At 37.6% G+C, this 62,006-nt stretch overlaps 1 protein-coding gene and 1 long non-coding RNA gene across 5 annotated transcripts; one reads left to right on the top strand and one right to left on the bottom strand.

Annotated features, from left to right (window-relative positions):
• Positions 1–1,372: 1,372 nt before the first annotated feature.
• ARL14EP (ARF like GTPase 14 effector protein) lies at positions 1,373–20,373 on the bottom strand. 2 transcript variants are annotated; one of them, XM_072759027.1, is made up of 5 exons: positions 8,107–8,540; positions 7,821–8,029; positions 6,927–7,428; positions 5,142–5,269; positions 1,373–4,117 (listed from the first exon to the last, which is right to left on the bottom strand). In XM_072759027.1, exons 3-5 carry the CDS (start codon positions 7,347–7,349, stop codon positions 3,889–3,891), a joined length of 780 nt encoding a protein of 259 aa, XP_072615128.1. In that variant the 5' UTR covers positions 7,350–7,428; positions 7,821–8,029; positions 8,107–8,540; the 3' UTR covers positions 1,373–3,888. The 2 variants fall into 2 exon arrangements, with proteins under 2 accessions (XP_072615128.1, XP_025868619.1); XM_026012834.2 differs by lacking the exons at positions 7,821–8,029; positions 8,107–8,540 and adding an exon at positions 20,119–20,373.
• On the top strand, positions 20,338–33,080 carry LOC140599053 (uncharacterized). 3 transcript variants are annotated; one of them, XR_012001724.1, is made up of 3 exons: positions 20,338–20,416; positions 20,825–23,279; positions 23,486–33,080. It is a non-coding gene; the product is annotated as an uncharacterized lncRNA (long non-coding RNA). The 3 variants fall into 3 exon arrangements; XR_012001726.1 differs by having other exon boundaries at positions 20,825–23,373; positions 24,249–33,080; XR_012001725.1 differs by lacking the exon at positions 20,338–20,416 and adding an exon at positions 20,470–20,604.
• Positions 33,081–62,006: the final 28,926 nt, after the last annotated feature.

The raw sequence follows: 62,006 nt of genomic DNA, 5'->3' as shown, positions 1-62,006 counted from the left end.
TCAAAAGAGTGTTTGATGGTTTTTAATTAGATAAAAGCATTATTTCCCCAAGTCTCTCCATTTTATAAAAATAAGTGAAATCCAGAAGTGCCCGTGCATATTTTCATATCCTCACTCATATTCCTAAAAAAAGAAACCTGGGGGATCCCTGGGTGGCGCAGCGGTTTGGCGCCTGCCTTTGGCCCAGGGCGCGATCCTGGAGACCCGGGATCGAATCCCACGTCGGGCTCCTGGTGCATGGAGCCTGCTTCTCCCTCTGCCTGTGTCTCTGCCTTTCTCTCTCTCTCTGTGACTATCATAAATAAATAAAAATTAAAAAAAAAAAAAAAAAAAAGAAACCTGGTCGATTACTGCTGGGTGAGACCTAAGAATGTTACAAGGAGAAATCATTCGACTTCCAGGGTTCCTTAAAATATCCCACTTCAATGTAATTACCAGTGTTCCCTGTTTAATTTAGAAGCGAAGAGACTAAGCATTAAGTAATAGCAGCAAAGAGTTTATTTACATCAAGATACCAGCAGAGGTCAGCAAAAACTAAGGCAGTGTGTGCCACATGACTTACACGAGGACCTTAAGCTATTCCTTTCAGGGTATCCGCAATGCAGAAGGAAAACATCTAATTACCCAAGTGCAGTCCTCTAAAAACCCCTCCATTTTATATGTTGTCACTTGACCCGGGAGGGTGGGGATGAGAGGCCACAGTGGGATCTGTCTTTTTGGGGCAGCAACAGCTTTCAAAGAACTGTTCAGATTTTGTCCAACAAAACTCACCTCCAGTGCTGTATTACAAACTACGCTACACTTCAGACAGCCATCCCCATTAAAAAACAAACATTTTGTTGTTGTTTACAGAATACTCATATTACTTAGGCTCTCCAATGTGTTCAGAGGTTCTGAGGTTCTGAACATGGAATATTTGAAAGGACATGAGTGCATTCTTCTGGAGAATTTTGTCAGGTGGTAGGACAGCTTGTTACACAGAAGCAGATGTAACATTTTAAAAATAGAAGACTCTCAAGTATAACATTTCAAAGGTAACTATTTTCTTATACTTGTAAAAAGAAATAGGAAAAAGATCACAAGGAGGTGCCATTTATTTCAAATACGTACAGGCATTTTTACTTTAATGTTTGTGGCCAATCTGTGTAAGACCAATGTTTATGGCCTTACGTTAACTTCTCAAGTGGGACCCATATACAGAAATTAAAGGTTCGTATCGCTCTTATTTCTGCTTGTTAAATTAATGGTATCTTAAAATAACTTAGCCACCTGGAACCATACTTATGCAAAATATAAAAAGAATCTAGACAATTTCATTGCATTCTGTATTTCTGTAATTCTAGATTAAAAAATAGTAAGTGGACTCATGATGTAATTTTCCCAAAACACAGCTTTTATTATAGCACACTCTAAATTAGATATACCTCTCTGTAAACATTGTGCATGTTCACAAAGTCTGGTCTCTTAAGGTATAATGAACAAATATAAGCAAAATTGTTCCAGAAATTTACCCTTGAAACTTAAATTAACTATTACCATCTTTGAAAGGTAACAGAAACGTTCTACTAAGGAATGCTGAAATATAGACAAGTTGAATTTTAAAGTCATTTATTCTTTTGAAAATATATTCCTGTTTTAAACAACAAAAAAAATCTGAGATTTAAATTTGTCTCTATAGAATGGCTTAAACAAGATACTAAATCGTACTTACGTAGAACCAACAAAAACATAATGCAACTCATGTCTAATGAACCCAGTTCATTAAATAGTATGAACCCAGATAAAATTGGAAGTCTGCGTATCCTCTATAACAAAATACTTCCTTAATTCAGAAAAAAAAAAATCTAGCATCTGATTTAAGTATATAAATCCAAAATAGTTTTTTTTTGCCAGTGCTCTGTTGAAATGTGAATTGAAGAACTGATACTAACTATACTTCTGATAATTAGGTCAGTGAACAATTGTAACTTAATGACAATTCCATGGTTCAAAATGGCATTCCATCAAAGTAAAATCTGTTCAACAGATACCAAAAGTATACAGGAATAAAAATAAACCCTACTGGTCAGTTCAATCAAACTGACTGTATAAATTTCATTTCAATGGCTAAAAAGCATTTTAAACTGCTAAAAGCTCAATCAGATTCCAAGTACTCTAATTTAGGAAAAACAAAGCAAAAACCTAGTTTAATGGCAATCTCCTAGATGATAAAAGATTTTAGACAGATAGGTAGCTGCTTAAAAAAAAAGAGCAGAAAGGTTATCACTCACTCTCATCCTCCCAACAGCACCCAAACAAATTCTATACAAAACCTGTATATCAAGATTCAGCCAATTTCCAAATAATTTACATTCTCTCTCAAGTAGCGTTTAACTTGTGTTTTTTTTTCCATTCTTACTACCTTAGAGCCTTTTTTAGGCCTTTTAATCCTAATTGCCACCCTATAAAACTTTAATACCATAGATACAATGTATCCCTGTTTATGTATTGTATATATATCCATGCTTTATACATAGAATGAAATTTTTGCCATCAACAACAAATTCTCACCAAAAACATATGATCTAAACCATGAAAGGTTCACAATACTATAACTTTTTTTTAAGGGTAAGTTGTGAGACAATTTTAGCACACAGATAGGGTAGATTATTTCTAAAATATTTTTAACACTCAACCACCAAGTTTTATCAAAATTAACTTTTCCTGAAGTAGGTGGGCACTGTTCTCAGCTATCGTCCTTGGCTTGCATAGTGGTGTAGGACCACAAACATGGCCATTCAAAGCAATTTTATTAATCAATGGGGAAAATGTTCTTTGACCTTTAAAAATCCAGCAAAATATTAAAAACTTGGTCAGTTATAAATAAAAGAAAATGAAAACATTGTAAAAAGAAGGATTTTAGTACACTGTAATTTAAACATTAGAAACACTGAGAATTAAAGTGTCATTTCATTGTTAAAAAACTAATCAAGAGTGGTCTGAAGAGTGCTTGTCTTTTTGTTAACTTTGGATACTAAGTATTTACTCTATAACCACTGCAAACTATCATACTCAAGTTTGGATCAGCTTCCACCATTTTATCATTTGTACTTCCAATGTTGTAAAACAACTCTAATTTCCTTTAAATGAAGTTTTTAGCATCTCTGCCTCTGGAATATATTCGACCTTCTCATCACAACCAATTGCTCTATTTATGTTAAGCTTGCCTCCACGAGGTTCCCCTAGCTGAGGCTCTAGAATAGCAGTGCCAACATCCCCATCAATGATTTCTTCTACAACTCCATTTACTGTCATTTCAAATCTCATGTCTAGTCTTATCATTTTTCATTTCTTCACTCACTTTTATCTTTGTTGGCCAGTTCTTTTGATGATCCACTTTTATAAAATGTCCCATGGGCGACAAGGAGACAACATATCCACAAGCTTTGCTGTCTATGTGCAAACTGAAGGACAGATGTGCAGTAACCGATCACGAGCAGAATTTGAGAGAAGTACTGTGATTGGTGAGTGATAATGAAGCACATCTGTTACATAATGATTTGTGGACCAAAGAGCTAGCAGGGAAGTTTGTACCTCATGTAACTGCTCACAGTATATACTGTCTTAACTGGAATTTGAGCTCAGCTAACGGAGGACTGCCTTTACCTACCTGTTGACATTGATCTGGACAGGCTTAAAGCTGACTGCTGAGGAAGAGCCCATCTAAATTTCTATCAAATAATGACTCTTAAAACACCCTAAATGCAACATTAGTGCACAATGAGTGCGTGTCGAGGTGGTTTTCAAATCTTCATCATTTGGCAATCAACTTTAAAATGTATCTTAGAATGACGGAGTTTTAGAAATAAAGAAGGGATCTTTAAAGATCCCATAATTTGATACCACAAATTATCCAGCATGTTTATTATGAATGATTTCTCCTCCTTCAATTTCGATCTGCTCATATAGCCACTTGCGGTCACAGCGGCACTCAGCTCCACATTTGGTGGAACCACAGGCAGGACAAGCATAGAAACATCCTAAACAGTCTTCATCAAGGCAGTCACAAAGGTCCATTCCACTGAAAATCAGGAGACCCTGGCTATCATAGACCTTACTCTTCGCTGGTATCACTTGTCTGTAAAATAAAATATAAGATGAATTACACCTCACACATTATTTTTTAATATGTTGTTGAAAATAGGGTAATGAAAACAAATTTAAGGAGGTATAATATTTTGAATTAGGGATGAAGTCCTGCAAAACTGGCATATAACTTTTCAGACACAAGCCTACTCTACATTTAGTAGTAAATAAACTGTGTTGAAAATAAGAGATCTCATTCGAAAGTGTTGAGACAAATCCAAAAAGCCTGAATATGCCTCTAGAAGTCCATTTAAAAGTCAACTCAGTCCATTCCTTTACTATTTCCAAAAAATATTTGTTTAAAATATCTTCCCCTTACCTTAAAAGCAATAAGAATGGATGCTTCATAGTGGTACATTTTGTTGTTTACCAATCTCTTTCTACTAACCTACTGGTTTTTATACTGCAATTAATCTGTTTCTTGTTCTTTAGTGGACACGAGCAAAACTGGCTTAAAAACAATTAAATGACTCAATGGAAAAACTTAACAGATGGAATAAATGGCATATATGGAAAATAATTCTGAATGATTATACTAACATTTCTTTGTCAACCTGTGTTTTAGAAATGTTCAATTTAAAAAGTCATATTCTAAACAATTTAGTTTTCTCATTCATTCTGTTGACTGTACCACGACTGTTTCTATTTTAGACATGTAAAAAATAAAAAAGCAACCTTGAAATCTCATAAGATTGAATTTTTAGCTGCCACCCATAGAGAAGTGATATACCTAATTATATACCAATGCTTTAAAAAAAATTGTTTTAAGTATATGTTTAAATTTTAATTCTCATGCCAAAAATGTTACCTTGTTCACTTCATTGACACTTTCTTAGAAATAAATTTTTAGAATTGAAAGGGATACCTTAATTTTATATGCAGTCCTTGAAGATTCTTATAATCCCAGATTATCCAATTTAAAATATCTACCCAGAAAATTCAAAACTTAAGATAGTGAAACAATACAGATGTGAAGCAGCAAGTTAATATAGGCCTTAAATGAACACACAGCTTACCTGTCAGAACCAGTGGTAGCATTTTTTGTGAGCCTTCTTTTTTCTCTTTTACCAGTTTCTGGAGCAAATTCAGTTTGCTTTCCTGGGTTTGCAAATTGCAATGACCTCAAAGCTTTAGCAGTTCTTCCCTGAATAAAGATAAACAAATTATCAACTCAAATCTTGATAACAGACCATGAACAGATTAATTTTTAACTTGATGTTAATCCAGATTATCCCTTAACCTCAAGGACAGTTAGGAATTCACAAAAAAGAAAAAGGTTTTAGAGCCCAAGTACAAAAACTACACAGCCCTACACAATATTCAATGTTTATTGGTTAATTTATTTGTAATATTTTCATTATCTAATTTTAGTCTCTGGCATATGGGGAGGGGCAACAGACATTGTGAAAACTGCAATGGCTGCTGCCAATATAGGAAGAAAGGCAGAAAAACCACTGTATAACCCAAGGGCATAATGCTGAGGTTCCTGGAGCACTTGGCAGGCTCAAATGGTGGAGCTTATAACTCATGATCTTGGGGTTATGAGTCTGAGCCCTATGTTGGGTGTGGAGATTCCTTAAAAAAAAAAAAAACTAAATCTTAAAAAAAACAAAACAAAACAAAAAAAAAAACAACAACAACTGAGGTTCCTAATAGGATCTTGAGTTCTTAAGGAAAGGTTCTTTCCTTTCCTTAAAAAAAAGCAGAGAGGTAATACGGTTTTAAGTTCTGAAATAGTATTATCTTTTTAAAAAGCTTTAGTAAAACAAAATTTTAGTGGTTAAGGATTTAAGTTCATTATCTGGGGGAAAAACAGTTTATGTGATATATTCCACAAGACCAACAAATAAATAAATGAAGACACCTAAAGTGATAGCAGCAAGTACCTATTATGAACTGCAAGATAACACTGAGTCCTGGATATATGCCTCTGAGGGGAGAATAAAAGGGAAGCACTATATGTAATTTAAAATTTTAATTATCTTTCAATCTGGTTTATTAATATAATGAAAAGGAGGAAATTGAGAAAAATATCCCAGCAGCAAGAATTATAAATTGGTTATAAATAGAAATTTTGAGAAGTGCTCCTTTGATATACTTGTCTTTGTTCTACACCAAAGATAGCTTTATGAAATCTCAATTTTTTTCTGATATAGTTAAATAATCTGAATGTAGGGCATGTTAATAAGAGAGTTATAAATATTCAGTATTTATAATGTAAAAATTTATGCTTTTTGACCATAGGGATTCCTGAAATTAGCCTAATCATACCAAGTAAAAACTCTGAGCTAGAAGCAAAGGAAACTCACAAGCATCTAAAAAACCCAAACAAGAATGGTATTAGTGCCAAAGGAGAAAGACTGAAGAAACAATTATTGCAAGTCATTTCTCTGGTGTTTGTTTTAAAGCAGTAATTTTTAAGTCCTTCATAAGAAAGGGGAATTCATTCTGCTATACAGATCCTTACTGGCTAGCATGTCTCACTGAGTTACTTTGGCATTAGAAAACAAACTAAGATAATAATTAAGTCCTGGTTTTACCACAATGTTCTAAAGGCCACTCCCGACATCATAGCCCTAGCTAGGAGTTACAGCTTGAGTCATGGACATAGTATATTATTCCTTTCTCAAGCCTACTTTATCATCCAGTAGGGTATACAGAAATATTTAGAAACAGTATATTCACCTCCCCAACTTTAATTCACAATTAATAAATAATAACATAAATATGATTTCTTTATAGTTCAACAAAACCCCACATGGTAGAAGTAACATAGCAGAAAAAATTACTGCTACACATACATCTGAATCAGGTTTTCTTCTCTGCCGGTCTTCAGAATCAACATCCACACTTCCATTGATTATTTGTGTACATTTTGGACAAAGCTTCCATCCAGGTACAAGCTGTCTTCCAAATTTTGCACTCAGAAAAGTGGCATCATCTAAGTCAATGACATGCAAATTTTTTTTGGCTAGCTTTTTGTGTATGTTAAATGGGTCACAACATGACTTCTGCAAATCCTCAAATCTGTCAATGTAAATTTTTGCATGATGGAAGCAAATGGTATTGTTCCCAGAAAGTGTCATTCCAGTTCTAAGTTGAAGTAAAAGCATATCATTTGATGACAATTCTTGCAAAGTCTTGAAACCCGTGTGACGAGTGTAGTAGGTTTTATGGCACTCATTTGTGGTACGAAGCTGAACTCCAACTGAACATGGATCCATCACTCTTGATTCTGGCAAATCTTCCTTGCTTGATTTTACCTAGAAATCTCTCTCTCTAGCAGGTCATGTGCTGATCACCCTAGAGAAAACAGTGAAAAGTCAGATTTTGTGCTGCAAACTTTTAATCTGGGAAAATGAAAAAGCATTTGGTAACATTCAACACTTATTTAAAAGAAAGAAAGTCTTAGCAAGCAAGGAATAGAAAGGCATTTACCAAAAGCCTATAATAAACATTATTTAATCATAAAACATTAGAGGCCTTCCCCATAAAGTTAGAACCACAAAAGAATACTTGCTATTTAACACTATATTAAAGCTTCCACTGTATTAAAAGGTATAGGAATTGAGAAAGAAGTATTACTCAAAGATGATGATAATATCTACACAGAAAATACAAAAGGTTCAATAGACAAATTATTACAACTCGTAAGATAATTCAACAATGATGCTAGAAACATTAAGAGATCTTACAAAATAAATCCTACAGGGATCCCTGGGTGGCTCAGCGGTTTAGCGCCTGCTTTTGGCCTGGGGTGTGATCCTGGAGTCTCGGGACGGAGTCTCATGTCAGGCTCCCTGCATGGAGCCTGCTTTTTCCCTCTGCCTCTCTCTCTGTGTCTCTCATGAATAAATAAATAAAATCTTTAAAAGAAAAAAAATCCTACAAAAGATATGCAAGACTTTTACGGAGAAAATTAATAAGCACAAAGACAAAAATGATACCCTAAATAAATATTGAAATTAATGGAAATCTTACCAAGGTATATAAATTCTCTGGGAATTTATCCATAAATTCAATACTATTTCAATCAAATCCCAGCAAGTATTTCACCCATTCTCCCTTGGAATTTAGCATTTGGCTTATATAGAAGAGTAAAAATCCAAGAAAGTCAAGATAATCTTGAAGGAAAACAAAGTAAGATATTTATTTACTATAAAGCTGTTATTAAAACAGTGTATACTGTTTAACATAGTATTAGTACAAATATAGTACAGTATAGACAAATAGATCCATGAAAAGATGAGGGCTTGGTGCAGTATATGACATGCGATTTTATAAAATCAGTGGGTATTGCACATGAAGGGGGAAAAGATTTAATAAAAGATTAGGGGATAACCAGCTAACCACATGGAAAAAGACTAAGAGCTCTTTCTCACCAAAAAAAATCAATTCCAGATGGATTAAAGAATTAAACAAGAAAAGAAAAACTATAGTAATGTCTATTAAAAAAACAGAAGACTCTGGGATATTGAGATAGAGAAGAATTTCTCAAACAAGAAAGCACATACCAAAGGAAAAGATGGATACATTTGATTATATGTCAAAATTAAAATTAAACATTTCCTTATAACTCTAAAGGATGAAAAACAGCCATACTTGAAAGGCATGGTTAGGATTATTATCCCAAATATACATAAAAAATTCTGAGTTCGACAGTTAGAAAATGACAAAGAACCCATTAGAAAACTAAGCATTCTCTCTCTCTCAAATAAATAAAATCTTAAAAAAAAAAAAAGCAAATACAGATAGGCAATTCAGAGAGGAAGAGAACAAAATAGCCAATAAATGCATACAAAGATGTTCAACCTTTATAGTTATCAAAAAAAAAAAAAAAAAAAAACCCAAAAACCCACCTAACTAAATACCATTTCTCAAACATTTGCTTAGCAAAATTTTAAAAACCTTATAATCTGGTTAAATTGTGGCCAATTCTTATATGCTCCTTATACACTGGTAGGAATGTAAACTGCAATTGCCTGCAATGCAGGCAATTGGGGAGTGTTTTTGGCAATTTCTGATAAAATTAAACAAGTCCACATTCCAGGACCTTGCACTTTCAGCTCTAGGTGTCTGCCAAAAAATATATGTCCCAAAAGAGCACAAGGACTTTCTGTTTTACATATACAAACACTTTGAGCATTTATGGTCTTTGGCAGTGAAAAGCTGGAAATCTAATTTTAAGGAGAAAGCAGTACTCAATAGGCACTTCTATAGGACAGTTAACCACATGAATTAAGTGAATCAACATAGGTAAATCTTAAAGATAATCTTAAGTGAAAAAGTTGTAAAAGGATACATACCGTATTATTTATGTAAAATTTTAAATACACAAAATAGTGCATGTTTTATGGATGAAAATATCATGGTACAATATACATGAATAAGAAATACCAAATTTGTGGTATACATACTTCTAAGGAGAAAGGAACCTTTTAAAAGAGATTTATGGAAGATTAAATTGAAGGCATATACACAAGTGTTTCATTATTTTCTGTACCATTTGAAAATTTTCATAAATATTTTTCAAAGCAAATACAAAAGCTTAGTGGAATTCTTAAAGGAAAGAAACAACAAATACTGGAAAAAATTGCTGAAAATCAATGTGAATCACTGAAATCTGGATAGTGTAAGAGTACTGAAAAATCTAGGATTCTGATATTTTGTATGTGTTTTTATAAACTTTGCTCCATATTAAAAAAAAAAAAAAACTCGTTAGAAAGCTTAGATACTTCCCAATGTTTTCTTTAGAGAAAAACTACATTCATATAAGATCATATAAAACCATATACAAAGATGACTCTGGTCTCATGTAACAAAAAATAGTGAATAAATATACACCTGTTTTCAGTTAAAATACTAAAGTTAAAAAAATAGAATACAATCTAAAGTTCAAAATGTCACTGAACATTTTAACTTAAAATGTTTAAAAGCTGGGGATCCCTGGGTGGCTCAGTGGTTTGGCACCTGCCTTTGGCCCAGGGCGCGATCCTAGAGTCCCGCGATAGAGTTCCGCGTCGGGCTCCCGGCATGGAGCCTGCTTCTCCCTCTGCCTGTGTCTCTGCCTCTCTCTCTGTGTCTATCATAAATAAATAAATGAATCTTAAAAAAAAAAAAAAAAAAAAGTTTAAAAGCTAACTAAGATGGAGCATATTCATATATTTTTTATTCTATTTTAATCGGCTTTTAAAACTTAACTTCCCAGTAATTGTGGCAAGTGCATCAGATAAAATGGCTTGTGTTATACAGATAATTAGATTTCTTTTAGCAGAAATGTAGGCTAAAATGAATTAAGGAGTGGGAAAGAGGAAGCCAGAGATATAGTTACAAAACAACAAACTATGCTGTACTTTAACAGATATGGTTCTCAAATCTGGCTCTGACTTTTCTTTAACAGTCAACACAAGGAAAGAAACTTGGTCAACAACCAGCCTCCCCAGCACATTTTGGAAACTGCTAATACTTACTCTCTTATTGATGCTCGATTATTTATATTTTTAGGTAACTATCACCAATTTGTAGCCATGAAACTTATTTTCTGAACATAAAATTTCTTAGCATTCAAAGACTTGGACTACCTTCACCATATTTGATAGGAAAAGCATCTTGTGACTTAGGAAATTCATTTTGGAAATTCTATGTGTCCATAGAATTAATACATTTTTACGCATTAGGGAATTTTTTTCCTTGGCTACTGTGGCATCTGTTCCTTTCATCTTTTTTTTTTCTTTTTTTAATTCACAACTTACTTAAAGGCAAGCATTACCTTGATATAAAACCAAGGACTTTGCAAAAAATAAAAAAAAAGAACCTAAATTCCTTGTGAACATAGGCAAAACATTCATAAAAATAATTTAGTACACAGAATCCAGCAATACATATCAAAAACTACAACCACTGAAAGTGTCATTAAAGAAATATGAAATACTTAGGAATAATTTTAACAAAACATGTAAGATCTGTACACTAAAATGTACAAAATTTGTTGAAAGGTAATTTAAAAGGCCAAAATAAATGGTGAGATACCCTGCATCCATATATCGGAAGACACAGAATTGCTTAAATGCCTGTTCTTCTGGGACACCTGGGTGGCTCAGCAGTTGAGCGGCTGCCTTCTGCTCAGGGCGTGGTCCTGGGGTCCTGGGGTCCTGGGGTGAGTCCCGCATCCGGCTCCCTGCAGGGAGCCTGTTTCTCCCTCAGCTATGTGTCTGCCTCTCTGTGTCTCATGAATAAATAAATATAATCTTTAAAAAAATTAAAAAAATAAATGTTCTCCTTATATTAGTTTATAGATTCAATGCAATTGTAATAATAAATTAATAAGCTTCATCTAAAATTTATTTATTCATTCACTCATTCATTCATTCATTCATTCATTCATTCATGACAGACACAGAGAGAGAGGCAGAGACACAGGCAGAGGGAGAAGCAGGCTCCATGCAGGGAGCCCGATGCGGGACTCGATCCCAGATCTCCAGGATCACACCCAGGGCTGAAGGTGGTGCTAAACCGCTGAGCCACCCCAACCCCCCCCCCCCCAACCCCGCTGCACCCATCTAAAATTTTTTTTTTCCCCATCTAAAATTTAAATAGAATGCAAAGGACTTCCTATATCCAAAACAATCAGAAAAAAGAACAAAGCTAGAAGACCATCCAGTCCAATCAGAATGGACTTCCTGCAATCAGGAGGGTACACACTTATCTTAAAGATAGACATAAACATATCAATGGGATCAAATATAAACCCAAGAGATATACCCCATTTATATGTTCAAATGATTTCTAGTAAAGGTACAAAGCCAATCCTATGGGAAAAGGAAGTTTTTTTCAACAAGTGGTTTTGAAACAAGTGGATATCCATGAGAAAAATAAATGTTGGCCAGTACCATACACTATAGATGAAGATTAATTCAAGATAGTTCATAGTCTTCAGCATTAGAGCTACACTAAAGACTTTTGGAGAAAACACTGGAGACCATATTTATAATGTTGTATAGGCAGAGATTTAGCAAAACACAGAAACCAACTGCCATAACAGAAAAAGCGGTAAGTTTCATCAAGATTACTTTTATTCAGAAGTCAAAATTCCAAATATTAATTAGAAAGCTGTATGTTGAGAGAAAATATGCAAACAGTATTTATTTATCAGCCAAATCCTTGTATCCAGATTGTTAAAAAACTACAATAAAAAGACAAACCATTAACACTGGCAAAAGAATTGAGCAGACATATCAAAAAAACAGATATACAGACAATAAAAAAAGACAATACATGATAAACAATCGACAGCCATCAAAAAGAGTGAAATCTTGTCTTTTGCAACAACATGGACAGAGCTAGAGTGTATTATGTAAGTGAAATAAGTCACTTAGAGAAAGACAAATACCATATGAGCTCACTCCTATGTGGAATTTAAGAAAGAAAACAGATGAACATATGGGAAGGGGGAAAAGAAGAGAGGGATACAAACTTCTTAATGATAGAGAACAAACTGAAGGGTGATGGAGGGGAGGTGGATGGGGGATGGGCTAGAGCACTGGTGTGATGAGCACTGGGTGTTGTATGTGATGAATAACTGAATCTACTCCAGAAATCAATATTGCACATGTTTACTAACTAAAATTTAAATTTAAAAATGAAAATAAATAAATATTCCAGTGAATGTGTAGTGGAATATCACTGGAATACTTACTGCAATCTCTAAAGACCAAGTGAGTTCATGTGTTTACTTTCCTTTTATCTTGTCTAAATTATTACATAGTTCGTGAGGGTTGCAATCTTGCTAATAAGCAAGATTCTGAATTATGCCAGTGTACTTAAATGATCTCCCTTAGAAACTTGGAAATATGATTAAATTCCTATTAAATCACTTTTTTATGGTAAGTATTTGCTTGGATATCTTCCACAAGAGCAAAAATTCTTATATTAACCTTAACTGTGAACCTGAACTCCTAGTTGGAGAGTACACTGTTAATTAAATGTGTTTTTAGTTCAACTTAGCCATGACCCTATTCACCTTTGAAAACATCCTCTTCTGATAAACAGGTGCTTTCAGTTGAAAAGCGCTCTTGGCACACTTTTGAGTACTATAATTTTTGGAGGAACACTTGAAGAAATTAAACTGCTGCACAATACCATTTTCTAAGCAGCCTCAGGTGTCACTGTTAGAGTAGATTTACTATGAGTTGCCAGATAAAATACAGTATGCTCAGTTAAATATGAATTTTAGATAATGTGTATTTTATTTATATCCCAAATATTTTTAAAAATATTTTTTTTATTTATTTATTCATGAGAGACACATAAGGAGAGAGAGGCAGAGGCACAGGCAGAAGGAGAAGCAGGCTCCATGCAGGGAGCCTGATGTGGGACTCAATCCCAGGTCTCCAGGATCACACCCTAGACTGAAGGCAGCACTAAACCACTGAGCCACCTGGGCTGCCCTTATATCCCAAATATTGCTAAAAAGTAGTTTGTCTGAAATTCGAATTTAACTGGGCATCGTGTATTTTTATTTGCTAAATTTGACATCATTTACTGTATTTTTTGCATCTTCCAGTGAGTAGAGATACTTCTGATACTTCTTTGGTACCAGCTTCACATTATGCCCCACTTCTTACTTGTCGCTAAAAGCTGAACTTCCCACTAATAAATTATAGGACCTGCTCACTTTAAAACTAAAATGTCCTATCAGAAAATAGACTTCCAGTTACAGCAAAAATAAATAAATAAATAGATAAATAAATAAATAAATAAATAAATAAATAATGAATTTTACACGCATATTAAAACTCAATGGCACCACTGTACCACTCATTTAGCTGTCATAGTTAAAGTGTATACACCTGTGTCAATGAAGTTTTATTGCTTAAAGCCTTACATTAAGTTTATTCCTGATCTATTATTAGGCAGTTTGTTCATGCGTGGCTAAGATAAAGCTAAAGAAAAGTCAGGCTAGCTCAAGGAGTACAAGATTTCAGCGGGAGATCTTAAGTGTTTACTGCCTGACTTTTAAAAATTATAGCCTGGGGCGCCTGGATGGCTCAGTGGTTGAGCATCTGCCTTCGGCTATGAGTGTGGTCCTGGAGGTCCCGCATCAAGCTTCCCACAGGAGTCTGCTTCTTCTGCCTGTGTCTCTGCTTCTCTCACGGTGCTCTCATGAATAAATAAATAAAATCTTTAAAAACAAATTTAAAAATATAAAAATAAAAATTACAGACTCTGGCTGCTCCTTCCCCGTTGTATTACTCAATGTCCTTATTTCTGTTTTCCTTCCCTAAGCTAAAGTTCTGCTGCAGAGCTCTTTGGATATGTTTCCCAGCAACTGTTTCTTTTGCTCATTTTGGTCTTTGTTCTGGCAATGCGGTCCACAATTAATTTTTTTTTAATGACTGTCTAGTAGCTTCATGTTGTTCCCTTCACCTACATGATGCAATGTTCTCCATGCAATGATGTAATGATTAATCTAACACCTTCCTTAATTAACAGTCAGAGATGCTCTCCTATTTACTGTCCAAGAACCAGTACTGGCATCAGCCAGGAACTTATTAGAAAACAAGAATCTCAGTAAGGACACGGGGCCTACTGAATCCAGGATCTACATTTAAAAAAAAAAAAGATCCCCAGGTGATATGTAAGCATGTTAGTTTGAGATCCACCGCTTTAGGTAAGAAAACATTAACCAATCATCTTCCATATTTATAGAGCATATCTTAAAAAAGAAAAAAAAAAGGAAAATACACACACAAATATGAACTTGCCTTCCAGGAAGTTTGAGATTTAGGGAAGATTATGAGGAGAGAGGAGTCATAAATTTGATAAAACAGATGTATAGAGAAATACTTGCATTATTGAAAGCACAGCTGTCAAGGTTTTCACATTCTGATTATGACAGCTCTGTGTCTTCCACTGCCTTGCTTCCATTGCTATTGTACAGCTGACAACAGTAAATAATGAATAGCAATGCAAATACAATTCTTGTCTATAAAGATTTTATTTAATTATTTATTTATTTATTTATTTATTTATTTATTTATTTATTTATTTGACAGAGCGAGGGAGAGAACACAAGCAGGGGGAGGCGGAAAGGGAAAAGCAGACTCCCCACTGAGCAGGAAGCCCAATATGGCTGGATCCCAGTCCAGGGATCATGACCTGAGCTGAAGGCAGACACTTAATGGGCTGAGCCACCCAGTTGCCCCTCATCTATATTCTTCTAACTTCTGTCTAATGGAGATTCAATGGGCTCTCTGGCCCACTGTGGAAGACCATTTTGCCTCCATTTACTCATTTATTTTAATATTCCTGATCAATAAATGTTCTTTTGTCATTTGAACTGGTTATAACATCTTACCAGTTCCTCATTAATAAGGGAAACAAAAACCATGTGTCCATAATTTTATATTTGTGTGACAGTCATGATTTTACTACCACCCCCTTTTCGTGTGCAACTTTTTCCATGTGGAAAATTCTTTTAAACACAGGAATAGATTAATTTGCTTTAACCAATCACTGTAACCAGTATAATATCTAGAATTCCTCATGGAAGAAGAAGAAGAAAAAAAAAACAGTCTTGCTCATAATCGGGTAAGATGAAAACCAGTAACAAATTAAAAACCTTAAATGTTTTCATTTAGATCTGATTACTTAAGTTGTGTTCCTCCACCTTTGGGAAGATTTTACTATGATACAAATGAGATCCAGGTCTTCAAGTACCTTTAAGCTACACCTAGTGAAGTAGGATTTACAAAAACTAACACTTTATTTCTGAAGGGTCAATACGTCTAAGGCCTTCTTGTATAGAGGTTTGGATGAATTTAAGTATTTATTTATAATACTTATAAATTTATAAGTTGAATTTATAAGTATATAAATTTTATTTATATATTTTCCATTTCAAATAGCAAAAATGCCTTTTGAGAGGTTGAATTTTACCTGAGATCTATGTTCCTCATTCTTTAAGAGTTATGATTAAAGAAATTGTCCCATTCCTCTCTTTATGGCTTCTATAAGACTCTGAGAATACCCCCTTGCCTACCTATGGCTAAGAAAGACAAAGGCCTTACAAGTTCCCATTCACTGCCTCATTTATAAATCCGTGAATTTTTTTTTTTTTTAAGATTTATTTATTTGAAAGAGAGAGAGAGGGAGCGCAGGCAAGCTCACACACCAGCTAGCAGTAAGACTAGAGGAGGGGAAGAAGGGAAGCAGACTCCCTGCTGAGCAGGGAGCTCAGTGAGACCAATGGGAACCAAAATCCTCCTTAGCTATATTTTAAGTTTCTCTCCTTCCTATCAGAGCCCACAACTCCAGAGAATAGGCTGGCCTCAGAGTAAAACACCCTGCAATTTACAATCAAATCTAGTTCCATTCTAGCATCTTTTACTACTCCCTTGAGATGCTGATAGATCTTTTGGTCAAAGAATTCTCTCCATTACAGCAGTTCTTTGTCCCTTATTGCCATAACTCTTTCTTTCTTTTTTTTTTTTTTTTAAAGATTTTATTTATTTATTCATAACCCTTTCAAATAAAGTCTCTCTTTACTAATTCTGGATTTTTTTTGTAATTTGAAAAATCCCTAAAACTTTTTGCATTTTGGGCTTTCTGTTGCTTTAGGGTTTGTTTTTTTTGTTTGTTTGTTTTTTTGTTTTGTGAGCAGAAAGTCTTTTTTTTTTTCCTTTTTTTTTAAATTAATTTTTATTGGTGTTCAATTTACCAACATACAGAAAAACACCCAGTGCTCATCCCGTCAAGTGTCCACCTCAGTGCCCGTCACCCATTCCCCTCCAACACCCGCCCTCCTCCCCTACTTTAGGGTTGTTAGTCAGTGCCTACATATGCTTTGTGATTCTAAAATTAACATTTAGTATTCCTACAGCACTACCAAATGAGTCAAAAGACAATGATCGTTAAGTGTAGAATAGATAAGACAAAATTAGTTGCTCCCTGTGATTTAAACACTGCAAGCTCAAGAAACAAATAGTTTTCTTTAACTGATGGACATTATTATGTTTCAGATGTACAAGGTAATGATTCAATATTTGCATATGTTGTGAAAGATCACAAGAAGTCTAGTTAACATCCATCACCAGGGGGCTACAAATTGTTTTTCTTGTGATCAGAACTTTTAAGATTTACTTTCTTAGCAACTTTCAAATACCCAATACAGTGTCAGTAACTATTGTCACCCTGCTGTACATTACAACCCCATTACTTTATCTTATAACTGGAAGTTTCTATCTTTTGACCCTTTCACCCACTTTGTCCACCCCCCACCTCTGGCAACCACCAATCTGTTCTCTGTATCTATGAGTTCGCTGTTTTTTTTTTTAATAATTTATTTAAAATTTATACATATATATATTATTCCATAGGTTCTATGGAATAAGCTTTTAAGCATTACCACTTCCTACCCATTACCAAACTCTTAAGATAGGCAGATTAGATTGTGGCTGAGCAACCTCATATAAGGAAAGGACGCTAGCAAGCTTTCCTAGTAACACAAGGTCTAGGACATTATCACAGGGCTCCTAAAGGAATTAAAGCAGGACACCACACATACCATTGCCACTAACAAAACGAGTAGAAGAAGATAGGGATTAATTAAGGGACATAATTTTTTTCTTTCCAAAATTTAGAGGGGTGATATAATATTTTCCAGTATGTTGGTTTCCCTTAATACTGCTTTTCCAGTCTCTTAATTAGTGAGAAAAAGTAGCATTAGGAAGAAATCTGGCCAAACAAGAAATTGACTGATTTTTAGATCAACTTACATAGTATAAGTCTTTCCCTTTCTGAAAAATGCCTTTTTTACTCTTGTATGAGGGAGGTGCCTTAGAAATTTACAAGGCATTTTCCTAGATTATCTCTCATTTAATTAATGAAAAAAAAAAAATCTGCCCCTACTTTACGAGTCAGCAGTTTTAGTCCTAGACATACACATACAAGTCATGCCTCTTGCAACTGTTAACTTTTTGTGCCCATTATCTTCAAATACTAACCACTCACACTAGGAGTGAATGGACATTAAAAGAAGGGCTAAAGAGCCAAATGAGATGGTCTTTAAGAGGCCCAACAAGAAAGGTAAAGAGAACTTAAAACCAAAATAGTCAATAGTGCCATTTAAGATATTTGGTTAAAGTGCTGTAGTTAGTTAAGTGCCAGGTAAAGCACTAAGCACAAACGTCAGCCCCTTAAATCTTGACAATAGTGACATAAGTACTATCATCCCCATTTACAGATGAAGAAACTGAAACTTGAAGCTCTAGTTATCATGCCTAGCACAGAGCCTGTTACAGCGTTCAAGTTCTTGCTTAATGGAAGGGAAAAAAAAAGAACAACAACAAAAAGAAAACCAAAAAACTAATTTCACTATATATGAAGAATCCCTATTAATTAGGCCCTAATGATTTATCTAATGTACTCCCCTTAGATTTTGTGATGCTTCGTGTAGCATACTTTCAGATCATTTTGGGAACAATTTAGCAAACCCTTCAGGCTTCCAAATTCGTAATGCGTCTCTAGGCCTCTAGTCCTTAAAGGTCAAGGAGAACTGAAGTGGGATTTCAACAACCGAGAGACCGTTTCCAGTCCAAGAAGACTTTGCCAAGCTCTCTTAATTCTACCTGATTTGGGATGTGGCCCAAATTATCAAAGGATACTTAACACTACAGCTGTTGAATAAGTGACTGTGAAACTGAACTCTGAATCACTGTGCTGAAAATACCTCCATCTCTGCCTCTCTCTCTCTCTCTCATAAATAAATAAATAAATCTTTAAAAAAAAAAAAAAAAGAGTCTGGACTCCCTACCAATGCCATAACTGGTTCAAACGCCACATACTCCAGGCCAAACTACAGCTACCTGCAAAGTATCCTTCAGGGCAGCACCAGTGTCTTCAGGTATTTGGTGTGCCTTCCCCCGCCCCCCCCCGCCCCAAATACTATTATTATGGGTCCTTTTGCCTCTACGTCTGCAGAACAATTTCACAGTGCATTACAACTTTTTTGCTGTATTCACAGCTGTTGGAAGGCAGGTTTTTATTCTCTGCATCCGGTGAGCAAAAGAGGAACTTCAGGGACTTCCCTTTTCATAGCACCGAGACACAGGTTTTGTTGTCGTTAGTTTTGCAATGATACATTAAGCTCTGTGAGGACAAGGAAACATCTAGTTCCTCTTTTACAGCTGTCGCCTCTCTAGTTAAAAAAAAAAAAAAAAGTATTTGAATACATGTTCAGAAAGTGCCACAATCTCACACCCCGGAGGATGAATCTCTCCAAGTCAGGGTGACCAGGTCCGCAGGACGCTGCAATCATTCCCCCTCCCTCCAGACGTGGGCACGGTGGGCACGCGCATAACGCCCCTAGCTGACAGCCACCTCACAATGTTTCAAGCTACCAGATACATCCAGGGATCATTTACTAGGTTCACGCCCTTGGGATGGACGAATGAATACTGATCGGCCTCACCCAAGCATCTGGGGCTGGGAGGATGCCTGTTTGTATGTATGTATGTTTGTGTGTATGATGTATGTATGTATAAATAAATAAATAATGTATAAATAAATAAATAAATAAATAAATAAATAAATAAATAAAAATATAAATAAAACGAAACAGGAGCCATGCAGGCTGTGCACCAGGTTCAAGGCCACAATCACCCTCTTGTAAATACTACAAGCATCAGGCATAGCTTTGCGGGGCTCCAGGTCTCGGGAGAAGAGGCGACAACCCGCGGAGGACACAGGTGCGACCCCGGCCGCGCTGACACGAGGGGCCCAACGAGGAGCTGGGGCAGGCGGGGGGCTCCGCGGGGCGGCGAGCTGCAGGAGGCCCCAGCCAACAGCTCAAAGTCCCTCTCACGTGTCTAGGCCTCTCGTCCCACCTCTCCTGGGAGAGCCGCTGGAGCCGGCCCCGGGCTCCCGTGCTCCCCCACGGCCCTGTCTCCACACCCGCGCCCTCCCCAGAGCCTCCTCCCCGCCGGCCCCTTGCACCTCAGCTCGTACGGTCCTCTGCGGAGCTCCGGCTCCGGCTGCACCCGCAATCGCCGAGAGCCGACTCGGCCGCCGGCTCTTTCCTCTCTTCCCCGCGCTACCACTGAGAGGACGGCGGGCGCCGGCTAGAGAGCCTCAGCCGTACCATAAAGAGACGCCCAGGAGCGGCCTAGAGCGACCCAAGCCTGGCCGGCCTCCCGGGCGGAAGGGGCGGGGCGGCGTTGATTGGCGGAAGAGTCCGGGGGAAGCAATGGCTGCCTCCGACGCTTGCTCCCGGCTTTGCCGTCTGTCCTCCGAGGTGAGGGCGTTGGGAGCTCCATGAGGCCCTTTCTTCTTACGAGACTCAGGTTCCGCTGACTTAGATCGTGTTCGCAAATCTCTGCGCCTGGGCGTGAGGCCAGATTTCTGCGCCCCACTCCTCTGGTCCCCGGAGAAGTAACAAGAACCCCGAGGACAGACCCGATGTTTATTTGTAGTCTCACAATTGTAGGTGATTTCTCTTGTTCGAGCGAAGAATCTATTTCAGCGCGCCTCTTTTATCATAAAGTACAAAAATAGCTGTGTTTATTGCTTCGAGTAGGATGCAGGCTCCCGGAAGATGCTTGTAAATTTTGAGGGGAGAAACGGTGTTTCTTGCATTCCCTATTTTCTGCTACAGTTTAGGTGCTCTGTTGTTGTTTTAAAGATTTTATTTGTTTATTCATAGAGACCCAGAGAGAGAGAGAGGCAGAGACACAGAGGAAGAAGCAGGCTCCATGCTTGAGCCCGACGCGGGATTCGATTCCAGGACCCCGGGGTCACGCCCTGGGCTGAAGGCAGATGCTCAACCGCTGAGCCACCTGGGCTGCCGAAAGTGGATTTTATTCATCTAGAGGCTTTTGAGAGTTTGTGATCCCTTCGACCGAAGGGCCCCAGCCTTCAACGATTTTCAGGTGGCGGCGGGCAACATCAAAAGTACTGTTTTTCTCACCTGCCAAGTGAAAAATGTGAGACGGAGGAGGAAGAGGAGGCACACCCACACCTCCGCTGGCGAGTGATTTCTCTGCAGTGAGCCTGTGTTCCTCTACCGCTTCCGTTCCACAGGGTTTTGCTGCTCTGCTAAATCAAGTCACTCTTGGAACTAAGGAACGGGAGAAAGGCCAAACACTAGGGATAGTCGACTGCAGCTCTGTCTGCAGGAGGCCACATTCAATCATTCTCTTGTTACTTTGTGGTTGATACTTTGCTAAGAAATGTCTGCTTGGAGAGAACTCCCAGACAAGCCCTAGAACAGAGGAGTAAACAGTTGGTCACAGTGTGATGTGATGTGATAAATGCCGTTAATAGAAACCCCGAGGGCACGAACAAGACAAAATGAGAGCCGCGAAGGCAGGTGCGTTCAGAGGGGGAGAGATTGATGCTTGCCTTGAGCTGCGCTATGGAAAACTAACTTGGCTCACTGGCGGCCTCCAAGCGCACGACTAGCGAAGCTATCCTGCAGGTAATTAGAAAGCTTCCAGACCAAATTAAGATGCTTGAATAACCTGGTTTATTGAATCAATTTAAATACCCAGTGAGAAGCAAGGGAAATAGTTGGAGTAAGTTGACACCCTTAGGAAAGGGTGCAAGCAAAGGGAAGGGTAATGTCACCTGAGTTACGAGTTATGTAATATTCATGCAATATTCAATATGCAATATTCATATGTTCTGTCTGCCGCATCAGCCTCTTCCACTGATGATATACTTATGAGGACTAGAGTTGAGGTCATAGCAAGGAGGTCCACAAGTGGAAAGTACCTTGCGCCAGTGGCACACACCTGCTCTGTTGGAGATGCAGGGAAACGTGCTTGGCCACAACCAGAGCCTACGCGTTAGCTTGGTGGACAGATACTGATTTTATTTGCATTTCTTGGATAGAGCACGTACCTATGAGACTATATGAAGTGTTATGGGTAGCTAATTTAGGGCTGACAAAGCTTTCAGCCCAGAGATGGCACAGTTATTCATACCTTCGTTTTTCTATCCCTTTTTAACCATAAATGACTCTATTCCATCAAATTTTTGCCAAATTTAACTTTGGCATGCCTTATAGTTTACTAACTTACTATGTATATTTAACACAATTCTGCCTGTGTTTCACAAAGCACATAGTTACATTGTTTTATATTCTCTAAAACATCCCAGGAGTTTTGCATTTATGTCATAAGCTACTAGTGTATTTGACATTTATTCTAACACTTCTTATGACTTTCTTCCATCCTTAAGGAAAACTGCAAGGAATTCAGTATCTTGCCGTGGAAAGCTGGAGAGATAAGTAGAGGACAAATAGTACTCTTTTTATGCCATATTAGAAATACTAGGTTTTATACTGAGGAAAACTGTAGAACTATAGGAAGAGTGGAAAATAGGGAAGACATACAGTCCTGGGCAGGAGGGTCAGATGGCATCTCTTGCCCTAATGCCAGTGATTAACAGTGAGGACCTCAATCAATGAAGGCATTGGCTCTGTGGGGTTAGAGGTGATCCCCCCCCCCAAGACATTTGGTAATATTTGGAAACATTTTTGATTGTTCAAACTAAGGGGTGCTACTGATAAATACTGGGGTGAAGACAGGGAAACTTCTAAACATCCTGCAATGCTCAAAATAATCCCTCATGACAAAGAACTGTTGTAATATCAGGAGGGCCAAGATTGAGAAACCCTGAAGTAAAGGATTTAAGGAAGCATAGAGAGGATAGAGGTTAAGCAATTAGATTTAGTTGGATTTTATAACTGATTAGATGTAGATGTGAGGAAGAAAGAATGATTTTAGGGTTCTAGCTCAGGTAACTAGGAGGACAAAGGGTTAGGGAAAATAGAAACAAAGATATGTTAAGTTTGAGACATCTCTAAGACATGTAGTAACCAGTTGGAAAATAGAGATGAGAACAAAATGAGAATCTTCTTAATAAAAAATGTACAGATTACATTAGAATCTGTGCAGATAAACTCTGAGAATCTGCATTTTTGGCAAGCAATTAGGTGATCTTGCAGTATGCCAAAATTTGAGAACAATAGTTTTAGGTCTCAGAAGAGAGTTCTGAGGAGCAGACAGTGTGGTGGCAGGAAAACTAGGGAAGAGCAGAGTCCCAAAAGCCATGGAAGAAGAGAGTTGACAACAGGGGTTTTATTAGTACAAGAGGCTGCTGTAGGGATCCCTGGGTGGCGCAGCGGTTTGGCGCCTGCCTTTGGCCCAGGGCGCGATCCTGGAGACCCGGGATCGAATCCCACATCGGGCTCCTGGTGCATGGAGCCTGCTTCTCCCTCTGCCTGTGTCTCTGCCTCTCTCTCTCTCTGTGACTATCATAAATAAATAAAAATTAAAAAAAAAAAAAAAAAAAACAAGAGGCTGCTGTAAAGGAGTACTGGTCATTAGAAGTATAATGCGAATCAGTGTAGGTAATCATAAATTTTCCAGTTGCAATATTACAAAGGTGAAAAGAAACCAGTGAAATTAATCTTAGAACTATATTTTGTTTAATCTATTATATCTAAAACATTTGAACATGTAATTAATATAAAATTGGTAAGGTATGTTATATCCTTTTCTCTTACAAAGTCCTAGAAATCTGGTGTGCATAATTCAGTTTTTTATGTTTTAATAGATATATCTGAACTTCTGCTTATGCAGAATTGCTCGCCCCCTGGATCCAACTAGAAAACTGGGCATGACATTTGAAGTGACTGTTTTCAGACATGGGACAACATGCAATACAGAATTGTGATTCCTGAGAGGAGAGAACAACAAGTAAGGGAAGTCCTACAATGGCTCCAGCCTACTGCCTGGAGGGCAGAACAGGAAGGGAATTTAAAGAAAGACCAACAGTCTCACTGGAGACAGAAAAGGAACTGAGGGAAGCCAATGAGAAGACATCAGAGAGGGGGAAGTGGCACAGAGAAAGATCTGTCTACCCAGATGTATCTTTCCACTTGTCCTTTGGCTGAGTGTTGATCTGTGCAATGGAAGACTGAAACTCCATGAGAGTTGACACCAAAAAGCAGCAGGCCAAACAGTTTCTTTTCTTTTCTTTTTTTTTTTTTTTTTTTTTTTTTTTAAGATTTTAAAAATTTATTCATGAAAGACAGAGAGAGGCAGAGCCAGGAGAAGCAGGCTCCATGCAAGGAGCCCTATATGGGACTGGATCCCTGGACTCCGGGATCACGCCCTGAGCCCAAGGCAGATGTTCAACCGCTGGGCCACCCATGCTTCAGGCCAAGCAATTTCTGATGCTTACACAGGACTAGGAATAGTTTGTGTTCCCATCAGCAGAGTACAGAGACTTTGTAATACACATATTGTTTCTACCAATCAAAATAAGAGCTGTTGGAGGCTGGCCAGCTTGCTCGCTCTCTTTCTGTCTTACAGGTCTCTCTGTTTAGGCTAGTTTGGTCTTCCACAGCATAGTAACCATCGGGTACCTGGGTTTATTACGTGGTGGCTCGGAGCTCCCAGTGCTTGTGTTTCATCAAGGTGAAAACTGCTTTGCCTTTTATGACTTATACCCTAGAGTCATGTATTGTCACTTCTACCTCATTCTGTTGTTTATATGCAACTCATTGAGCTTGGTACAGATTCAAGAGGTGGGAACATAGCTCCTACCTCTCAATGGGAAGAATATAAAAAAAATTTGCAGATATATTTTAAAACTGCATAAAATGGCATTGTCTAGTTAAATCTAATAACTACCATAATTTCAAAGTAGTAATGACTGTAAATGATATTTTGAGATATCTGTAACAACTTTGATACAAAAAAAATCTGTGTTTTTTTTTAAGATTTTTTATTTATTCATGAGAGACACAGAGAGACAGAGAGACAGAGACATAGGCAGAGAGAGAAGCAGGTTTCTTGAGGGGGAGCCCAATGTGGGACTCGATCCTGGGACTCTGGGACCATTCCCTGAGCTGAAGGCAGACACTCACTCAAGCACTGAGCTACCCAGGCATCCCAAAATCTGTGATTTCTGTTGGTGACTAAATTTTAAGTACTGTGGACACAATACTGCAGCAGTACTAATAGATAGAGCAATTCTGTGACACCAGCTGGGAGATAGTGTCAGGCCCCATAGGTTAAGAGTTCAGTTGTACAAGACTGCCCCTTCCCCACTTCAGATGCTAATCGTAAGTGCTTCTGATCCACTGGCTATACATCAGAAGTTCCCATCATTCCCTTCTTAGGTGCTATTGATTTGCTAGAATAGCTCACAAAACTCAAGAAAACATTTTACTTAATAGATTCCCAGTTTATTAGAAAAGTGTAACAGGAATCACCAGGTAAGAGATGCATGGGACAAAATATGTAGGAATAGGCACAGAGAACTTCCATGCCCTTTCTGGGGCACACCACTTTCCTAGATCCTTGCATGTGTTCCCCAACCTGGGAGATTTTCTGAAACTTGTGCTTTTGGGTTTTTATGGAGGCTTCATTAAGTAGGTAAGATTGATTAAATCATTGGCCACTGGTGATTAACCTAATCTCCAGCCCCATTTCCCTCCCAACCTTTGTGGCTTCTCAATAGTTCTTCATTAACATAAACTATGGTGCGGTTGTAAGGGGCTTGTTATGAACCACAAAAGACACTTTTATCACACTGACCACTTAGGAAATTCCAAGGGTTTTACATTCCTGCAAGGGAAGAAGACCAAGACCAAATATAAATTTCTTGTTATAGATTACAATATCACAATACCCTTCATATATGTGTGTGTGTGTGTGTGTATATATATACACCTCATATATGTATATATCATATACACATACACACATGCATATACAAAGTGCCTAGCACACTGTAAGCTCAATAACTGGTAACTATAATTACTCTTACTACTATTTATGAACTTCCAATTATATCTGGAAACACTGGAGTATCAGCTCACATATGTTCTGTCATTCATGACATATATGTTCTAATTCTGAAAGATGGATATTAACCTGAGTTATTATTCATTGTTATTTGAACCTGTATCCCCCGACTTCCCTCTCACCACTTTGTACCCTCCTTCCTTGCAACAATATTTAAGAGTCAATTGATTTAAAGAAATGCAAAATAGGGAGTTTAACAACTGGACAGAGGTACAGATTGAAGCTGCATTTTTAGCTTCTGATTTTTCTCATTTGAAGCAAAAATTTCAGACTGTTGTGGGGGAGGCATGGGGAAGGAAATGCAGATCTGTTCACAGCTGCTACTCAAAATACTAGCCATATAACCAGGAGAGAATTTGGCTCAAATTAAAATCCCTGGGCTCTTCATTGCCATCATAACCATTATTGTATCAATTAAGATTCATTTGCATGTCCACAGTGTGTTTGGCACTACATCAAGGAAGGAAGCTGATGATCACAGAGATGGTTTCAACCATTTTGGCTTGTGTCTGAGAATGACCCAAATGGTATAAAGAAGCAGCAGAAATAAATCATTAAAATTTTGTGATTTAACAGCACTTGGAATCATAAAATATTAGAACTGAAAAAGGATCCAACAGTTCTGTTGCACAGCTTCTTTACTTAGAGGTTGATAAAACTCAGCTCCAGAAATAGTAATACTATACAACCAATATATAAGTGACAATTAATAAAGGTTACACAACCAGTAAGTAATAGGGAAAGCCAAGATTCATACCCATGTTATCTAACTCAAAATGCAGTGTTTCCCCTGATTTATCAGCCCACACCACAATCTATGAGTAAGAATCACATTCTTAGGAAAGTAGAAAATAATTACTTTCTTTTGAATTACTCTCTTGGAAAATTAGGAGTCAAGCCATTAGAGTCTACATGTTTTAGCTTTTTCTATATTAGCTATTATTAATGAGATAGGTAGGGTACAGATGGGTTTGGTGGTGATATTTTGGCCTGAGAAAGGGCTTATTTAGATGAGCAATATGAACAGTTTTAAATATTTTTAGGGATTTCATGAGAACCCTTATTAGGCCTTTGGACAGATCTTTGAAGAGCAATACTGCCTAGGAGCCAGCAGAGGGAGAGCAGAACATTGTTTTGCCAATTTTTACCAAGTTCCTCGTAGTTTTACCTTTTGCTCAGTCTTTTTTGCACATATTTGATATATTCCTTGGTGGTGATAAGAAAAATACCACCTCTTCCTACTCTTGGGGGAGGGTATAGAATGCCTCTATCAATGAATTAGGGTTTTATTTAACTTACTGTTCAACAGGCATCAAATGAGCTGGGTTTACAAAGTCCTTAAGCATATTAGGAATTTATTCGTGTGGCTTTCACATACTTTTCTCCATAATATTGGGTAACTTAAATGATTTTATTTATTTATTTTAAAGATTTTATTTATTAGAGGAAGAGCATGAGGCAGGGAGAGGGAGAAACAGCCTCCCTCTGAGCAGGGAGCTGATGCAGTGCTCAGTCCCAGGACCCTGAAATCATGACCTGAGCTGAAGACAGCCTATTAACTGACTGAGCCATCCAGGCGCCCTTAGGTGATTTTAAATGTATGTAATCAAATACATTGTTGTCTTTTAATAATTACTTCTAAGAGAAACTAACAATAACAAGATTCGGAATTCTCTCATTAGTCACTTCATTTTGCTCTGTAGGAGGATGACTGTAAACTGAATCCAGAGAAAATTCGAAATGATGACTTTTTATATCTAGAGTTTCATTTATTTTATTTGTTTATTTATTTAAATATTTTATTTATTTATGAGAGACACAGAGAAGCAGGCTCCCTGTGGGAAGCCTGATGTGGGATTTGCTCCCAGGACCCTGGGATCATGACCCCGGCCAAAGGCAGATGCTCAACCACTGAGCCACCCAGGCGCCCCTATATCTAGAGTTTTAGAAATAAAGTCCACATATCGGTAGAAGTAATCATCTACTCATTTTTCTGGAAATCTACGGTAAATTTACACTTTCATTATTGCTTTGTTTTTGTATCTTCAGAGTTTGGTATAAAACCGAATGTGATAATACTCATTCTTACAGAGTTCATGAGAGATTGACACAGAAACATATCATTGAAAAATTTAATAGTATTAGACTGTACTGAGTGCATGGAACGTAAGCTAAGGGGATGTGGAGTGATTCCTGGAGGAGGGCCACCTGAGCTAAGTCATAAAGGATCAGTAGGACTGTATGCTATTCAATGTATTTTTTAATCTTCCCTCCCGTATCTACATGGTTATGTTGGAAGCAGCCATTCATTGAACTCTTACACTGTATTCCTAGGCTAAAAAAACTTTGGTTCACAAGTGGACACTGGAAACATGCTGGGCCAGTTGGTGTCTCTGCATAGGATTTTTCAACAGAAGACCCAGTGAAATTGGAAAATCATCAACTGTTTTGTTTTCTGCCTTTTAGAGGAAAACAACCATAATAACCTTGACATTACATTGACACACAGAGGTTGAGGCATACGCAGCTCTGGAGATAATGCATCCTCCCAGCATTCAAGCCTCTGGTTCTCTTGTTGCCCACAGTATATGTGCAGCTACTTCCCTGTTCTGTTTCATGAGACACTCCAGTATCTGTAGAAGTTTCTCTTTTTTCTTATACTAATGTGAGTTGACTTTCTTTCCTTTGCAGCCACAAGAATTCTAGCTGGTATAAAGAGTTACCAAGGCAAAGAGGGAGAGTGAAGGACATTTTGGGGGCTGCAGGAGCAAAGACATAGAAACATTAAAAAGCATATGACCTGTATAAAGAAATATAAGTAGTTCAGTATTGTTAAAACATATAATGAAAGAGAGAGTGCTAGCAGAAGAAGTGGGTAATCTGCCATTTTAAGGAATTTAACTTTACCCTAAAGGCAATGAAGAGCCATAGAGTAGTTTGCACAATGACATAGTCAGCTCTGTGGTTTAGATGGCTTACTCTGCCAGGAGTTTCTTCAACATTTCTCTTCTCTCTGGGCATATCAGATGCTGTTCCCTCACGTAGGACCCTGCAGGAAGGGGATGGGACATGGAAAAATATATTCTGTCTGTAAGCAGAGCAAATCCTAGGGTTATGACTTTTTATTTAATTGCTTTGTAATAGTCTGTCTTCCTCTCCATTCTGAAAGTACCACTAGAGCAGGGGCTATGTCTACTTTGTTCATCATGAATTTCCAAATTAATTAAATGAGGTAATTTCCATCTTAGTACCTGGAACACATGATTATACAATAAAATTTGCTAAGCCAATAAATGAGTGAGTAAATAAATAGTGATGATATAGAGAAAATAAGTTCATGATATATGAACTTGGAAATAGGGCTTGGTGAGTTTGGTAAAACTAGCTATATGTATTGAGCACTTATACATTAAATGGGACGCTGAGGGTTTTGCATGTGTTACCTTATTTAATCTTCACAACAATTCTCTGTGCAATATGGATCACACTTTCCTCCATTTTACAGATAGAGGAAAAAAAGAACCCTAGAGTCTGAGAACGAGGCTGAACCATATGAAATTGCCATCTAATAACTTGCCAGTATAGGTAATCCTTTATAAGCAGAGACCTGCTTGGTACTAATCTCTAAATCAATCACCCTGCTATATACTATTCACAGATGGGATGACCACAAGACAATGTCCAGCTGCAAGTTAATGTCTGAGTTTTAAAAGTCTATTGCTGAAGATTGGGATTCATGGTTCATTAAGTTTCAATTAAATAAAGATATTACATGATGTCTAACAAGGAAAGTATGCTGTTTAAGATGAGTACTGGATAGAGGCCAGCATTCTCTTGGGAAATACTACATAGGAGACACAGAAGTGACTAACAAAGACTAGAGAACCCTGAGAGTATGGTCGCTATGGGAGAAAAAGGAAATAGGGAAATTTAGTAAGAAGGAAATAGGAAGGAGGGAACAATCTACAGTGTCATTTGCAGCAGAGAGTTCCTGTGAAATATATATTGAAAACTATCCATTGAGTTTGACAGCCCGGAGTTTATTGTTGCTCAAAAGAAACAATATTAATAAAATGATTGGGTAGAAGCCAGACTACATGTGGTTGAAAAATGATTGGAAAGTACATCCAAGAAGAATAAATAATACTTTCAAATGTTTACGGTGAGAAGAAAGAGATCAGACGTTAGTTAGATGAAGACTCTGAGAAAAAAAGAGACTTTTTTATTTTCAGGAAGAGACAATTGAGGATGTTTACCAGCTTTGGGAAAGAAGCCAGTGGAGGGGTTGAAGGTATCCAGGAAAGGATATTGGAGAAAAGGACTGACAAAGAAGGGAGGGAATTAGATAAAACTTACAGATGGAGGAGTTCATCTCCAGGAATTGGAACATTGAACTTCTGAGCTTAAAAGAAAGTAAGTGGAGATATGTGTGAATGGAAGCAGAATTTTGAGAGACATCATGCTTGATGGGCTTGATTCTCTTGATTTAACAGAAAGCCTTGAGTAGGAACTTTAGAAGAAAGTATGGGATAGTCATTATTCAATATGGGATTGCAGACTGACTGAATATGAGTAAAGGATTGAAACTAAATGAGAGGTCAGCTAAGGTGAAAGATCATTTTTGATAAGGGTAACAATTAGTATGGTTTTGAGGTATTCTTCTCAGTCTTCAGCTTTCTAGTTGACTCAGGAGTAAAGACAGACCATCACGTTGATCCACTTAAAATTTTACTGTGTCAATTGCAGTTGAAGGACATTTGTACAAATGAATCAAGGATGCTGATGTAACAGCACTTTAAAGGATATTACTTCAGAAATCTGGACTAAAATGTAAAGAGATAGCTATTAGATTTTTTTAAAAATGAAATGTGATACTAACCATATTCAGATTTTCAAAAGAAATAACCAAACATTAGTTTCATGGCTATTAATAAGAAAAGAAGAAACCCTCACTTACAAATATAAAAGGATCAAAATAAACTGGTGAGTATTAGGGAAGATATTTCTTAGGAGAATGCTGCTTCTCTGCTCTCTTATATTCAGAGTGGATGGCTGCGTGATGCTTTGCACCAGAAACCTACATGGGTGAGAGAGCTCTCAAAGATTATTTAGAGGGCTTAATAAAGCAAATAATGAACTAATGCTTGACTCCGACCTTGAAAATCTAGAAGACATAAGAAAGCAGGAGAAACTGATAAGTTACTTTGGTGGTAGAGTGCTTACCATTCTATTCATCACTGTACTAGAGATTGTAACCAGTGCAATAAAGGAAGAAAAATAAAAAGACATACAAATTGGAAAGAAAGAGGTAAAACTATTTTCAGACAATGTGTTTACCCATGTAGGAAATCCTACAGATTCTATAAAATCACTACAAAAATTAATGAGTTAAGCAAAGGCTCAAAAGATCAATATAGAAAGTTAATTGTATTTTTATACACTAGGAAAGAAATACTGGGAACCCCAAACAAAACAATATAATAAAGCCTAGCTAGCAATGCACACTATAATGAGGTTCTCTTTCTTCCTTAGAAAATTTATTTAAAAATATAGATAAGATTGGAAATTTTGCATAAGTTAATGAAGTTTCTGGATCTGAGGTGGCACAAGAGCAAGCTGACCTGAACAAATTCAGGAGTAGAGACAGAGAGAGGAGAAAGCATGCTGTAGAAATCATGCTGGTACTTCTGGGAGCCTAGTGGGCTGAGTCAAAGCAAATATTGAGATATTTATTCCTAATAACCAAAAAGAAATTGTGGATTTTTAAAAACCCCAAACTTATTTGTAAGATGATGTCACTTCAAGAAAAGGAAGGGGTTCAAGAAAAGGAAAGTTAAAACTAGAGCAATAAACTTACCACCTGATGCTCTGATATCTTGGGGGAGGGGAGCTGTTGACTGAATTATAGTACCTAGGACCTAAAGCCAAAGATTCCCTAGGGACAGAAGAAAAGGTTTTGGCTGCTGTGAGACAGAAAGTTAGAACTGAGGTCCCTGCATAAAGGCAAGACCTTGGAATGCTCTCTTTCAGTGAACAGGGAATTGGGAACAACTAAACACTAAAGCTAAAAACTAATAAGAGTTTCCTTGATAAATCAAAGCTCCAAGGTTTTTCCATATACAGATGTGAAGTCTCATTTGACATTCTTCTTGGATTTTATTATGAATGCTCATCTTTCACACCAGTGAAATCCTAGGATGTCCAGTAGCAGTAAACCCTTTTGTTGCAATATTTCCAAGAATCCAGAGCAATAAGGGACTCTCAAAAAAGAGTTAGTGACTAAAAGTTATAAATCATGGAAGAAAATAATTCACCATGAGAGAATAATTAGACATGGTCGAGGAGAAAATTAGATCTTTAAGGAAATATAACAATCTGGGGGATACTATACAGGAACTATGCTTCACAGTATTCAATTGATGAAAGGAGGAGTAAAAATCAAAAGTAAAGAATAGGATATTTGTATAAGAATATGTGAATTTGAAAAATAATTGACAACTCTTAGAAATGAAATTATTGAAATTAAAATTTTGATGGGAGGGTTAAATGATAGGTCATGGTAAAAATGAGAATTATTGAACTGGAAGAAAGAGTTGAGAAAACCAAATTGCAGCAAAGATGAATAAAATGAAAACTAGGGAAAACAAAGTTAAGACATAGAGGATAAACTTATGGGGTAAGCATATGTTTAACATAATGAGAGTTTCAGAGGAAAAGGAAGAAGAGTGGAGAGGAGAGGCAGTATTTATTTTTTTATTTTTTTTAAATTAATTTTTATTGGTGTTCAATTTACCAACATACAGAAAAACACCCAGTGCTCATCCCGTCAAGTGTCCGGAGAGGCAGTATTTAAAGAACTTCCTATAATTGAAAGTGTGATAGTTGTAAAGAGCATATTGTAATTTTTTTTTCTGTCTGACAATCTTTGTTTTTCTATTAAAGTATAGATTCTTTTTGTAATTAACATTACTGATCTATTTGGGTATATACTGACTACTCCACTCTGTTTGGCTCATTTGTTCTATGTTGCTTTTTTTTCCTCCTCTGCTCAATTAATAAAATATTTTTATTACCGTTCTTTTTATCAGCATTAGAATTATGCAGTCTATGAGGGGTTAAAGTTGCACTGTTTGATAGAGTAGTCATTAGGAACCTATGGCTATTTAAATTTAAATGTGAATGTAAATTAGTGGCAATAAGATTTTAAAGCTTCAGTTTTTCAGGTCAGGTACTCAATAGCTGTATGTGCGCAGTATCGAAATAAAACATTCTATGCAGTATCTTAGAACCTTAGAACACATAGAACATTTCCATCATTGCAGAAAGTTCTATTGGGGGATCCCTGGGTGGCTCAGCGGTTTAGCAATTGCCTTTGGTCCAGGGCGTGATCCTGGAGTTTCGGGATCGAGTCCCGCGTCAGGCTCCCGGCATGGAGCCTGCTTCTCCCTCTGTCTGTGTCTCTGGCCCTCTCTCTCTCTCTCTCTCTATGTCTATCATGAATAAATAAATAAAATCTTTAAAAAAAAAAAAAAAAAAAAAGAAAGTTCTATTGGATAGCACTGATCTAGATAAATCCAAAGGTCTGTTTATATCATTTGATTTTTCTATTTGTCTGTGTCTTGGTATGTCTTGTCATATTTCATCAAATAAGTCCTCTTGGGAATCCCTGTGTGGCGCAGCGGTTTAGCGCTTGCCTTCAGCCCAGGGTGTGATCCTGGAGACCCGGGATCGAGTCCCACGTCAGGCTCCCTGCATGGAGCCTGCTTCTCCCACTGCCTGTGTCTCTGCCTCTCCCTCTCTCTGTGTCTCTCATGAATAAATAAATAAAATCTTAAAAACAGCAACAACAAACTGGAATTATTATTATTTTTTAAATCCTCTTGTGAAGTGCCTGGCTGGCTCAGTCATAGCGCATGCGACCCAGTCTCAGGGTGGTTAAGTTGAAGCCCCATGTTGGGTGTGGACCCTAACACAAAAATTTTAAAACAAAAATGAGTTCTACTGTATATAAATATTTGGAGAGGTTCAAGATGCTTTTATCTCCCCTCAGAAAGGGTTCACTCTCTTCTCTGTTAGGAATCTAGAGTGTTGGTCAGGTCATCTTAATTTGATCAACAACTGAGTTGTCATGAATCATCTGTGTTGTAATTTTTATTAAGATTAATATACAACTGGTTTGTCACCATTCTTGGGGATATAGTCCTCCAAGGATTTTAACTGAGAGGCTGGGGTGTTCATGAGGACCCCTCATTTTCCTGGGTTGTGTACTCTTAATTTTGTCTCTGGCAGTGTCTGACTATTGAAAACACTGTACTTTCAAGTGGCATTCTACTTAGGTTCTAAGCCTTTTGCCTTATGTATCTTAAAAATTTTGACTGTGGCTCGGGCTTGCCTTCTGCCTACCCCCGTTCTTGCTATGGTGGTGACCCTGGACTCTGTTTTTGTCTTTTCTGTCTTATGAGATTACCAAAAACTCTTTCAGCTACTTTGCCTCTTAGCAACTACACCCTGACCAGATTCTTAACCTTTTGCCCAGAGCTAAGAATTTGGAACTTCCCCAGGAGAAACTTACTCATCCCTCTCTGCATCACCTTTCTTTAGGATCTTGGCCCCTTAAGTCCAGGTTGCCTCAGCAGTTTTTAAGGCTTTCAGATAATTTTTAAAACCTTTTTTTTCTTCTAGTTTTTCTTCATCTGAACATTCATTGGTTTGCTACAAGCTAGGCTACTATAGCTGGAAATAGAATTCCTTCCACTTCACTTACAGTTGATTCTGGTGCAAGCTTTACTAGTATTGTTAGGAGAGTCACTTTATTATTACCATTATTTCCATATAGTTATATCTCTTTCTATGGTATCAAAATGACTGCTACTATGCTTGTATCTGTAAGCTCTTAATGAAATGTTGGGGATGTAGTAGAAAAACTCATATGATTTAATGAGGATTTAGTTTTTTGGCAAGCTTCTGAGAGCTATAATAACAAGTGTCATTTATCAATCACCTATCAAATACCTTGTGTGTTAGATATATATTTCTTCTAATTATTAATAACAATTCTGCAACATATATATTATTGTTACAACTTTCCTGATGAGAGAACCAGGACTCAGAATGGTTAAATAACTTCCCCTTGGAAAATCCGGATCTGCCTTTAAAGTCCTCAACATCATTTCCTACTTATTCTTGAGAATGTAGCATAAGCCTAGGAAGACTCTGTTCTTCACATCCCCTCACACTTAGCTGCAGTCACTTGCTGTAATTCAATCCAGCCTTGCTAGGTGATATCCCAAAGATATAAAAATAGAAATAGTGACAATAAGTCATGCTTATTGTACTGAGAGGCTCCAAAATCATTTTTAATGAGCTAAACCTACAAGGATTAGTAACAGTCTAATAGCTATCAGCATGTTCTCTGCTTTAGACAAAGTTTAGTTGGCTGGACATGGATGGGAAAATCATAGAGGACTCTTTTTATTTAAATAAATTAGCAATGCCTGACATTTATTATCTCATTGTAGCTATTTTAAGCTAGGAGTACCATGCAGAGCCAAGTAGAAGATGCTGGGTGTTAACTTTTGTTTTACCTGCTGGCTTTGGAAGATGGTTCTATGACCCTGAAAATAGGACCTGAAAACTCTTCTACTCATCCTTGCTATATGCAGATTCCAGACTACCCACCACTGGTCTTCTTACTCCCTAGCCTCCTTCTACAGTCTCTTATTAATCTTATTCTTTGTTTTGTTCTAATCTGAAATAGAATGATTGGAAATTAAATTACAGTTGTGGGTACCCTGTAGTTCTGAAGTCAGGTGTTAGCAAAGTGATAGCTGAGGAATGATTCTAATTTATTGGGAACCAGATGGTTTATTTCATATTATAACTCTGAAAACACTTGGAAATGGGAATCTAGATATTACAAAAAAGAAACTGATCTTACGAATGGTTATTATAAATATATTCATAGTTCAGAGAATACTGTAAAACATTTCTTTTTTTAATGATTTTATTAATTTATTCATGAGAGACATGTAGAAAGAGACAGAGATACAGGCAGAAGGAGAAGCAGGCTCCTTGCAGGGAACCCAATGCAGGACTCAATCCCAGGACCTTGGGATCACACCATGAGCCAAAGGCAGATGCTCAACCACTGAGCCACCCAGGCATCCCTGTAAAACATTTCTTTACTATTGCCTTTGGGTCCCCTTTCAGTCCAAACAAAATACTCATCATATAAGCACCAAGAAATATCTTCTTTCTCAGTATCTTGACCTCTGTCCTTTCATTGCTTCTGTCCTCTCCCTTCTCCTTCACTCTCTGCTGTATTTTGGTAAATTTTACTGCCCCGGGGAAACCTATTTCAGACTCCATATTTGAATAGCAATGGTGAAACTTTATTTCCTTAACCACCTATAAGGCAAAAGAAGGATTTTTTTTTGAATCATAAGTCAGTCCTAGAACATTAACATTGCTGCATTTTTATGAGAGCAGGTCATCCTCTGTGCATTAGAAATGAGAATGGAGAGTGCTGGGGTAAAGGTCACAGAGGACCCTCTGTTCCAGGGCTATTAATAGAGTAGGCATGGCATGGCAAAATGGGAGAAGATTTTAAGAAATGAACAAAGATGGATTGCTGTATAACTCTAAGGAGACCACACATCCATGTATTATGTTTATTATTTGTGTACTCTGTATCAGGCATTAGGTTAGGGGGAAAAGGGGGTATGTATTTGATAAATAAAATATAAGCAGTCCCTGCCTTGCTTAATGTACAACCTCATTGGGAAGATAGAGAGCAAACATGTTAAAACAAACAATGAGAAATGCAATGAAGAAAAAGTAGAAGATATGGTTATAGGAAATACGTGCAATGTGAGTGTGTACATTCACTGGCTGGATACAAAAATAGAAGACGTCAGCACATGGAGGACATTTAAAGCTGTAGGAATCTATGAGATCAACAAGCGAAGGAGGGTGCAGAGATGAGAAAGACTCTTAGACTACACCTTGGTAGATTTACTTTTTTAGGGAGGTGGGGGTTAAAATGAGGCTACATCTGGTTTCATCTACTAAGATTGCTTCAAAGTTCATTATCAGGCATTTTATTTCACAGATTTCCTTCCCTCGCTTGACTTTTACAAGAACCCTGGGGACTTAGAAGGTCCTTAAAGGCCAACACAACAGACTGTTGAAGGTTAATTGCTCCAGTGTGTGCTTCGTTTTCATTGCACCATGTTTAACCAGAGAGACTCCCAGGAGTGTAGCGCTTCTTACTTAATCAGAACCTTCTATATAGCCCTTTCACTACACAGGAGTTTTAGACAGGTCAATCCTGACACCTATGGCAAATTTGCAATCCTAGAGAATCAACAGCTATCAGCCTGCCAGATAACACTCCTTAAAACCTATTCTGCACTCCTTTTCAAAGTGGTTTCATTTTCAAAATGGACAACATGCACATGAGAAAATGCTCTGCATCACTTGTCATCAGGGAAATACAAATCAAAACCACAATGAGATACCACCTCACACCAGTGAGAATGGGGAAAATGAACAAGACAGGAAACCACAAATGTTGGAGAGGATGTGGAGAAAGGGGAACCCTCTTGCACTGTTGGTGGGAATGTGAAATGGTGCAGCCACTCTGGAAAACTGTGTGGAGGATCCTCAAAGAGTTAAAAATAGACCTGCCCTACGACCCAGCAATTGCACTGCTGGGGATTTACCCCAAAGATACAGATGCAGTGAAACGCCGGGACACCTGCACCCCGATGTTTCTAGCAGCAATGTCCACAATAGCCAAACTGTGGAAGGAGCCTCGGTGTCCATCGAAAGATGAATGGATAAAGAAGATGTGGTTTATGTATACAATGGAATATTCCTCAGCCATTAGAAACGACAAATACCCACCATTTGCTTCAAGGTGGATGGAACTGGAGGGTATTATGCTGAGTGAAATAAGTCAATCGGAGAAGGACAAACATTATATGTTCTCATTCATTTGGGGAATATAAATAATAGTGAAAGGGAATATAAGGGAAGGGAGAGGAAATGTGTGGGAAATATCAGGAAGGGAGACAGAACATAAAGACTCCTAACTCTGGGAAATGAACTAGGGGTGGTGGAAGGGGAGGAGGGCGGGGGGTGGGGGTGAATGGGTGACGGACACTGAGGGGGACACTTGACGGGATGAGCACTGGGTGTTATTCTGTATGTTGGCAAATTGAACACCAATAAAAAATAAATTTATTATTAAAAAAATAAAAATAAAAGTGGGGCAAAGAGTTGTTAAAAAAAAAAGATTAAAAAAAATGGATCCAGACCTTTGAAGCATAAAGCCCTTTTTAGGGGCTAACTTCTTGGTAGGGCATTTGCCTGGCAACTTCTCCTTCAGGCTCTGACACACAATATGATTGTTTATTCTAACTTAGATCTGGCCCAGGCCTGAGAAATCTTTAAGACCTGATCCCCCTGGGTGGTGGAGATGACATCCTCCCTTTCTTCCTTATGAGTGTAGCTGTAGAATAGCCAGAAACAAAACAAAATTATTATTTCAATAGATTATGCTGCTGCTTTAAATGATAGAATGCATTTTAAATAAGTTTAAGTTCAAAATACACAATTCATTGCTGGTTGGAATAGGAACTGGTGCAGTATTTCTGGACATTAAATTAATAGTATGACTGTACTGTACCCTCAGAACCAGCAATCTCACTCTGGATACATATCACCCAGAAATTTTCCTACATGTGTATCTAAGGATATTCATCATCATGGTCATTCAGAGGCTGCCGAGGTGGTCATCACTAAAGAAAGGAATGAGTAAAAGTGTGAGATTTTCTATTTACGTAATAGTGTCATCTGCACCTAACAACTATATATTTCTTTTCTTGCAGTTATTTTCTTGTATAATTGTACTGGATAGATCATTTGTTATAATGTTATATAGAAGGTGATTTAGGTTTCTCCTGATTTTAGTGGCAGGATGTATATTTATTTTCTATTAAGAATTACATAACAGTAGGGTTTTGTTTTGGGGTTTTTTTTTGGTAAATGTTCTTTATCAGGATGTGTTTCTATTTCTAGCTACTGGGAGCTTTTTTTTAAATAAAGATTTTTAAAATTTTATTTATTTGACAGAAAGAGAGCAAGTGCAAACAAAGGGAACAGCAGAGGGAGAGAGAGAAGCAGACTCCCCACTGAGCAGGGAGCCTGAAGCAGGGGTTCAATTCCAGGACCCTGGGATCATGACCTGAGCCAAAGGTAGATACTAACCGACTGAGCCACCTAAGCACCCTTCTGGGAATTTTTACTATGAATGGATGTTAGTTTTTGTTCCATTCATTTAATGCATTTATTCAGATGATATGACTATTCTCTTTAATTATGTTATTGTGGTGAATTATACTGACTGATTTTTTTTCTATTTTATTTATTTTTTTGCTCTTTCTGGTGATTTTATTTTATTTTTTTAATAATAAATTTATTTTTTATTGGTGTTCAATTTGCCAACATACAGAATAACACCCAGTGCTCATCCCGTCAAGTGCCCCCCTCAGTGCCCGTCACCCATTCACCCCCACCCCCCGTCCTCCTCCCCTTCCACCACCCCTAGTTCATTTCCCAGAGTTAGGAGTCTGACTGATTTTAAAATGTTAAACCAAACTTTCCATTCCTGGGGTAAACCTCAACTTAGCTATAGTTATTCTTTTTAGGTAGGTTATTCTTTTCCTGCATTGATGTTTTCAATTTGTTATATTTTGTTAATAACTTTTGCATCTGTATTTTTGAGAGTTATTGGTCTATACTTTTCTTCTTGTTAGAATGTCTGTCTGGAAGGTTTTGGTTTTAGGGTTATATTGGCCTCATGAGATGACTTGGGAAATGTTCCGTCTTTTTCTGTTTCCTAGGAGAGTTTGTGAAAGATTGATGTTGTATCTTTCTTAAATGTTTGATGGAGTTCTCCATTTGAATGAAGCAAATAATGGACCACCATTTTTTTTTGTAGGAATGTTTCTAATTACTTTGGAAATTTTATTAATTGTTATGTCTATTTCAGATTTCTTTTCCTTTCTCTGTTGGTTTTGGAATTTGTTGCCTTTCAAGGAATTTATTCATGTTATCTAAGGGTGTATAAAACGATGTTGAGGGGATCCCTGGGTGGCGCAGCGGTTCGGCGCCTGCCTTTGGCCCAGGGCGCGATCCTGGAGACCCGGGATCGAATCCCACATCGGGCTCCTGGTGCATGGAGCCTGCTTCTCCCTCCCTATGTCTTTGCCTCTCTCTCTCTCTCTGTGACTATCATAAATAAATAATAAATTAAAAAATTAAAAAAAAAACAATGTTGATGCTGAAGAAGACTGTTTATTTTTCTGGGAGGAAAAACTAAAACAGGTCCTACAGTAATTCAACTGGGAGGCCATTAAGGGCAGCTAAGAAAAATAGACTAAGGTGTGGATTTTCTGGTGTCTCTATTGAATATCTCAGGTGTTTGTACTGTGACTGGTCATAATTTAGATGTTCTCAGTAGATAGCTTATGGCAAGCTGATATTTGCTCTTTTTGTTGTAGTTGCTTTTTGACCAGCTGTGTGATATCTTAGAATCAATCACCCAAGACTTGAGATCCTGGCATATCTTCTCTGCTTAGTTCTGTTCCCTTTTCTCTGGTTCTCTGCCTCACAAATTTCAGCTGCTCAGACTCTAAAACTCCGGTTTCTGTCTCCCAGTTCTGTAGATTAGTCTTCTCTGCATGGCTTACACCTCCCTGCTTTGTAGTCTGGACAGTTCCTTTGGACAGAAATTGGGGAAAAAATATAAGAGATCACAGTCCTGAACTACCTGTTGTCTAAAGTCTGAAAACTGTTTTTCATAAATTTCATCTAGTTTTCCATGTTTTTATGGCAAGATGTCTAGTTTAGCATCTAGTTTAGTTTATTCTATCAATACCAGAAGAGGATAGCCATTCTTTCCCAGAAGTCTATAGCCATCCTGTCCGAGGCCAGAATTAGATTTTTGTATTTGTTCCCAAACCAATCACTTGCAAGGAGTATGCAATTACCATCTTTGATGCAATCTAATGAGAGTCCACTTGTGGAGTTGAGGATGGCAAACATTTTTAAGAGCACGTTTGAAAGAAAGTGCATATCAAAGAGATAAGAGGGAACTTTTCTGAATGCGTTCAATGTTTTATATCTTGATGATAGTGCTGGTTACACAACTTTTATACCTTTAAAACTCTTTCAATTATAAACTTAAAATTGGTGAATTTTATGGTAAATTGACCTCAGTTGAGCCAATTAAAAAATTATTGCTGCCTGCTTTTGCTGCAATTTATAGAAAACTGTATTTTTAAAAGTACAAATATCAACAGAAAAAAAGAGCCTGAGCCCCAGTCTTTCAGCTTCCCAGGGAACATTATGCAACATAATGTTTTAACTATAGAATCACTAGCAGCCAAAGAGAAACAGAATATCTTTCTAGGCCAGAAGCCTTAAGAACTTCTTTTCTTGTGTTTTATTCTCTTGTTTTTTTTGTTTTTTCCTGGTTAGTGTCATCTCTCAAGTAGCCAGGTTCTTTCTCTCTCAAACCCCACTTGGAGAGTGCTTTCTTCTCTTTAATGGAATGACCTCTTTTTCCTCATAGGAGCCCATCCTCCTTAGCCTCCCTTAATAGCCTGCAGACTAAAACAATGCAACGTCTCAGTTTATCTTCCTAGAGAAATAATCGTTTCCTTGGTATCAGAAGTATCTTATCCTTATTTTATTTGGGGCCATTGGTAAAGGAAGCCATTATAGCTTTGAATTTGCTGCCTTTTAGCAGACACTAATGTTTGTCTATAGAGCATCTATTCTTCTTTCTTCAACTCAGTACACTCTGAATCTGTCCCAGTATCCACTAACAATCTCATGCTGCCTGTGAGACTGAGGGGCAACTGACTTCATCTTCTTTCCATATAGTATGAACTCAATAACTCTTTGTCGAATGAATTGCATTTGTTAAACTTTATGTTAACTTCTTTTTTTTTTAAGATTTTTAAAAATTTATTCATTCATGAGAGACAGAGAAAGAGAGACAAAGACACAGGCAGAGGGAGAAGCAGGCTCCATGCAGGGAGCTCAATGTGGGACTTGATCCTGGGACTCCAGGATCATACCCCAGGGCCAAAGGCAGGCACTAAACCACTGAGCCACCCGGGCTGCCCACTTTATGTTACCTTCTCATTTGATCCGGTTTCCCCTACTAGACTTAGACTTATTTCCTTTATTAGGTAGTGTTGGTATAGTGTCTAAAGCCTAAAGACAGGGCCTCTGAAAATGTAAAAGACCTTTTTAAAAAAAAGGGATTTTGTACTAGTCAGCATTGGTTGTATTGTGCTTCAGTAACAATTATTTTCCAAGTCTTAGTGTGCACAAGACTTTATTTCTAGCTTATGTTACGTGTTCATTGCTGGTTAAGGATGAGAGAAAGGTCATTCTGGGCTACACAAAGTTCTTCAAAAACCCAGGCTGATAGCACTGTATCATATAGAAAACATAGCCTGTCTGATTGCCAAGGTAGAGCAAGAGAAGGCTTGAACTCAGAACAAGCTTTTCTCTGCCTTGTCATTCACCTTTCATTTGGGCAGGACTAATTAATCACATGGCTTTGCTCAACTGTAGGGACTGAGAAGTACAGCTTTCTATTTGTCCAGAAGCAAGGAGTGCCAAATATTGGTGAATATTATTATTATGTCTACCCAAAATTCCAGAATGTGAAAATAAAACTGAAAAATCCAAATTTAGAAATGCAAATTAATAAATCTAAAATTAAAAAATAAAATCCAAATTAAGAAAAAATTAAATGTTGACTTTATTATTAAGTTGGGTATTCATAAACATTTCATTGCATTTGAAAAGTCTGTTTCTTAATTTCAAAGTCTTCAATAAGCATAATTGCTATAAAACCATAATGATTTATGAGTTACATGTACTATTCGTGTCCAATAATATCAAACACAAGTTTGTAAGACTACTTTCATAACTTTTACTAATACACTTAAAAATGATATGATGTGCGATATGGACTTCCAAATTAAGAAATCCCAAGAAAGTCTTTTAATGAACCCTATCAGGCAACAAATTCCATGAGGGCATGGTCTTTCTTGCTTGTCATTTTATCCCTGGGGTTCTAGCATAATCCCTGAAATAGTGGAGGAACTTGTAAATACTTGTTAAACTACTGAACAAATAGAATAGAATTAAGTCCTCACTTTTTAAAAAGATTATACTTATTTATTCATGAGAGAGACACAGAGAGAGGCAGAGACACAGGCAGAGGGAGAAGCAGGCTCCAGGTGGGAAGCCAGACGCAGAACTCGATCCCAGGATCCCGGGACCACAACCTGAGCCAACGGCTGATGGTCAACCATTGAGCCACCCAGGCACCCCAAGTCTTCACTTTCAAGGCAAGTATAATCTTTGTTAAAAAAAAAAACTGACAAGTAAAAAATTTCAATACACTTTTGTAAATGTTGTTGATCAGAATCCCAGTAGGAAAAAGTTGGAATGAACAAAAATTGAATAATTTTGGGAAAATGTAATGAAGATGTGGGCAGATCTGAAAGGAAAGAGGAAGAAGCATTTTCTAGAAAGAGGGCCACTTACAGCAAAGGTGACTTTAGGTCAAGAGACTCAGCTAGCCTACAGGGACTGTTTCAAATAGAGAAAGTTGGGATCCCTGGGTGGCTCAGCGGTTGAGCACCTGCCTTCAGCTCAGGGCATGATCCTGGAGTCCCGGGATCGAGTCCCACATCAGGCTCCCTGCATGGAGCCTGCTTCTCCCTCTGCCTATGTCTCTGCCTCTTTCTCTCTCTCTCTCTCTGTGTGTGTGTGTGTGTGTGTGTGTGTGTGTGTGTGTGTGTGTGTCTCATGAGCAAATAAATAAAATCTTTAAAAAAAAATAGAGAAAGTTTCAAATAGAGAAAGTAGGATGGGAAGCTATGTCAGGCTGGGGATCCCTGGGTGGCTCAGCAGTTTAGCACCTGCCTTTGGCCCAGGGCGTGATCCTGGAGTCCCGGGATTGAGTCCCACATCGGGTTCCCTGCATGGAGCCTGTTTCTCCCTCTGCCTGGGTCTCTGTCTCTGTCTCTTTCTCTCTTTTTTTTTTTTTTTCCTGTCTGTCTCTGTCTCTCTGTGTGTGTGTGTGTCTCATGAATAAATAAATAAAATCTTTAAAAAAAAAAGAAAGAAAGAAAGTATGCCAGGCAGAGTAAATAATATTTAACAAGGCAGGGAAGTGTGAAAAGGCCTAATACGTTAAAGCAATGGTAAGAAGTGCAGCATGTCAGGAGTAGGCAGGACAGGAAGATTCTGGAGTGTAGGTTAATGAAGCTAGAGAAGCAGATAGGAGTCATACTGTGAAGGATCTATAGAAATGTGATATTCCCTTGTTGGCATGCCCCACTGACTGATTAGGAAAACAGACCCTCCAGAACATTCCTGAAGATGATAAACTTCTCCCTAGTGAAAACAGAAATATAACCACAGGACCTAATCCAGAGAGGCTTTACAGGTTAGTTTTTGCCTTTGCCTTCAAAATATAATCAGAAATATTTTTTTCAGCCCAGTTTCAAAAATTCCCTTCATATAAGTTGAGAGATTAAGCCAAGAACATATCAGAACATGGCCCCTGCTTTGTGATGGCCAGAGAATATGTGAAAGGAGTGTAGGTGATGAGGGATCTGGCCAGAGAAGAAAGCAGAGGAGGAGGAGAAGGAATTCTGAGACCTAGATCTTGAGTCCCCAGACCCAACATTACGGACCCAGAGCCACAGTTTCTCACACGATCCACCTGTTACAAGAGTTGCCTTGGTATGAGGTGCTCTGGCTTGGTTTAAGGCTTTGACTCAGCCACTATGTTTTGTCAGGATGTGCTTCCCAGAAATTGCTGCTGATTCGCTATGGCCTCCATTCCAGCCGGGTGCAGACAATTGTGAGTTCCACCAGCGGGTGCAAGAAGCAGCAGTAGAGAGTTTAAGAGTTTGCTTCACAGGATCCATCCAAAGGCCAGGAAGCAGAGTGCAGACACCCTAGATGTGAGTGGGTGATGGGAGGGTAGCTGTGTAGGTGAGCTTACTCACAGTTGCTCCTTTTAGTGCCTGCAGACTTTAGCTCCTGACCTTTAGTCTTTCATTCCTGGGCTGTCCACACGCCCACATATCTCTTTCAGGGCCATTTTAGTTCTCCTACATTCCTGTCCGTCTGCTTCATGGCTGATTTCCAGCCTGTTTTACTCTTCAGCTCTGGGTGTGATTACCACTTGGAAGTCTTAGGTTCAACTAAACTACCATAGGCCAGACCTAAAATAAGCTTCATTGGTCAGGGAAAATAAGATGCCAGTAAAGCAGTCAAATATCTCCAGTGGGAGTAGTTCTTGAAACAACCTGTATAGTCATCCAGGAACCAGTCTTATTTACATCCCCACCCACGTTTTAGCTCAGGTCTGAGGAAGGGAGGTTTAACTGGGTAAGTTCAATATCCACTCTGGCTTAGAAGCCTTGTGTTCCACATATGACCTGGTATCTCATGTTACAGTCTCAGGAATGGGAACATGTTCCTTCAAGGGGTATGCCTACTTATAAGAGTTAACCCTTTCACAGACATCCAAAGCTATAGATTCCAAATAGGAGTTTATAGTTCATATACATAACTTTCATTCCAGATGCTATTTACCAATCAGGAGTTGTTGTTTTTTATACCGCAAACATAGTTGCTTAGTATACTGCACAGCTATTCTTACACCTTTATGAGATTTGAAGGGAACAGTGGGAAAATGTTAACCCAAGGTCAGGTTTGTAGAAAAAGAGAAAGGGTATTACTTCACTGAGAAGATATCATTTGAGCAAAGACTTGAAGAAGAGAGAGTTAGCCATGTGGTTGTCTGGTGAAAAGTTCTCCAGGCAGAGGTACAAAATACGCAAGTTGGAGGTGTGTCTGGAATGAGAGAGGAATCTCAGTGATGTTAGTGTATCTAGAATAGAGTGAATGAGGGTAAGGGTATAGGAACTAGCTAGAGGTGAATAATGGGGGATGCAGTGTTAATGCTTCTTAGGATGTGTCAGGACCCTGAAAATTTCTCTGACTAAAATAGGGAGATGCAGGGGAGTTTTGAAAAGAAGAGTGATGGGATGCCTGGGTGGCTTCAGTGGTTGAGCTTCTGCCTTTGGCTCAGGTCCTGATCCTGGGGCCCTGAGGTCGAGTCCCACATCAGGCTCCCCGTGGGGAGCCTGCTTCTCCCTCTGCCTGTGTCTCTGCCTCTCTCTGTGTGTCTCTCATGAATAAATAAATAAAATCTTTTAAAAATTCTTAAAAAGAACATTCATTCTGGGAGTGCCTGGGTGGCTCAGTTGGTCAAGCATCTGACTCTTGATTTTGACTCAGGTCGTGAGACTGAGCCCTGTGTTGGACTCCATGCCTAGTGTGGAGTCTGCTTGGGATTCTCTCTCTCCTTCTCCTTCTGCTCCTCTTCCCACTCATGCCTTCCATGTTTCTAAAGTAAATAAATAAAATCTTTTTTTTTTTTTAAAGAAAGTTCATTCTGGCCATTGTCTTGGGAACAGACTGTAGGAAAGGATGAAAGTGGTGTGTCTTGGGAGGCTGCTACAGTAATTCAGTATGGACAGTAATTTGGGCTTCTGTAGTAGTAGCAGTTGAAATGAAGGATACTAATTACGTTGTTGATATAGACAGAGTGTGCAGTTTCATGTTTAGGTTTGCATTCTCTATAATATACAACTTATTAAGGTTATTCAAGTATCTATATAAATGACTATAGAACATAAAGAGCTACAGCAAGGTTTGCTGAGGAATTTGAAATATGATCAGTCAATGTTCAGTCTTGGAGAATGAAGCAAGCAAGCAAGAAAAAGAAAGGAGGGAAAGAAAGGAGGAAGGGAGGGAGGGAAGGAAGGAAGGAAGGAAGGAAGGAAGGAAGGAAGGAAGGAAAGAAGGAAGGAAGAAAAGAAAAGGAAGAGGGATCCCTGGGTGGCTCAACAGTTTAGCGCGGCCTTCAGCCCAGGGCGTGATCCTGGAGTCCCACATCCGGCTCCCTGCATGGAGCCTGCTTCTCATTCTGCCTGTGTCTCTGCCTCTCTCTCTCTCTCTCCCTCTGTCTCTCTCTCTCTCTGTGTGTGTATGTCTCATGAATAAATAAATAAAATCTTAAAAAAAAAAAAGAAAAGGAAGAAAAGACCTATATTGTCCAGACTGAAGTATGAATATCTTTGAAGGCTGCATTGCAGTATGAGAGGCCAATGCTAGTGTTTCTAACTGTATGGGAAATTCATTATCCTTCTGTTTTGTAAATTATCAGGCATTTACCTTCCTTCTCATCTTTACTCAAGTGCCACATTATTGGCCAGCCCCTTCTTTGCTACCATCTTTAAAACTGAAAACTACTTTCTCCTGACTCCTCATCCCCAATACCACTTCCCTACTTTATTTTTCTCCGTAGCATGATCACTTTTTGATATGTAATGTATTTACTTATTTATTTATCATCTGTTTCCCCACTAGAATGTTAAGTTCCTTTATGGGCAAGTCTGTTTTGTTCACTCATATTTCCAGTGCTTGACAAATACTAGGCACACATATATTTTTTTAAATGAATAAATGGTATACTTAATACAAACCAGTTTGATTTCAACTAACCCATGTATTCTTTTCTCCTGATGTACTGTTGTTTTGGTTGTTTGCTTTTGATGTCAGCCTGTTTTTTGCCCCCATGCATGTCTTCTCAATTAGGGAAAATTGCAAACACATCAAAGTAAAGAAAATGGTATTAAGCCCCAAATAGCCATCACCTATCTTTGATGATTATCAACTTAAAAGATTTATCATTTCCCCATCCTTATCATCACCCTGGTCCACAAATTATTTTCAAGCAAATCCAAGGCGTATCATTTTAGTATATCTTTTTAAGAAATCAGGACTCTTAAGATATATAGTTACAATACTATTATCATACTGTAAAAGAGTGAGTTACAACTCAAGAATATCAGCATGGGAGGGAAAAAAAGGGAGTATTTCATAATGTTAGAAAATACCTAGTCACTATTTGAGGTTTCTCAGTTGGCTCACATTTATTTTAAGTTTGTTCACATAAAAACTTAAGGATCTCTATATTGCAATTTGGTGGATGCATCATTTATCTATTACTTCTGTAATGCTTTATAACAAAATCCACCATACTTATGAGGTAAAAACAAATAAGAAGTTATTGCTAATTGTTTAAAAATGCAACTGAGCAAATGTAAAGATCTAATTGGATTTATTTGATTCATGAATCAAGCAGCATCTCATGTAGCAAAGAAAAGATCTGAACTGTACAAAATGGAAGGTTTTTTTATAGGTAGAAGGACGGTGGACCAAGGAAATTAGAAAAGTGGATTATTTCTTTTTTAAAAAAGATTTATTTATTTATTTATTTATTTATTTATGAGACACACACACACAGAGGCAGAGACACAGGCAGAGACACAGGCTCCATGCAGGAAGCCTGACGCGGGCCTCAATCCTGGGTCTTCAGGATCTCCAGGATCATGCTCTGGGCGGAAGGCAGATGCTCAACCGCTGAGCCACCCAGGGATCCCCCAAAGTGGATTATTTCAGATCTGATTACTTTCCCTTAGGGGAAGGTGGAGGAATATTATCATGCATATTACCTCATTAGTTCTGATTAAGAAATTCTAAACTGGGGCACCTGGGTGGCTCAGTGGTTGAGCATCTGCCTTTGGCTCAGGTCATGATCCTGGGGTCCTGAGATCAAGTCCCACATCAGGCTCCCTGTGGAGAGCTTGCTTCTCCCTCTGCCTATGTCACTGCCTCTCTCTCTGTGTCTCTCATGAATAAATAAAATCTGGAAGGAAGGAAGGAAGGAAGGAAGGAAGGAAGGAAGGAAGGAAGGAAGGAAAAGAGAAAAAGACAGAAAGAGAAATTAATTCATTCCAAACTGATTGGTTTAAAATTCCACTACTGGGGGAGACTGAAATTGCAGTTAAGTCAGGTATTAAGTCTTGATGGGGCTTAGCAAAAGTGACTCCATTTTGGATCTGTTTCTTTTTAACACAATGTGTCTAGGTCAGTTTAGCAACTCTGTTGATCTTGTCTGGGCTCATTTGCATATCTGGATTTGGCTGGCTATTGGCTATATGGACGGGATGGGCCCTACCTGGGGCGATATGGATTGATTTGGCCCTAATCCATATACCTGTCACCATCCAGTAAGCTATCCCTGGCATGTTCTCAGAGCAATGACAAAGGAGTGAGACAAACAGTAGCATGCAAGTCTCTTGAAGTTTGGGCTTAGGTATGTCATATTACCACTTCTATCTCATTCTTTGGCCAAAGCAAGTAGCATTCCAAGTCACAATGTCAGATTGGACAGCACTACAAAGTTAAGTTGCATAGGGTGGGGTGAAGAAGGGGGCAATTTTTTCTTAGTCTATTGCAGTGGATTTATCAGGTAAGTTTCTTTTAATCTATTGGTTCCCCCTCCAACGTTATTTTCCTTGTTGTAATTCATATGTTAAAGAAAATGCCATTTTCATTACTTTCTTTTTCTCTCCACTCGGACTTCAGAGGCTTACTGTTCACTCTTGCTATCATATCGGGCCACTCTCTCAGCCTAAGCATAACTCATACAACTGCCTCTATGCAGAGATATTTCTGGACAATAGTCCTTAGATTTCAGTGGAATTTTTTATTAAGGAAATTCTGTGGGCAAACTCATAGCTATATGATTATATTTTCAGATATCTTAATTAAAGGGGGGGTATGTATTACCAGTTTCCTTATTAACAAAAACAAAAAATCCCGTCTGTGTTCCTTTTTTCCTCATGGTCAGCTGAAAATAGGAACTGGAACATGCAGTCACATGTGTGACTAGATGGAGGTTTCTTAGCCTTATCCTGCTAAGTGGATGATTTATGGAGTTCCAAATAACTGACATAATATCTTAATGTTAAATAACATTGTTTATTTTTAAAGATATGATAAAATATATTTTAAGAATTGCTCGTAATGCTATGACATAAAAATGAAGTTTGACCTGCTTACAGTAAGCCTAGATTTTCATCCTTCCTTCCAGAAAAAAAGTTATGCAGCCACCAGCATATAGAAATTTTTTTATTTTTTATTCACAAAGGGACCATGCTTTATAAGTTATTCTGCACTTGCTTTTGTAACTCAACAATATGGCATATGGCTTAGCAATCTTTCCATTGTCAGCTAATATAGATCTCCATTCTTGTGTAATGGGCTGCATTGTATTTCATAGTCTGGGTAGGTCATATTTTATTTACTAAGAACTATAATTCTAAAACATGTGTTTCAATTTTCAACTACAGTAAACACTTTATACATTCATCTTGGTTGACTTTTGCAAGCGTGGCTATAGATAAATTCCAGTGGCTCACTAGGCCAAAGAGTACATATACTTTAAATTTTACATGCTGCCAAATTGCCTGTAAAATGTTACACTTCTGGGCAGCCCAGGTGACTCAGTCATTTAGTGCCACCTTCAGCCCAGGGAGTGATCCTGGACACCTGGGTTCAAGTCGCACGTTGGGCTCCCTGCGTGGAGCCTGCTTCTCTCTGCCTGTGTCTCTGCCTCTCTCTCTCTATCTCTCTCTCTCTCTGTCTCTCATGAATAAATAAATTAAGTCTTTAAAAAAAAAAAAGAAAATAAAATGTTACACTTCTACCAACAGTGTCAGTGTTGGTTATGGTTAAATTTTAAAAATTTTTGCCATCTTATGGGTGGAAATAATATCTTGTTTTGGTTTGCATTTCTTGAATTTAAAAATTAAAAATATATGTTCATATCCTTTGCTTATTTTATTTTATTATTTTATTTATTATTATTTTTATTAGATTATGTGTCTTAATCTTGATTCATATAACTTCTATGTTAAAGAAATTATTCCTTTCACATATGTAACATAAGTAATTCCCCCAGTCTTGAGTATTATTATTATTATTATTTTAGTATTATTTTTTAGTGAATAATTTTTTGATGTAGTTGTATAACTTCTAAATTGTATCTTGCTTAGAAAGACTTTTTCCAGTCTAAGACTTTGAATACATTTATTGATTCTTTCTTCTAGAACACTCAGGAGTTTATTTGTACTTATTTATATTTTTTATTTGAATTCCAGTATAGTTAACATTAGTTTTAGGTGCATAATATAATCTTGATTACATCAAGATAAGTGTGCTCTTAATCCCCTTCACCTATTTCACCCATCCTCCCCACCAACCCCTTCTCTGGTAACCATCTGTTTTCTATTGTTAAGAGTCTGGTTTTTTGGTTTTTATCTTTTTGTTTATTTTCCCGTTTTGTTTTTAAATTCCACATATAAGCAAAACCATGGTGTTTGTCTTTCTCCGGCTTCTCTTAGCATTATACTCGCTAGATCTATCCATGTTGTTGCAAATGGCAAGACACCAACACTTGTTGTTTCTTGTGTTTTTGGTTTTTGCTTTTCTGACAGGTATGAGATAATATCTCAGTGCAGTTTTGATTGCATTCCCCTGGTGATGACTGATGTTGAACATTTTTTTCATATATCTGTTGATCAACTGAAGGTCTTTGAAGAAATGTCTGTGTTTCCTCCCCATCTTTTAGTTGGGTCATTTGTTTATTTGGTGTTGAGTTGTACCAGTTCTTTATATAGTTTGGATACTAATCCTTTATCAGATGTCATTTGCAGATATCCTGTTCAGTAGATTGTCTTTTATTTTGTTGGTTGTTTCCTTTGCTGTATAGAAGCTTTTCATTTTGAAAAAGCTGTACTTTGGAAGACCTGTACTCTGAAAACTATAAAACATTGATAACGGGTGCCTGGGTGATTCAGTTGGTTAAACATCTGACTCTTGATTTCAGCTCAAATCATGATCTCAAGATTGTGAGATTGAGCTCTGTGTTGGGCTCCATGCTGGTCACAGAGCCTGCTAGAGATTCTCTTTCTCTCTTTCCCTCTGCCCCTCCCCTTACTTGTGCTCTTTGTCTAAATAAATGAATAAAATCTTAAAAATAAAAAACCAACATTGGGATCCCTGGGTGGCTTAGTGGTCAAGTGTCTTTCTCTGGCTCAGGACATGATCTCGGGGTCCTGGGATCAAGTTTTGCATCAAGCTCTCTGCAGGCAGCCTGCTTTTCCCTATGCCCCAAGTCTCTGCCTCTCTCTCTCTCTCTCTCTCTCTCTCTCTCTCGTAAATAAATAAAATCTTTTAAAAAGAAAAACAACATTAATGAAAGAAATTGAAGATGGTACAAACACATGGAAAGCTATTCCATGATTGGGGATTGGAATAACAAATATTATTAAAATATCTGTACTACCTGAAGCAATCTATAAATTTAGTCATGCAACCCCTGTCAAAATACCAACATCAGTTTTTACAGAACTAGAACGAATAATCCTAAAATTTGCATAGAACTGCAAAAGACCCTGAATAGCCAAAGCAATATTGAAAAAGAAAGACAAAGCTGGAAGTATTATAATTCCAGACTTAAGTTCTATTACAAAGTTGTAGTAATCTAAACAGTATAGGACCAGCACAAAAATAAACACATAGATCAATAGAGTAGAATAGGGAGCCCAGAAATAAAACCACAACTATATGGTCAATTGATCTTTGACAGAGCAGGGAAAAATATGCAATTGGAAAAAGACCATCTCTTCAACAAATGGTGTTGGGAAAACTGAACGGCTCTATTCATTCTCAGAATCCATTCATTCTGCAAGGCTGCAAAAGAATGAAACTAACTACTTTCTTACCCCGTAAATAAAAATAAGCTCAAAATGGATTAAGGACCTAAATGTGAGACCTGAAACCATAAAAATCTTAGAAGAGAGCACCCACAGTAATTTCTCTGACATCTGCCGTATCAACGTTTTCCAAGATATATCTCCACAGGCAAGGGGAACCAAAGCAATAATAAACTATTGAGACCACATGGATTTTTTTTTTTAAGTGTTTAAATCTTAGATCTTTCTGGAAATTATTTAGTTGCTACAAATTATGTAGGGATCTGGCTTTATTTTCTTAATTGGTTATCTGGTTGCCTCAACATGATTTATTGAATAATCTGTTCTTTTTTTACCATTTATTCGAAATACTCATTTATCAAATGGATTTACATCCAATTTTGTAGTCTCTCTTCCATTCTATTGATGTTTATGCTTTTTCTTCAGTCACAAACTAATTTAGCTTTTTACCGTGTCTAATTATCAGGGTGAGCTTATCCTTTCTCATTTTCTTTTTCAGAATATTTCTGGCTTTTGGTATATGTGCCTTTTTCCAGTTGAACTTTAATTCATGTACACAGAGAGGAGTCTAGATAAATCTTTTCTTGTCCTCACTTGTGTTTTTTTACACGTGAACATAACAACTATATATGTGTATATTTCAACTGGGTTCTAGATCATTGAGAATATAATGGATTTGTATACTTAGAAAGACAAGTGATGGAAATTGGACAATTCATTTTCCATATACATGCCTCAAATAAGAAATAGCAAAATCCTCCATGTAGAATTCTGGAAGCTTGGATGTTTGTGTGTAGGTGGTCAAAACCTTGTGATTCTTGTTTCTACAGTGATAAAACCTACCAATAAATATGAATAATAAGGAATATAGTAAAAATATTTGAGAATAGTCTCTGATTTACTGACTGGGCATTTTCCTGCCTTCTTTCCCAACTCTCAAAGTGCACTTGGTGTAATCAAGTATCATTTTAAATTTTGTATGTTTTTTTTTTTGACATTTTCCCAACCTTTTTTTGGACTCTTTCTGTGTTGGCACTAAACTTAGAACAATCTTCTTGGGAATCTGATGCCCTTTCAGTTCACTTCCTTCATCTTCTTATATATTGACAACCATTAGTTAAACCCTAAAATCCTATCTCTCCCCATGGATTTTATACTAGATTTGATTTATTTTCTTATTTGTACTTTCCTTGATAGAGGAAATAACAGCTAGCATGTTGCCCTAAATGTTTATACCTCACCCCCTTTTTTAATATAAGTTGATATTTCAGCAGCTGGCTGCTCAGCCCAGGGAGATTTCAGAATCAATCAACATTTTTTGGAATTTTATTAGAACTCTTAATCTTAGTAATGCTCTAAGGTATATATCATTATTCCCATTAAGCAGAAGAGTGAATAAGGTAAAATAAGCTGAAGGGGAAGGAAAACAATAGTTATATTTATTGTGAACATATGGCTAAGAGTTGTTGGATGCTTTAGTCCATGAGGGCAGTGACGGGATTTGTTTTATTGACCAGTCCATCCACAGCATCTAGCATGCCGCCTGGGACATAATGCCTACTAAGTATTATTTGTTGAAAGCTTGAGTGAACATTCATTCTGCAAGGCTGGATAAAAACGGCTGGTGAATAGGGGGGTGTTGGTGAGTGTATATGCGGTGTATCCCTCCCTGTATACCTGTACAAGAAAAATCTTTAATAAGACTGGATTACTTTGATCTGTTTTTATCAGACCCATCTATCCTCAGTGACTTTTGGAAACTCCAGCAGAAATTTTCCAACAGTTTTCACCTTTACAGTTTTTAATCCTTCTACGTTAAGGCTAGGGAATATACACATCAGGGTAGTACATAGAAAACTATGCTTATTCTAGAAGCAAGGTATCTGGAATGTATTTTCCATTGTCAAATGTTGTTACTCTAACTTCTTTAACATTAGAAACATTATTCTTTTGAAGACAACGTTTGGATTAAATTTTAGACCCCTCCCCACAGGTAATGGTTCCATGGGAGAAAAATGTGTTTCATACCTTAAAACTTGAACTTATATTTTTGGGATAAACTCAGTCTGATTGTCATTTGGCATTTAATGATGTTTGTGTTATCTACAACACTTCTTTCCATTAGCAGAATTAATCAGAGTTGATTACACCTCCTCCACAAAGCCACTCTGTTTTTCAGTGTTTCCATTTTCATCGCTTCATACGCCTATAACAGAGCTTATGATTAATCACTCACTTTAAATATTTTGAACAACAGGAGTGCTGTCTCTCTCAACCCTGGAAAGCCTGGGGAAGGCTACCATCACTTATAGCACCCATGAAGGGGTACGTCACAATGGCCTCAGGGTCTCCTACAATTCAGGAGTAATTGTTCACAGAAATATATTTTAAAATTCAAGAGCAGTTGTATGCCTTTTCTTCTAAATTGCTGAGTGATTTAATGTCTTTTTAATGTGAGAACTTATTTACATTGTCCTGAAATGTTTCAGCTTTTAAACCAATCACAAAATTGTACAAGGCTCCATTTACTCCCAGATTTCAAGTGCTATAGTAACAGTGAAGGAAAAATCATACTCATTTCTCAAACATTGTTGGCTGTTTCTGTGCTACTAATGCAAAGGTTTGGTTTTTAATTTGTTGGTTTCTTCAAAGCACAAATCATATTATCGGTTTTAAATGATGATAGATGCTATTATTTTAGGTATGTAAAAAAACAAAAGATTGTGGTATGAAAATTCAATTTTAAATTGCTTGATTAATTTATTTTAGTAGCATATAGCAAAGACTATTATTTATTATGCTGGAATAAGCCAATTTACTGTAAATCAGTCTAACAAATGAAATGCCTGGAGGTACTTTATAAATTGCAGTACCGTTTTTGTTGTAGTGAATATAAATGAATCAAATGCAAATTCCTGAGACAGTTTGAAAATGTTTCTAGCAACATATGTATATAAATCATTAACCCAACTTCCATAGTTGATTATATTCACCTAAGATTTTGTTTGTTTATATCTTCTCGATTCTGACAGATATCTGAAATTGCCAGCCATTTTAAATTATAGATGTCCTTTTATTTGGTTAGTAAGGAAGTTTCTTCATGGTTCTTTCTCACTGGCCATGCTATAGAGTGAATATTTGTGACCCTCAAACCTGATCACCAATATGATGGTATTTGGGGTGGAGTCTTTGGAAAGTGATTAGGTCAAGTGGGCAAAGCCATCATGAATGGATTAGTGTTTTGGTAAAAGAGACTCCAGAGAAACCCTTCCCTCCCCTTTCACCATGTGAAGACAGCAAAAAAGACTGTTATCAATGAAATAGGAAGGGGCTCTCACCAGGAAAAAAGAAAAAAAGGTACTGGCGCCTTGATCTTAGGCTTGATAGCCCCCAGAATTGTGAGAAATACATTTCTGTGGTTTATAAGCCACTCAGGCTATGGTATTCTTTTATAGCAGCCCGAACTAAGACACGCCAGAAGATTGCTTAAATGAGAGGATGGTGAAGCTTTCCTAAAAATCTAAGTGTACAGTGGATTATTATGCAGCCAATGCAACATGAATTAATATAGGGGGCTTTCCATAGATTCCACTGAGTGATAAAAGCAAGATATAGAGAAGAGGATTATTGTGTGTATATATATATATGGGTGTGTCCTATGTGTGTATACTTATATATCTCCATATTTAGAGAGAGAGAGATAGCTATAGATGCAAACATATTGGTTGTTATTTTATTTTATTTATTTATTCATGAGAGACACACAGAGAGAGAGGCAGAGACACAGGCAGAGAGAGGAGCAGTTTCCATGCAGGAAGCCCGACGTGGGACCCCATCCTATGACTCAAGGACCATGCCCCTGGGCCGAAGGCAGGCACCAAACCGCTGAGCCATCCAGGGATCCCAACATATTGGTTGTTAACATGGGTTTCCCAGGCAGTGATATAAGAGGATATTGAACAAATTCAAAAGAAAGTAAATACTCAGGCAGCCCTGGTGGCTCAGTGGTTTAGCGCCATCTTCAGCCTGGGGTGTGATCCTGGAGACTTGGGATCGAGTCCCACGTCAGGGTCCTTCCATGGAACCTGCTTCCCCCTCTGCCTGTGTCTCTGCCTCTCTCTTTGTGTCTCTCATGAATAATAAATAAAATCTTAAAAAAAAAAGTTAATACTCACCTAAAATGCAGGTATTGTGTTTATTAAAATGGACATGTTCCTACCAGTTGGTTTTGGTTTTTAGAGGGGTTAGCTTGTCTTCATTTACAGACTGGTAAGTATCCTAGGCTTCTCTATACTTACATAACTTAAATATTGAAGATTACATAAGGAAAACTGGAAATCTGCCTGAGTTGTTTAAAAATGAAATAAAATTTTTGTGACATAACATAATCAGCCACCTTTAATTATTGGTAAGCAAAAGCCCTAAGGTGGATGAGTAGTCATTATAAGGCTTTATCTCTCCATTAGTAAACAAGCCATTATTTAGAGTATAGCTGGGGAGTCCAACGAGCAATTAATTTGAAATGAAATTTTGAAATTTGAAATGTTTGCCCAGTAGAAAAGGGAAAGAAGAGAAGACTTTCCAGGCAGAGAGAACAGTATATCCAAAGCCCCAGATTTGAGAAAGAGCATGGCATTGCAGAAGCCGTGGAAGGAATGTGCTTAAGCAATGTAGGGGAGGAAAGCTAGTTGGGAAGAGAAGGGTTGGGAAATATCAGGAGACAAAACTAAGGTGAGTTTGGATGAGACTGTGTAGTAGCTTAATGGGCATGCTATGGAGAGCTCAGGTGCCCTACCACAAGTAATGAGGGGCTCTAGAAAGTATTAGTGTGGAAGTGACATAATTAAGTTTATATTTTTAGAAAAGAAACGCTAGCAGCGAGTCAGAAGATATACTTGAGAAGTAAGGGATTTGAGGCAGTGAAACCATTTAGGAAACTTGGGAGACAAATGGGAGAAAATAAGGGTAGACAGAAAAGGAAGGAGATATTGCGGAAGATAAAATAAAGGTAGAATTAATAGCATATAGTGATTATTTTGAAAGGTTGGCCAAGAAAGTCAGGAATTAAACATGCCTCCAAAATTTATGTGAATGAAATCAGTGTAATAACTAATTTGCCCTCGTCAATTTGATGAGAAGGGGAAGAGCTTATATTAGAATATGCTTATAAAAGACCCTCTAGTAAACACAAAATTAATTTTTACTGTGTTTATTTTATATCGGGGTAAATATATTACATGCACTATTTCTTCATCAATATTCATTAAATAAATGTATATTGAGTGCCAAGCCAAATATGTGCCTGATAATGTTTTAGATATAATATTTGTTTACTATAAGAAAATAATAATTATTATTATTATGTTCATTTTATAAATGAGGAAACTGCAACTTGGACATGTTAAGGAACCTGGCCATGATATCAGCTAATACGTGGTAGAGTCAGAACTAGAGTCAGGTTTGTTCAACTCTCAAATATACCTTTCAAAATTGTGCTATGTTGCCTTTTTGACATTATGTGGACTTAGGCTTAGTATTTTCCAGCAAAACAAGATATACAACCTATCTGGTTGCACATTTATTCCAGTATCTCTAAGTAACATGGTTTCATTCCAAGCTATTGATTTCTCTCTTTGAAAAACAAGAATATAATATAATCCTTTCCTCTCTTTGTCCCACTAACCACATATGACCTTTTTATCTCTCATACTCTCAATGCAGTGATGATCTAATTTTGGTTTAATATACTCACTATTCTTACGTTAAAACTGTATTCCCTAATCACAGCTGAGCTTTGTATAGACATAACATTACCTTTCCTTTACTACGCAATTTTAATATTTGTCCCTTTTTTATTTGCTTAATTTTTAAAAAATGTATCTTTTTTAAAATAGATTTTATTTATTTATTCATGAGAGACACACACAGAGAGAGAGAGAGGCAGAGACACAGGCAGAGGGAGAAGCAGGCTCTGTGCAGGGAGCCTGACGTAGGAATCGATCCCCGGACTCCTGGATAATGCCCTAAGGCAGGCACTAAACCGCTGAGCCACCTGGTGATCCCCTATATGCTTAATTTTTAATGTACCTATTATAAATCTAGTCTCAGACTCTTGACAGCTGTCTAGAATGCCTCTGAATACATTTATTCACATTAAGATTTCTGTTTTGTCTTCCTGAAGAGGTCTCTCTTACACTGTTCCTAAATGTACCTACCTGAATTGACTCCTCTGCATGGTGTATATTTGATCACTTTCTTGGGACCTTCTTTCACGATCATCGTGAGATGCCCTTTTCTTCTTCTTTCTGTTTTGTAGGCTGTTTCTGATTTTTCTTGTCTTTCCTATTTAATTCTTGGAGAAAGTAATTAAAAATATTTTTTTTCATGTTTGAAAATATATTTTTTCTTTTATTATTAAATGGTAATTTGGCTTGGTAATGAAGTCTAGGTTGAAAATAGTGTTCCTTCAGAATTTTAAAAGGATTCACTATTGTCAACTAGCTTACAGTATTAAGGTTAAGCCACTTTGAATCCCATTTTTCCTTTCTGGTAGATTGCGGGATATATTCTCTTTGTCCCCAGTGATTGAAAATTGCCTGATAGTTTTTGTTTTGTTTTGGTCAGGATTGGGATGATTTTTCCTCCACATAGTCTCTCTCTTTTGTTCCTTCCTTTCCCTTTTCTCCCCAACCTCCTACATCTTTTTTTAAAAGTGTGGTGTAAGAAATATATTTGGTCTTTTTCCTGGTTTCTGGCACAAAGCTCGTCAAACCTTTGGAATTTCCTAAGTGATAGGAGTGTCATTGATTGTTCATAAAGAGCCCCTTTTAGGCACATCTGAGCTTTAATGAGGTGACTTAGGATGGTGCCCCTAGCAGTATCACGATGGGTTCATTGGTCACCAGAAAGACCAAAGTAATTAGAGGGTTGAACCTCTCAGCCCCACCAACTAACCTCTAGAGCAGAAGGTCGAGAAAGGCTACAGATTAAACGCTACAAAACCTTTTGAACAATAAGATTTGATGAACTTCGAGGTTGGTTAACTAATCCATGTACTGGGAGAGTGGTACACCCCAGTTCCATGGGGACAGAAAATTCTTGCTCTAGGGACTCCTCTGGACTTCACCCTATGTACTTCTTTTTCTGGTTTTTCATCTATATCCTTTATCCTTGTGCTCGCTTGTTAAGAAGCTGGTAAACATTAGCAAACGTTTGATTTCTCTGAGAAGATTTTGCAAACTAATGGAATCTAAGGAGGGAGCTGTGGGAGTCTCTGATTTATAGCCAGTGGGTCAGAAGCATAGGTGATGACTTATGCTTGGAGTCTTAAGTAGACAGGGGAGCAGTCTTCTAGGAGTGAGTCCTTAATCTGGAGGATCTGATGTTATCTCCAGGTATATAGTGTCAAAACTGAGTTAAATTGTGCAACACCCAGTCAGCATTTCCTGAGAATTGAAGAATTGCTGGATGATGTTAGGAAAAAACACCCATTGGAAGAAGCTTGAAGCTTTCCTTTTTTTTTTTTTTTTTTTTTTTTGAAGAAGCTTTCCTTACATGTGTGTTGTTCTGTGGCTTTCAGCTTAGATTTAAGAGGAAACTAAAAAGCTAATTGAAAAATATGAAAACATGAGTATGGCTTGTCAACTGTCCTCCTTTGCAGGTTGCTCTGAGTAGACGTTTTGAATGGAGAAACTGATGTGTTTATCTTCCAGGGCTGGTGATATTCTTCAGAGAAGAGTCTTCAGTCCCCTTCCTGGAGGGTGAAGGCTGGCTGACAGCATCATGTGAGCCCAGTGGGGTAGAGATCTCTATTTTTAATTATGTGTCCCTTGAGGTCAGCTGTTCTCAGTGACTTCAACCCAAAAGGGAGGTCCCTCTATGTTATTTTTTTTTTAAAGCTCTACCTTCTATTCTTTAAAGACAAAAACTCCAATCTTTTGTTGGAATAGAGCATTGCTAGTTTCCTGACTATTCACAAGGGATTGGGGATTTGAGAACTACAAGACTTTCAGATAATTTCCCCTTTTTTTCTTTTTTCTTTATTTTTTTGAGAGAGGGGGCTTCTGCATATGCATGAGGGAGGGACAGGGGGAGAGAGAAAATCTCTATGGCCAGTGCTGAGCCAGAAGTGGGGCTGGATCTCACAATCCTGAGATCATGACCTGAGCTGAAATCAAGAGTCCCAGGTTTAACTAACTTAGCCATCTAGGCACCCCAGTAATTTAATTTTTAAAGCTCTTATTCCTTTACCCACATTTTCAGAGATATCCTATACTAACAATTTTTGAATCTTTTATCACCTGCTGAGGATTGTTTTCTTATGTCTGCTAAGACATTTCTTTCTTTTCCTTTTGTTTATATTGTCTCAAAATTTGTCTTTGTTTCATCTCATGTTATCCATGTTTTTGTGGATTTGCACACCCACCCCCTGCCCACCTCCCTTTCCACCACCCCTTGTTCATTTCCCAGAGTTAGGAGTCTCATGTTCTGTCTCCCTCTCTGATATTTCCCACTCATTTTTTCTCCTTTCCCCTTTATTCCCTTTCACTATTATTTATATTCCCCAAATGAATGAGAACATATAATGTTTGTCCTCCGATTGACTTACTTCACTCAGCATAATACCCTCCAGTTCCATCCACGTCGAAGCAAATGGTGGGTATTTGTCATTTCTAATGGTTGAGTCATATTCCATTGTATACATAGACCACAGCTTCTTTATCCATTCATCTTTCGATGGACACCGAGGCTCCTTCCACAGTTTGGCTATTGTGGACATTGCTGCTAGAAACATCGGGGTGCAGGTGTCCCGGCGTTTCACTGCATCTGTATCTTTGGGGTAAATCCCCAGCAGTGCAATTGCTGGGTCGTAGGGCAGGTCTATTTTTAACTCTTTGAGGATCCTCCACACAGTTTTCCAGGGTGGCTGCACCAGCTCACATTCCCACCAACAGTGCAAGAGGGTTTCCCTTTCTCCACATCCTCTCCAACATTTGTTGTTTCCTGCCTGGTTAATTTTCCCCATTCTCACTGGTGTGAGGTGGTATCTCATTGTGGTTTTGATTTGCATTTCTCTGATGGCAAGTGATGCGGAGCATTTTCTCACATGCTTGTTGGCCATGTCTATGTCTTCCTCTGTGAGATTTCTGTTTATGTCTTTTGCCCATTTCATGATTGGATCCAGATTTCAGGTTGT

Source organism: Vulpes vulpes, chromosome 5, assembly GCF_048418805.1.
Source record: "Vulpes vulpes isolate BD-2025 chromosome 5, VulVul3, whole genome shotgun sequence".
Classification (NCBI taxonomy): Eukaryota; Metazoa; Chordata; class Mammalia; order Carnivora; family Canidae; genus Vulpes; species Vulpes vulpes.
Note: the sequence above shows the minus strand (reverse complement) of the source record. Positions and strands in the feature narration are given on the sequence as shown.

Coding starts and splice junctions, on each gene's coding strand:
- ARL14EP (XM_026012834.2), bottom strand. CDS start 7,349: ATGGATCCATGTTCAGTTGGAGTTCAGCTTCGTACCACAAATGAGTGC. Junction 5,270..6,926: donor GAAGAAAACCTGATTCAGAT/GTATGTGTAGCA, acceptor ATCTTTATTCAG/GGAAGAACTGCTAAAGCTTT. Junction 4,118..5,141: donor GCTACCACTGGTTCTGACAG/GTAAGCTGTGTG, acceptor TTTATTTTACAG/ACAAGTGATACCAGCGAAGA.